This window comes from Bidens hawaiensis, unplaced genomic scaffold (genome assembly GCF_021521415.1).
Source record: "Bidens hawaiensis isolate Kalapana, Puna unplaced genomic scaffold, B.hawaiensis_p1.1 tig00000636_1, whole genome shotgun sequence".
In the NCBI taxonomy this organism is placed as follows: domain Eukaryota; kingdom Viridiplantae; phylum Streptophyta; class Magnoliopsida; order Asterales; family Asteraceae; genus Bidens; species Bidens hawaiensis.
This window is the reverse complement of record NW_027491038.1, coordinates 4,895,631-4,967,719: the sequence shown is the minus strand read 5'-3', so window position 1 is coordinate 4,967,719 and position 72,089 is coordinate 4,895,631. Positions and strand designations below refer to the sequence as shown.

Genomic DNA, 72,089 nt, shown 5'->3' with positions numbered 1-72,089 from the left:
TATGTTTATTTTCATTGTTAACTGATTTTAAAAAAATCAGTTTAGGTTGTAAATCATAAACAATCATGAAGGTGATATGTGGAAGTTCTACCTTTTTCCGGTAAGTGTTGCCGGTTTATTTTTCCTTTCATGTTTATAACAATGATTTTTTTATATTTGTTTCAATACTTCATTTACCTTTGTTAATCAAAATATGTGATTTCATGGTTAACAACGATATTTGTTATTTACCGGTAAGACATTCAAAATTAATATTCTACTTTATAATTTCAAGTTAATGCCAAGATTAATAGATGCTCCTTTCGCTTTTCCGGTATACCATGGTCATTCTGACAATATCGTTTTTCCGGTAACACCTTTTAAATTTTCCGTCTTTTAATTATTGTTTAAAACTCCATAATATAATTATTAATTATCTATTTTATTATTTCAGGTTATTGTTCGACTTATCTATACTAATATCGCTTTTCCGGTATACCATGGTCATTCTGACAATATCGTTTTTCCGGTAACACCTTTTAAATTTTCCGTCTTTTAATTATTGTTTAAAAGTCCATAATATAATTATTAATTCTCGATTTTATTATTTCAGGTTATTGTTCGACTCATCTATGCTAATATCACTATTGATGAAGACTTTAGTATCTATATTTTTATTATTTATTCATGTATATATGTACTTTTAATTTTCAATATTCATGTATTTAAATATTTCAATTTCATATATTTTAGTTAAAAGTTAATATTATTTGTTTTCCATTCTGTTAATAAATTACACCATCAACTATTCCATTTATAATAGTTTGACTTTCCTACTTTGTGGACATAACCGAATTCGATGTTATACATTGACTTTCCTCAATTAATACAATTAATTTCATTTATATTAATACACAATGACTTTCCTTAATTTATAAAGAAAATTGAATTTACAATTATAATTCATTTTTTACCTCATTTACTATTTGATCATATCAGTTCTACCATTAAAATAACAATAGACATATATGGAACTTTGTCACTACCATCTATACTAAAATTCTTAAAATTAATTAACCGTAATTTACATAATAATAAGTAAATCAAGTTATACAATTTATTTAAAATTAAATGTTCATAATCTATAAATAATAATACATATTACGGAGTAACAACTTTACTAATTTACATTTAAATTGTAAATCAAGTTATACAATTTATCTATGGTATCTCTATACATGTTTGGTATATGATTTGAATTTTAATTTATAATAAATATCCATATTAATTGTTTTACTAACATGTTTCCTTTGAATACTTTTATAGTGGTAAATTCATCTGCCTTTAACTTGTATCAACTACATTATTGCTTTATGTTTTAATTTTTTGTATTATATTTGTAGCCTTCTGATTCCGGATCTCTAACTTTTGGAAATTCTTTAACTGATATTCAATATACAAGTTCTGCTTCTTTAAAGGTTTTTTCCACTTCTATATACTTTACATTATTTTGTTTTTTTGGTTTGTTTTTATATTGTTTACACCTTTTTTTTTGTTGACAGATTTCTGAGAATGGGGATAACAAGACTCCAGTTTCTTATTGTTTGGTTGATGATGAAGTGAATGAGATCAAGTTGTCAAGTAGTGATTCAGATGACAAACTGAAGCGTAAGCTTGTGGATGTTTTTGAGGGTGATCAACCATCGGGATTTTTTTCTACTAAGTCGAAGATAAGCGATGTTCAAGATGATTCTGAGTTGGCCAGCATTGTTGGATCAAGCAAGGATGTTGTTAAATTTCTTACTCCGAAGGTTGAGAAGTTACTTGAAGACTTCATTGCTGGGTTTTTATTTTATTTACATTTTAATAATTAATAATAAATACACCTAAGTGTGTTCGGTGTTATTTATATTTTAAGACTTCATTTTGGTGGTGTTTTTGAAGACTTTATTGTTGGGTTTTTATTTTATTTACATACATTTCTTATTTATGATGGTGGTTTTTAATTTCTTTATATTATCCTTAACCTTATTTTGGTTCTTTTGTTTATTGCAACTCATATATTTTAGTTTAATTTTATTATTTTACGTTTTTAAAAATTTAATTCTTTAAATTTGGGATTACATAATTCAATATTGACTATAAAAAATGTATTCAATATTGACTTAAAAAAATGTAATTAACTTGTACAAATATTAAAGTTTAAGATGAATACAAATGTAATTGACTATAAAAAATGTATTCCATTTTGTTAATAAATTACACCATCGACTATTCCACTTATAATAGTTTGACTTTCCTAATTTATGGACATAACCGAATTCGATGTTATACATTGACTTCCTCAATTAATTTCATTTATATTAATACACAATGACTTTCCTTAATTTATAAAGAAAATCAAATTTACAATTATAATTCATTTTTTACCTCATTTACTATTTGTTCATATCAGTTCTACCATTAAAATAACATTTAGACATATATGGAACTTTGTCACTACCATCTATACTAAAATTCTTAAAATTAATTAACCGTAATTTACATAATAATAAGTAAATCAAGTTATACAATTTATCTAAAATTAAATGTTCATAATCTATAAATAATAATACATAATACGGAGTAACAACTTTACTAATTTACATTTAAATTGTAAATCAAGTTATACAATTTATCTATGGTATCTCTATACATTTTTGGTATATGATTTGAATTTTAATTTATAATAAATATCCATATTAATTGTTTTACTAACATGTTTCCTTTGAATACTTTTATAGTGGTAAATTCATCTGCCTTTAACTTGTATCAACTACATTATTGCCTTATGTTTTAATTTTTTGTATTATATTTGTAGCCTTCTGATTCCGGATCTCTAACTTTTGGAAATTCTTTAACTGATCTTCAATATACAAGTTCTACTTCTTTAAAGGTTTTTTCCACTTCTATATACTTTACATTATTTTGTTTTTTTGGTTTATTTTTATATTGTTTACACCTTTTTTTTTGTTGACAGATTTCTGAGAATTGGGATAACAAGACTCCAGTTTCTTATCGTTTGGTTGATGATGAAGTGAATGAGATCAATTTGTCAAGTAATGATTCAGATGACAAACTGAAGCGTAAGCTTTTGGATGTTTTGAGGGTGATCAACCATCGGGATTTTCTTCTACTAAGTCGAAGATAAGCGATGTTCAAGATGATTCTGAGTTGGCCAGCGTTGTTGGATCAAGCAAGGATGTTGTTAAATTTCTTACTCCGAAGGTTGAGAAGTGACTTAAAGACTTCATTGCTGGGTTTTTATTTTATTTACATTTTAATAATTAATAATAAATACACCTGAGTGTGTTCGGTGTTATTTATATTTTAAGACTTCATTTTGGTGGTGTTTTTGAAGACTTTATTGTTGGGTTTTTATTTTATTTACATACATTTCTTATTTATGATGGTGGTTTTTAATTTCTTTATATTATCCTTAACCTTATTTTGGTTCTTTTGTTTATTGCAACTCATATATTTTAGTTTAATTTTATTATTTTACGTTTTTAAAAATTTAGTTCTTTAAATTTGGGATTACATAATTCAATATTGACTATAAAAAATGTATTCAATATTGACTTAAAAAAATGTAATTAACTTCTACAAATATTAAAGTTTAAGATGAATATAAATATCATAGATATGCTATCAGGTTATAATATTATATTCCAAGATTAAAATATAATGTTTATATTTTCAAGAAACCCGTTTACCATTTGATGACCCGGGTCAAACCGACTTTTGGTATAATTTATAACCAATTTTAAATTCTTTTTACTCTATTTCAAAAATCCGATCAATATAAAAAAAATTCTCGATTTTCTTCCGTGTTTTGAAGGTAAATTGGTTACTTCAACTCTATCTAGTGTTTGATTTTATTCCCAAACAATCTATATTAATATATTTTTCTTGATTAGTACACATATTTGTTCATCATTTACTTGAATTTCATTGTAGGTTCCCTGGATGGATCTGCACGGGATATCTCGATCTACACAGGTGCGGAATCCCTGCGTAGGTTGTTACGAGCGTAGAACACGAATCAAACAAACACACGATACGAATAAACGAACACACGTTATATTATAACTGAAACACGTGATATAATCACTGAATACAGACTCAATACTCTCTGGTTCTCACGTCTCTCGACTCACACACGTCTGTATACGATTACCTTCAAAAAACAAAACAAGCCGTGACCTAACGTATAAATACACGACAACTTCGCCTTATATGTTCAGGCGAAGTTGTTGCTAACTTCGCTTGACTAACAAGTTCGCCTGATAAGCGAACTTGTCAGTAACTTCGCTTAAACATAAACAAAACACAATTAACATTACAGACTGGATTACAGACACTAGACTATGAACTACTGACATTATGCACCAACAGACCCCCCCTTGGCAGTAGCTTCATATCTTTATCTTTAAGCACTTGTCTTGTAATCTTCATGCATGCAATCCCTCTCTTACACAGACCGTAACTACTCGCTGATATTTCCTCGCTTCGCCTTTCCAAGCAGAAATATAGAATATCTTCTTCTCGTTTAACACCTGCAGATCAGCTTTAGATAAATTAACAAGATGCATCGGATCATACACTCTTAGCACTTCTTGTTCGTCTTCGTCTTCCATCACGGCTTCAGCAGTCTGGCAATCCACATATCACCATTTCAGATCTTTCAGCACATCTTGAGGCATAGTCTTCATTGGAACCTCTTTCAAACACCGAATCGGCTTATATTTCATCACCATCCAAGGTTTGCCATCTGCTCTCATTCCTCTTTCAGTATCTTCAACTAATTTCCCTTTCTGTGGTTTTAACAAGTCAAACTTTTTCTCTTTAATACTTTCTTTCCATACTATCTTCCCAATAACTCTGGCCATATTATCATCACTTCTATTAATCAACCCCAGTCTGGCCAAATCCTTTACCTCACACTCAGGTAAGGTATTTAGAGATCTCAACGTCCTCTTAAAGTATTGGATCCCATCATATCTTTTCACCACGAACACTTTTAGCTGTTCATCATATAACCAACAGATAATGCCTTTCTTTGACTCAGCGTACCCTTTAATATTATAACTTTTCTTGAACATTGTAGGTACCACTGGCTTCTTCGTTTTGATAAACCAATGAGCATAGCCTTCCTTCCATCTAGGCTGCTCCTCCCATTCTGTATCATCAACTACTGTATCTTCACATACATTCGACTTCTCAACGGTTGGAAGCTCGTGTTCAACATTCTCCTCTACAATTTCACCTTCTTCAACATCATCTTCTATCACTATCTGTGCACCAATCTTCTCAATTTCTTCTAATGGCAGCACATCATCATCACACACATCATCAACATCTAACATATCATCATCCAACTCCTTCAAGGCATCGATCACATCATCTCCCATCTCCTCGTCATCTACCATCACCACCTCATCACCACCAGAACCGCCAGCTGCACCTGCAGACTCCCCCTGAGCTGTGGTTGTCCCAAGAGCTTAAGTAGTTCTTGGCAACTCACCACCTGCACCTTTCGATGCATTGGGATCATCATCTCTGTCATTCTTCTTCTTTGTCCTGAGCTCGTCGCCTTTACAGCTCGTCTCCCCCTGAGATGCCAAGAACTCCTTCATAGCATCTATAATTTTTCCATATTCAACCAGGAGGGACGACTGTAGTTGATTTTCTGCTACTAGGCGCTGAATAGCCTGGGTCTGAATAAGATATATCCTAGATTGCTCTGCCACGACCCGCTCTAGTGCAGCTATTCTTTCCGAGTCTGATAGGGTTGCATCGAAATCGAACCTCATGTGAGATATGTCTTGAGTATACTGAGAAGGGATTTCGAATGAAACCGGGACATCAGAAGTAGCTGTGGACGTAACCGCAGGTGGTATCGTGACCGACAACCCTACAGTGTGAACCACTGTCGACTCAATAACCTGTGCAACAACCTCCGACGGAGTAAGCGTTGGAGGCGGCAACGATACAATATCTGGAGTCGTCAGCTGGAGTGTGATGGATGGGAGGCCAACAGATGATGATGTAGCCACCACGGGAACGTCCGTGGCGCTTGGCCTTGTGACCTGTAATGGTGTAGGGACAATTGACATACCGGACAGTGCGGGCGGAGCGAAACGTATGACTCTAGAGCTCTCACCAGCTCCCTTACCTGCACCTGTCCTGTCCCTTCTTGAACGTCTGATCAACTTATGAATGTCTTCTTCTACTTCTGACTCACTGTCGTCATCTGTCCTCTTTCTCTTCCCATACGTCCTCTCTTGAGTCACCATCATACGTCTTGCCTCATCCATTACATCATCAAAATCTGAGTCATCCACCGTCGTAGCTGCTCTAGTAACATTTACTCCCGTACTCTGTGGAACCGAGACCTGTATATTTTCTTGAAGATCAACTCGGTCCATGTCAAAAAATCCTTGGCCGCCAAAAGCAGCGTCAAGGTCTACCTCTTCTTCAGCTGACACAACAGGCGCAGCAGGTACATCTTGAGGTGCTCCCGCCTGTTGTGTTTGAGGATCTCTAAACTCGTCCCCATTAGTAGGAACATACTCCGGGTTGATTAAATACCCAAACAGTGGAGTATGCCTAGGACGCAGTTCAGGCTTGCTTCTAGCACTCGAAGTTCTACATTGAGCAAAGATACGCTTGTTCACACTCTCCACGTATCTGATAGGGCGACGTTGAGGCAACGTGGGAGCAACATGATTCAAGATCATTTGGAGAAATCTTGGATACATGATGAATCTCTCACGCCCCATCGCCCTTCGCTGTCGATCAATCTCATAGAAGACCATCTGACTCAAGCTGTAACGCATGTTATAAGTCAGAGCAGTCATCACCGACTGCAAGGTCGCGCCCATCCTGTCAGTGCCCGCCTTCCTCCCTGACATGCAGACAATCATTACGTGCATGAGGAAGCGCCACTGATCGAGCAAGAAACCTTTCCTTCTTTGTGTATCCCCCAAGGGACCAGAATATCCCATTCGTAGAAATGCTCCATCACGGAACGGAGCAACAAACTCTGTCGGGTCGTCCCTCGTCTCCTCTCCGAATTGCAAAGCCACCCGGATTTGTTCAGACGAGAACTGAACATCCTGACCATTTACCGTTGCACGCATCACCGGGGGGTCGACGCGGCAGTCATATTCCACCGTCTGCCAGAAATCCTCAATGTTGGGCAAGGAAATCGGCAGAGTTGTCGTAATGGCGTGGAATATCCGCGAGCGTAGCAGGAATGTGATGATTTCGCGGAAATCATCTACTCCACTCGCGTCTGGGTTAAGTGTGATATACATGTTATGACCCGGAAAGAATTGTCTCTCATTATCTCCTCCATCATCTCCTCCAGCACCTCCAGCACCTGCTACTGCAGCCATATCTGCAACAAACAGATCAAGTTAGATGACCGTCAAGGCAAACCACAAGTTCCCCTGTTACCATGAGCGAAGTTGTGATTATTCTGTATAGGCGAAGTTAAAGGTGGGGCGAAGTTGGTAAACAACTTCGCTTCAACTGTAACTTCGTCTATTAACTTTTAAGTAAAAGGTCCAGGCGAAGTTAATGATAACTTCGCCTAACCACAACATCGCCTCATATACTGTTGCATAATTCATTATCAGGCGAAGTTAAACCTTAGGCGAAGTTACGGATAACTTCGCTTAACCTATAAGTTCGCCTGAATATGAATCGGCGACAGTAAGCAGATTCAAACTCGGAAATCTGATGTTTCATGGTTAGTTTGACGATTGAGGGGTCCGAAACACATGATTTTAAGGTTATTTAGACGATCAAACTGATTAGAACCACGTAAAACAATTTTTGAAAAATCCGATTGAACGGTCCGACGGTCCGAGGTCCATAACCGGGTCGAAACGACCACTGATTAACATCGGAGAACAAGGATTATACGATATAATGACAACACACACCTTGAAATCGAAACGGAAACTGGAAAAATAAGCACAAGGATCGAAAAAAAACGATAAGTTCGCTGGAAAACGGACAAGTTCGCTGGATTAATCGAGAGAATAAGTTCGCCGAATTTCAGAAAATAATGAACTGTTTGACCTTAAGTATTCTTTATATAGGGGCGGAGTTACACAGGCGAAATTGTGGATAACTTCGCCTAGGGCGAAGTTATTCACAAGTTCGCCGATTTTACAAAATAAACCCCTATAGTTTGAACATTTTGCAATTAAGTTTTAAAAACTTCCCTTTAAGAATTAAATGACACGATCAAGTCCAAGTAACCAGTTATAAAATCATAAATTACCTAAGTACGAAAAACTTTTAAAAATTAAAGTACAAGGGATCAAATTTCAGTCTCGACAGGGACTACTACGTTTTAGAAAAGATCCGAACAGGAATCATACTAACTACGTGACTGTCACATAGATCCGTGTTTAGCTGTATTATGACATAAAGAAACAGGTTGTAAGCAGGTAAATAACTTAAGATGGTTTTCATCGTTTCTGTGATACGAGTTAAGTTCAATTAAGCTCAAAAATTAAGTGGGCAACAACTCAGAGATTATGATGCCTCCTATCTATTCTCAAAGCGTATTTGGCTTTCCCCAAGTCACCCCGAATTGACTTCAACCCATAGTGTCTGATTAAGTTTGTAAGTACTCTTCATCTGCTTCCCGTTCTCTTTCTTACTCCATGATTGAGAAGTCTTGACATTGTCAGCTCTAGAATGTTTCAATAACTCATAAGGTTTTTTTTTTTTTTTATTTTACGATAAACATTTACATAGACTTCAGAGTAGTAAACAACTGCAAGTCCAGAATCTGGATCACTGCAGTTTCTTCACACACTATCTTTACGGGAATCAGAACACTTACGGGCTCGTGTATGACTGGGTAATCGCTTTTCTGCCTATCATTCGGAAAGATATATATGAAGACATGCAAAACTCTTAAGGAGTTTCCACGTAAAATCGAGTAGATTTAGTTTGTATCACATCTACTTTTACGCACCATAAAAAGCTACCATGACATACAATGAATGTTCTAAAGCCTTTTAAGCCTAATAACTTCACTAGTTAAGCACACAGAATCAGTAAATCTATCATTTTCCAAGGTTGGATCAATTTTCTGTTAAAACATAGTAACAGAACTTCTTACGAAGTAGTAGACTTGAAAAATAATTTCATTTCCCTAAAAAAAATTTTTGACTTCAATCGCCCCGATCAGTTCAAAGTCTTCAGGTAAACGGTTATCCTGCGAATCCAATGGATTAGCTGGACCGACAACATACAAGTATGTGTCCTTCTAACTAAGTATGATCGACTAATTTTCAGCGAAAGAATAAAAAGACATCATAATCGCCCCGGTCACTTTCAGTCATCTGGTTAATGGCAACCCTCATACTCTACAAGTAGAAAATGAGGACCAAACATATCCGAGGATATGTCCTTCAAACTGAGGTAACCGACATAATTTTAAGCGATAGTAACATTTTTTTTTATATATGCACAAAAAGCATGGTTACTCGGGAGTGATCATCCCATTCAACTCAACAAGGTTTTGAAATCTTGATTTGTCAAACGCTTTAGTATATAAATCAGCGAAATTATCAAGCGTATCCACCTTTTCAAGCACAATCAGTTTCTTCTAAGCACAATCCCGTATAAAATGATGACGTATGTCAATATGTTTAGTTTTACTGTGCTTTACGGGATTATTAGTTACTGAGATCGCAGCAGTGTTATCAATACAAATTGGAGTAAGTGAGAAATTCAGACCATAGTCGCGTAACTGTTGTTGAATCCACAGAACCTGGGAGCAGCAGTTGGATGCTGCCATGTATTCTGCCTCACATGTTGAAATGGCGACTGATGTCGGCTTCTTGCATTGCCAGGACACTAATCTGCCTCCTAGAAACTGACATCCTCCAGTAGTTGACTTCCGACTCTGATTGCACCCTCCATAATCAGAATCTGTGTAAGCTACCAACTCCAAGTCTCCTCCCTTCGCGTACCACAACCCCAGCTTAGGTTTGTCTTTGAGATATCGCAAGATCCTCTTCACACCCTTCATGTGAGATTCCTTTGGGTTTGCCTGAAAACGAGCACAAAGACAAACTGCAAACATAATATCAGGCCTAGAAGCAGTTAAGTACATTAAAGAACCTATAATAGCCCGATACTGAGTTGGGTCCACATCTGCGTCATTGTCTGTCTCAGCACCCAATTTATGGTTGACGCAGATTGGAGTATCGAATGGAGTGCTGTCCTCCATCTTGAAGCGTTTGAGCACATCATGGACATACTTGGTCTGATGAATGAACATCCCATCCTTCTTCTGATCAACCTTCAATCCTAAAAAGAAAGTTAGTTCACCCATAGCACTCATTTCAAACCTTTTCTTCATGACGGCCTCAAACTCCTGACACATGGAGACTTTTGATGCAGCAAAGATAATGTCATCCACGTAGACTTGCACCAGCAGGAAGTCGTTTCCTTCTCTCTTGAAGAACAACGTGCTATCTATCTTCCCTCTTTCAAACCCATTTTCAAGCAAGTAATCTGATAAGGTTGAGTACCAGGCACGAGGTGCCTGATGTAGTCCATACAACGCCTTGCTTAACTTGTACACGTGGTCTGGAAAGTCTGGGTCAGGAAAACCCGGAGGTTGCTCAACGTACACAACCTCATCAACTTTCCCATTTAGGAACGCACTTTTCACGTCTAACTGAAATACCTTCATCTTCTTATAAGCAGCAAATGCCAAAAACAATCTAATGGCTTCCAATCTTGCCACAGGAGCGAACACTTCATTATAATCAATCCCCTCTTGTTGATTAAAACCTTTAACGACTAGCCTCGCCTTGTTTCTTATAATAATCCCTTTCTCATCTCTCTTGCACTTAAAAACCCATTTTGTGCCTATCGCATGCACATTCTTTGGTTTTTCAACCAAAGTCCAAACATCCATTTTCTTGAATTGAGCCAGCTCTTCTTGCATGGCTTCGACCCACGAGCTGTCCTTTAGAGCCATTTGATAATTCTTTGGTTCAATCTGGCTGATAAAGCATGTGTACAAGCATTCGTTGATTATGCCTGTCTCCTTAATGCTTGTGTAAACACAGGTGTGCTCATTCAAGCTACGTCTTGTTTGTACACCGGAGGACACATCACCAATCACATTCTCCAAAGGGTGATCTTTATGAATTCTCGTGGTCGGAACCGAACCGACATGCAAATTGTCTTCCAAGTTAGAAGAGAGCTCGTCAATGGTTGTTCCTTGCTGAGAGTGAAACGGATTGAAAAATTCTTCTTCAGGAGAGGCAGCAGGGGTATCGATAGCATTTGATGAGGAAGGTTGACATTTATCAAACAGCTGTCTTTGCACTAGATTTTCTTCCTCATCAAGGATCATCTTCGTAGCAACTCTTTCTTCTACTTCTGCACTATCCAAATAAGGTATGTTAAAAGACTTAAAAAGTCTATCATAGTCGAAAAACTCAGCAGGTCCGTTGCTTGGTTTTGGCGGTTTCTAACTTGTGATATCGGTGTTACACACCACCTCAACCTTGCCGGTCGATGTATTAAAGACACGTCTGTTGGGAGTCCCAACAACATAACCGACTAAGATTCCTTCATCGGCTACTTCACCAAATTTAGAATTTGTCTTTAAAATCGAACAAAGGGACCCGAATGGTTCAAGACCACTCAAGTTGGGCTTCCTCCCATGCATAAGCTCATAACACGTTTTATTAAGTCTTTTAACAGTCAAGACTCTATTCAGGATATAACAGGCTGTAGCAACAGCTTCAGCCCAGAACACCACAGGAAGCTTCGAATCAGCCAGCATAGTTCTGGCTCCTTCAATTAACGTTCTATTCTTCCTCTCAGCCACTCCATTCTGTTGCGGAGTATACGAAGCGCTGTACTGGTGCTCAATCCCTTTCTGAAGGCAGAAGATCTCCATTTCATAATTCTTGAACTCCGTTCCATTGTCACTCCTGATGAACTTAACCCTTTTATCCATAACGTTCTCAACTTTGGTAATCAAATTCATCACCATCTGAGCCGTTTCATCTTTTGATTTCAGGAAATATACCCACGAATATCGTGAGTAATCATCAGTGATCACCAAGCAATAAGAAGTACCTCCTAGACTTTTTGCATTCATGGGAGCGAAGAGATCCATGTGAAGCAATTCTAGAGTACTAACAATAGAATTGACCTTCTTGGTGTGATGGGATTTCTTGTGCTGCTTTCCCTTCTTGCACGCTAGACATTTGTCTTCAAAGTTGAAACTTTTCAAGGGAACGCCCAGCACAAGTCCATTCTTGACAATGTGGTTCATCTTCCGAAGATGAATGTGCCCCATTCTCCTATGCCACAATTCGGACTCCGATTCGCTCGCTTTTGTCATAAGGCATGATTCTTCCGTGGCCATTTCAGTCGACCTCATATCCATAATATACGTATTCCTCTCACGTGGAGCCTTCATCATAATCCACTACTCTGGTATCTGAAAACCAGGATGCAACACAATCGCCTCATTCTTTGTAAAATGTACGGTGTACTCCTTATCACAGATCTGCGACACACTCAGCAGATTGTGCTTCAATTCTTCGACAAAGTTTACTTTCTCTAGAGTCATCTTTCCATTAGACACCGTTCCCATTCCTGTAATCTTGCCTCCACTTTCTCCAGCAAAGCTCACTCTCCCTCCTTGAACAGGTTTCAAACTGTGTAACAAGATTTTGTTACCCGTCATGTGCCGGGAACAGCCGCTATCCACAACCCAAAGATTATTGGCAGCCCTGTTCAACTGTTCCTGCACGATTAAAGCAAAAGATTAGAATCTAGGGACCCAAGACCAATTGGTCTTGGATCTATACATCCCGAACTTTGGCTTTCCAAAGTTAGTCTCTGTATAATTCCTGTAAGTCCTATTAGTATACCTCCTTGTAGATTGATTGTGAGGCCTTCCAAACCTTTGTGAATTGAAAGAATTATAACTTACTGTTTGGTTATCAGCAGTGTGAAACTGAGATTGGTTTCTTTGAAAACCTGAATTAGTCTGATTTCTGAATTTTGAATAGTTTTCACTTTTACCAGTATTATAATTACCATTAGGCTTAGTCTCAGTTTTGGTATGCCTCACACCTCTGAATCGCTGCTTCAGAGGGCAATCTGCAACTAGGTGCCCTAATTGATTACACCTAAAACAACACCTATGCTCAACTTTCTTTTCAACAGTTGTTTTGGATGTCGAGGCTGTACTACCGCCCGTTCGTCTCACATATGGTGGGACATAAGGGTTTAGCGGAGAACTCTTTTTAGTTGTTTTATCTTTCTCTCCACTATTTGGTAATACAACCTCCTCCTTTGTCTTACCCGACTCGAATGACTTATCCGAATCTGATGAGACCGGACTCGGAACAGAAATTTTAACACTTGACACAAGCGGAGTTGTTTCGCCTCTACTAACATCTGGTTTTTTACTAGTTACCTTAATTGGAACTGTCTGAACAACCTCAAAGTCAACAGATTTCTGATTACTAGGATTAAAAGTGTAATTGTGATTATAAGGTGGTGGAACCTCATGATAATCAATTCCTCCCCTCTTAACTGAGGAACCTTGATCACTAACAAGGTGATCAAGAATAGCAGAGGAATTTCTGAACTGCTCAAGTTTTCTATTCAGTTCCACCACTTTCACCTGGTGATCAGCAATCTGTTTTTCTCTTTCAGCTATTAGTTTGGTTTTTTCTTCCAAAACTTCATAGCTTAGATCAATCACTTGAATTTTTTCAGCAAGTTTTGCTTTTAGACTTTTAATATCTTTTTCACAAGCTTTTATTTTAACTTTATAGCTATTTTCTCTTGCTTTTGTAAAATGATGATCTTCTTTTAGAGTTTTAAACTCAGCATCCAAACTAACATACTGATCAGTTATAGTTGCTAATTGCTCAGACAAGTTTTCACATTTAGAACAAGTAGATTTAGAACATACCTCGGAGAGCTGGTCTTTAGCATCAGCCATGAAAGCTTTTTCTTCTCCAGTAGCTTTCTCACCTTCTTCATTTTCCACATTCGCCAAATTTGCCTGTTCAAAGATTTCTTCAGAATGCAGGTTCCAGTTATATTCACCATCTTCTCTGGAAATCATGGCACTATAATCTTTACTACCCCCATTATGTTGTGTAGACTTGCCTTGACCACGTTCTACACGCTCATTTCTGCACTCCTTAGCAAAGTGGCCGTTTTGCTGACAATTGTAGCATCTTACCTTCGTCTTGTCAAACCCTGGCCTTCCACCGACAAACTTTCTTCCGGTCTTTTTCATAAACCGTTTCACTCTTCTCACGATCATAGCCATCTGCCATTGCAGATCCATTTCTTCCAGATCATCAGCATCAATCTGGTCATAGTCTTCATCCAACATAGCTGGATCAACAATCTTCCCCTGAATGTAGTTCTCATATGAAGCAATAAAAGAAGCATAGAGAGCAAACTGCTCTTCAGCAGATTTGACACTCATAGGCATCTTAGAGTAGTTGTTGCTAGGAATACTTGGAGAGCAACTACTCTTGCTTGCTTGCGGTTTAGATGCACTAGATCCACCTGCTACAAAGCAAACATCACCATTCGTGTTGACTGACACATGCCCCTCATGTGATGAGTTGGCGCCCGACTCTCCCTTCGAGTAGTAGGCAGCTGATTCAGTCTTCGAACCTGAACTAGAGTTGACTTTAACACCATACATACCTGGATCTTGAACCTGATCCGTAGGTGTCTCCTTTCTAACCATGTTAAGCTCAAAGGTTCGGAGCTTGTTAACTGCTGTCTCAAGGTCATAGTCAGCAAAGTCTTTATCTTCTCTCATCAACACAGTATACATCTCCCATTTTGGTGGGAGAGCATCAAGAAGCTTCTCAACAATCTCATCTTCTTTGTACGCAATTGAATAGTTGCTGAGTTCAGTCATCAGATGATAATATCTGGTGATGATATCATCAAGTGATTCGTTTTTCAGATACTTGAAGACCGAGAATTGAGTTTTGAGCAATTTGATCTTCGAAGCACGGATTCCCACATTTCCTTCAAACCGGTTCTCAAGAGCTTCCCAAAGCTCTCTTGCTGTCTTGTACTTTCTAAAAGTATGAAGGATCTTTTGTGGAAGAGCCATAGTGATAGCAGCATGAGCCTTGCTCTCGGCCTCATACATCTTTTTCTCTTCTTCTTCTTCTTTTTCCATTTTGCTGTACTTTTTGATCTGATCACGACCTTCGTACTCCATAGTTGGTGGAATATAACCATCCTGGATGCATACCCACATTTTCGCATCCTGGTACTTGACATATTGTTCGAACCGATCCTTCCAAGCAACGAAGTCGGTTCCTTTAAGCAACTTTGGGGACTTAGTAGCTGACCCTGCTTCTACTTCCATCTTAACTAACTCTGAGATGTTAATTGACGACATCTTTCTCAAAAACTAAGAAACCCGAAAGAAAAAAAAATTTCTTCTGAAAAGTACTGTAGGCGAAGTTACGGATAACTTCGCTTAAGTCTTAACTTCACTGAAGAACTTCGCTGATTCTTAACTTCGCTTGAGGTAAGCGAACTTAGGAGGTAGGCGGAGTTGTAGAGAACTTCGCTTGAGTTAGGCGAACTTGAGAAGGTAGGCGAAGTTGTGGATAACTTCGCTTAACCTTATATCTTCGCCGAAACCCTACGAACAGTGACGGCATCTTCGCCTGATGAACACGAAGTTTCTACAGATCTGATTTCTGGGTTTTTCGAGGTTTTTGACTGTGTAAAGGGTTGAATACGATGGTAGGAGGTAAGAATGACACAAAAACACAGAAAACACGTCCCGCGAATAGTCGAAACGGGACGATTTCTACACCCGCGTGAATATCCCGAACCACACAATTGAGCAATAGCTCTGATACCAATTGTAGGTTCCCTGGATGGATCTGCACGGGATATCTCGATCTACACAGGTGCGGAATCCCTGCGTAGGTTGTTACGAGCGTAGAACACGAATCAAACAAACACACGATACGAATAAACGAACACACGTTATATTATAACCGAAACACGTGATATAATCACTGAATACAGACTCAATACTCTCTGGTTCTCACATCTCTCGACTCACACACGTCTGTATAAGATTACCTTCAAAAAACAAAACAAGCCGTGACCTAGCGTATAAATACACGACAACTTCGCCTTATATGTTGAGGCGAAGTTGTTGCTAACTTCGCTTGACTAACAAGTTCGTCTGATAAGCGAACTTGTCAGTAATTTCGCTTAAACATAAACAAAACACAATTAACATTACAGACTGGATTACAGACACTAGACTATGAACTACTGACATTATGCACCAACATTCATATATTTGTTTTTATTATTGTAAAGCTAATTACCAATAATATTGACTAATCAGATGAATTATCCTGGATTGGCCGTGTTTAATCAACCATCCGTTGAACATATGGTCAGTGTCTACAAGTTAAAAGTTGTCGTTATTATAACGTACTTCAAATTTTTAGGTTAATCTATGCTAATTTAGTTTCTGTTGTATTTTATAGAAAATTCTCAAAGATTATTTTAAGCTTCTTTTTCCTCATGAGTCTGTCCATGAGACCGTTAACATTACACATCTAAATCAAGAGTGGAGTGTTGATATTGATCTAAGCTTTGATAAGTATGTATTTGGCAATGGATGATTCCCATTTGTAAAAGATAACGGTTTCGGATTTGGTGATGTTTTTGTTTTCTTTCCCACTCAGCCACACGAGTGGAGATTGTTATATGTTATAGAACATCCGGATTGGAAGCATAAGGTTTTTGATGTCTATGTCTCTTATCCAACAATGAATAAGTTTGTCACACCCCGACTTAGGGCCTAGGCGTGTGACCACGAGTTGGTACATGTTTTGTAAATATATCAGAGTATTGGGTTGTTTTTAGCGGAAGACTTTAGGTTTGAATATAATATTAATTTATATTGAAAATTTACTCGGGAATTAAATACCCGAGTATTAGTTTACAAAAGATATGTTTTCAAATTACAAGGATTTTATATCAAAAATGGAGCCATCTTGTACGCGCTTCTATCTTCATTAAGACTCCAATCCTTGCTATTGCTACTTATGCTTAATTACCTGCAATGGGTTGGAAAAATACGTCAGCTATATGCTGGTGAACACGTATGACTCAATAAAACATTTTGAATGACGATTACAATACAAATGTAGTTTTCTTGACAATCTCAGCGGAAGCATTTATACTTCCGGTATATGTACCACTGCCCTACACACACAACGGTATTCCCCGAGCCAAACGGCCCTAAAATGAGAACTGGTCATGACCGTTTAAGCTCGTGGCTTCATTGCCTTTGATTGATTGAGATTTAACAGTTATGTTTGGATCCAGACACATGCGTATTCGGTCTGAGTTGATATTATTCTCTACTTTGTATTATAATGTTTTAGAGATTTCATTATCTCATGTAGACATTGATTGACTCGTTAAGACAAACACTCGTTCGTCTCATTGACTATAACATGTGTTGACTGATTAAAAAGGTTTGAACGTATTCACCTGTACCGTCGGTGTTGTAAACCTTGACTGATTGATTGATCGATTGTGAATGATATTAATCTATACATATAGGTTTGTATGAATATTTTGAATGATGTTAAGCTATGATTGTAAGCTAAACCTTGAAATCGTTTATCTCTGATTGTGAATGAAAACACTTAGTTTTATGTGACGTTTGATATAGCATGCTTTGGCCTAATAGGTTCTATCACGTTGGTAAGTTTCTCCAGGTAAGTAAACGGGTCCCTCGGTTGATTGGATTTATGCGAATTACTTTTCCTTAGGCAAGAAACTTACTACTAATGATATCCCCCTTCCATTTACTACATGCCCGTCAAAATATCTCTTTTGTTTAACATTACTTCATCATGAAGTGACGTTTTATAAAAACATGATTGTGAATGAATGTTTGTACAATACGATCAAGGTTAAAGGCCATAGCCTCGATTGATAGTCTAAGCTATAATTCAAATAACTTAAACATAACTCCTACCTTAGATTGGATGCTTAGAATGATAACACGATAAGGCAGGACTTGATCTACGCGCTTAGGTGATTGCTAGCTTAATTTCAACTTCATTTCATGCACGAATATCAAGAAAACAATACATCAGCTTGCTACAGCAACGGGGCAGTTTTCCAAGGCTATGTGTGTGTAAAGAAAGGTGTTTTGGGGATGATTTGAGCTCATGCCCGTCACCCCCCTTATATTGCTAATCCTGGACCCCGACGCGTACCGCGCCCGGTCCTTTGGGACTGGTCGCGTACCGCGACGCGCAAAAGTACACCGCCTTATGCGGTGTTGACACGTGGCATGTCATATTGCGCCACATGTCGATACGGTATTAGCACATGCCCGGTGACTCATCAACCCCATCGCGCTACGCGATGGGTTTAATTGTTATCCCGTCACGTACCGCGACGGGAGAAGATTTTCAGAATTTACAATTCTGGTCCCTGTACTTTCTAAATTAGTATATTTAAACCAAAATTGAGAGGGTTTGGGACGTGGTGTTACAAAGTTGGTATGTTAAAGCGTATTTTTATTCTTACTTATATATCAGTTTTAAATTTTTATATCTTTATATGTTTATTTCATAAAATTTGTCTTTTACAGTATTCTTAACAATATTTTATAAATTTGCATGTCAGCAATTAAGAGACGATCAGCTTGTACGTTATCTTTCAGATCTGAATCGTGGAAGGTCATCTGCCAACTAGGATGTTTCTGCAGCTGATGGAAGTAGATGGACTCTTGTGTTTAAAAGTTTCAAAAGCAGTATTCCTGGATACGCATTTGTTAGTGAATGGTCCAGTTTAGCAAGGCATGTTAACTTACAAGTTAATGATTATCTTGTGCTTTTACCGGTTGATCCCAATACTCTCAGGTTATATGTGTTTGATAGTCGTGGTGTTGAACGGACACAGTTTGTTCAACAAGTTAATATTGTTGGTGGGTCGGACAATGTTGATATAGTTACTGTTTCAGGTTAATTTCCCAATATTCACATAATTTGTGTATCAAAATATAATTACTTGTTAACTTTTGTTCTATATTTTTATTATTAGATGATGATAGCTTTGGTGTTGTTGATATAGAAGGTGAGTGTGTTTGGATTCGAGATGAGGATGTCAGTGACAATTTTCTTGAAGTTGTTATTAGAGATCGTTTGGTAAGTTTTTTTCCATGTTATAAATTGTTTATGGTATACTTACTTTTTTTGTATTCAAGTATGTATTATTATAAACACTAAATACTTTTGTTTATATATTTTACAGCGTTTACTTGTTCAATTTGCACGTGACAATGGATTAGATAAAGAGACTAGGTTGGTGTTGATAAACCAAATGGTCAAGATGTGATGATTAGAATCCACATTGAATACAATCATGGTAATTACAAGTTTATAGTTCATGACTGGCCAGAATTTGTTCGTCTTAATTCACTCGATTTGGGAAAGAAATGTCTACTCGAGTACAACCGTCTAACTCATTCTCTGATCTTGTCATAAGTATTTGAATAGGTTTTAAACAAGCTTTTGTGGTTTCCATGTTTGGGTTCAACAATATTATGTTTTGGTTGTTTAAGTTCTGCTACAATTGACACTTTATGTTTGTTCAGTTTAATAACTTTTGTTAATTATTATGTTTTGTTATAAACTTAACTGATTTTATAAAATCTATGTTTATCATAATTTGTTCGTCATACATGTTGTCATGTTGATGTCGTTCAAAACGTATCATAAATGTTATAGTTCTTATGTTTAGTAGTATATATATTAATTTTATATTAAATTATATTATTTACTAGATGTTTTACATGTTAATAGTTTATGTTTAAATGTTTTAGTATAACTAACAAGTATATGTGTTTTATTTGTTAAATTGTTTTGATTCTTCTAGAATGTAGTTTTCATTTTCAATAACCACCCCTCTTATATTGATTTTATGTTAATGTTAATTTGCAGTCTAACAAAATTGCCGCCTATTATCTAAGTCAGAATATTATTTTAAAAAGTGTGATAAATCCCTAATCATCTTTTAGGTTTAACATATTCTTTATCATTCTTCTTGCCGTTATTCATGTATGTATCCATCCCTTAATTTTAACTATTTTTATAGAAGTTGTATTTCTTAGATTAATCCGTTAATAACTACTATCTTAAATTTATATTATTTTTAATCATATAGAGAGATTATTTTTGTAATGACAACTTCTTTTCTTATGTTTATCGAAGATCCGAAATTTCCTATTCAGGTATTCTTAAAATTCTATGATAATATTTTTGTCTAAATGTTCAATATCTAATTGTTGTAAACCTTAATTTTGTTATTAGAAAATTCCAAAAGAATTTATCTTGCAAAATCCTTTGATGTTTAACCTATTGTCTAAAACAGTTGAAATTGAACATTACAAAGGATCATCGAAAGTGGAGTTAAAAAAGCATGAAAAACAGTTTGTTTGGGTGATGGAGTTACTGATCTAATGTGTTCTTTGAAGATTCGTCCTTATCAGAGGATTATTTTTATTTTATTTGAAGATGAAAGTAAATGGTTAGTTAGAACTCCTTATAAGAAGGCAACTTCTACTGGGCATCGACATGCATTTGTTTTATACGATCATAATAGAATGAATGATAAATTGGTATAATTCAATTTATTTGTTTTTAATTAATAGTCAGTGTTAGAAACATTTATATTAAAATGGTTTTAACATATATTATGCTGTTCTATTTTCCTAACAGGTTGTTTCAAAGAAGAAAATTGAATCCCAGTTTCAAAACGCGCTTCAAATCGGAGTAATTAAGTTCATTTTTGATCATAACCATTCATGGGAGATAAATTTTAAATTTTATAAAAAACACTATTTATTTGGTGACGGTTGGAAACAGTTGGTTCAAGATTTGGCTTTCAGAGATGGTGACGTTCTTTGGTTAAAGTATGTCAACACGTCTACTGTTGATTTAAGAGTATATGACAAGAACGGTATTCCTTTATTGTTTCCACATTTACCTCTAATTGTTTTTCATCGATTATCAAATCTCAATACACATGTTGAACATACCGTGGACTCTCCATATTGTGAATCAGTAGTTGGTTATTCTCACAATCCCGTTATCGATCAAGGTGGTAATAATAAGGCCGAAAACTCTAATTGTTATTTAGAGTTCCATAAGAAGATTGAATATCGTATGGCAATAAATTTTATATGTTTGGAAACTATTTTGTTATATGTTTGTTATTTTAAATTTAAATTAACCATATTAAGTTTCTAATTTATTTTGTTTTTAATATGTAAGCGACTACCTGCTGAAGTTGGCAGACTTGCGAATCTGAAAAGAAGGGGCTTAATTAAGTTAGGGGTGCAAACGAGCCGAGCCCGAGCTTGACCAGGCTCGAGCTCGTCTCGTTTGACTTACACAGAGCTCGAGCTCGAGCTCGGCTCGTTTCGAGCTCTATTTCCAAAGCTCGAGCTCGGCTCGTGAGTAGATTTTCAAGTTCGAGCTCGGCTCGGGCTCGGCTCGTTTACCATTTATTTGTAATTTTTTAAATAATATAATTATTTTTATATATTAGTTTCTATTATAAATTTCTATATAAAATAATATATATATATATATATATTATTTAGTTATTTTTATTTATTTTTTATAACAATATATATATATATATATATATATTAATTAATAATTATTAAATATATATTTTAAAAAATTATATAAATGTCAGGCTCGTTTAGGCTCGCGAGCCGGCTCGAGCTCGATAGGTGAAGCTCGGGCTCGGGCTCGTTTATTAAACGAGCTTACTTTTAGGCTTGAGCTCGAGCTCGGGCTCGATTAAGCTCGGTTCGTTCGAGCTTTTTAACTAGCCGATCCCGAGTAGCTCGCGAGCAGCTCGGCTCGTTTGCACCCCTAAATTAAGTTCAGGAGTTTGGCAGGCAATGAAACAATCTTTAAAGTTAAAAACGGAGGAGAAAACGAGAAGGGTCGCTTTACGTTAATTGGATGGAAGGATTACGTAATCAACAATCGATTATATTTTGGCAAGAGTTTAGTTATTCGTTATTATAAGAATAATGTTGCTTTGGTTGATCTTAAAATTATTTAGTTCTGATGTTTGGTTTTCGTTTTTTATTTTAATAATTTCGACTTTATTAAAACTTTAATGTAGGAACAATTATCTTTATTTATTTTGTTTGCTTTAAAAATAATGTGTTTATGTATTGTTATTTTTTTCATTCATTCATGTTTATACCAAATATTTATCAACACAATCATAATCATGATAACCAAAATCTTTTGTATAACCATAACCAATCTAAATGTACAATTTATGTTATTCATACTTATTTTTTTAAACCTGGTCAAAATAGATTAATAATAAAGACTTACATTAAACTTAATTACGATTTCCTAAAGATATTCATAATTGAAATTTATATCATATTCCCTAATTTAAGATTCTTTTCATTTTGTGACATTAATTACATTTTAATTCAGTTTTAATTAATATTATAAATTCCTTAAATACTGATTCATAATCTTTTCCTCTATTAACCATTTTCTATGATTTTTCAACATATCTTCTACCATTTTTTTCCATTATTCGTATAATCATGTCTTCATCTTCTAAGAAACGTAAAACTGTTCTCTCCACTTCAAAGAGCAAGAACTACAATCCAACTGGTATTTCAGTCTTTGTTCATATTTGTATCAACTCAGTCGATTGTTTTTTCATTTAAACGGAATTCTTTATGTTTTATGTAGGTGATCTTCCAAAAGACCCATTGTCTGATGTTTCCAACACAACCCAGTCAAATAATGTTCAAAATGTTCATTCGAATCCACCTACCACATTTTTTTAACGGAATATCTCGAGGCGTAAACATTTTAATATTAATTTTAACAATGTTTAATTTGGTTGTTTTGTAATATTAATGTTTTCATTTACTTTGAATTAATCTATTTTCGTATCCTATGTTTGTTGAAATAAAGGTCAACCTCAAATCGGCCAGTTAGGTAACGTTTTAAGCAATACACCAGTTACTATATCTCAAAATTACATCAAATAATTATTCATCAAAAAACGGTTCAAGTAAGTTTTATATATATTATATTTATAATATATTTGTAAATTTATCTATACTATATTATTGGACCTATTTTAAAATTATAAACACAGATTCAAACATTAGAACCCGTACTCCGTATGAAGTTCAAAGGAGTTGCGTTACTACAACTCACAAAGGGAAGGAAAACTTATCTCCGTCAACACTACCAAGCGTAAACAATAATTCCCTAAATAACCAACGTTCGTTTTTCTTTTTGTCATTCATAAGTATTCTAATTCTCTAGCTACTGTTATTTTCATTATTCATTTTTCATTATATTTATATTATAAATATATTTCCAGATGATACTTCTACGCAACTTGGTAGTTTTTATTCTTCAAATAGAAAACAAAGAAAGCAAATTGTAGATGGTAAACGAGATAAATTAAATCACTCCTTAAACCAAGCTTCTCAAACAATGTCGTCTTCTTCAAGTAAAACCTTTTTCCTTTTAGTCATACATTTGTAATATTAATCTATTTGTTGCTTTATTAGTTATAAAATATTGTTTTTGACAGGTTGTGTTATTTCCTCTAACATCATCCCTAATACAACATCAAATTTTAGCGGTTCTGTTTCTAACTACATAAACTCTGGAAGTACGTCATCAAAAAGGCGTGTTGGAAGACCAAGGAAAACAACCAATACTACTCCTATACCTATGCAGCAGTTAAACGATTTTGAGTTTGTTGTTGATGTTTTTAAAGGCATATCAACAAGTTATTATTTAATACATTATATAATTTTACATTAAATATTATATATCTTGGTCATAAACTTATATGTCTCATTTATTGTATGGATTACGTTGATCATGGTGATCAAAGTTTCAAATGTGAGTCTTGCAACGCGTGCTTGTGGGAAGTTGAATCTAGGAGAGGAAAAAAAACTGCCGATACAACATTCTCTTTATGTTGTCGCAATGGAAATGTTAAACTTCCTGATTTAAAGCAACCTCATGAAACATATGTAAAGTTATTTCATGGTGAAGATCCTCTAAGCAAGTATTTTTTGAAAAATATTAGACGATTCAATTCTATGTTCTCCTTTACATCAATGGGTGGAAAAATTGACAAGTCCATTAATAGAGGAAACGCTAATTACACGTTTAGACTTGGTGGAGAAAACTACCATTCTATAGGAAGTCTTCTTCCCTTAGATGGTAACGAACCTCAGTTTGCTCAACTATACATTTATGATACGGAGAACGAAATATCAAACCGACAACGAGTTTTTGGGTAAGGCATACTTTTAAACATTCTATGTTTTTCAATTTTAAATCAATTAATTTTTTATCATATATTTCCTTTATATTAATGTTAAAGTTTATTTGTTTGTCTTACAGTGAATCATCTTCAGATGCCGAAAATTACGAAAATTATATCATTAATTATCTAAAGGAAATGTTAGACTCACAAAATCCATTGGTTCAGGCATATCGTATGGTATGTGATACTTTTAAAGAAAATCCTCAGATTGATTTTAAGCTCCGCATTATTGGAACAAGGAAATACGATGTTAGGACTTATAACTTACCAACGGCCTCTGAGGTTGCCGCTCTTATTGTTGGAGATATTGGTGATGCAATGGACAAGAGAGATATAATAGTTAACTCCAGGTCTGGTGGTCTTTGACGAATTAGTGAACTTCATCCTTCTTATACTCCTCTACAATTTCCTTTGCTTTATCCTTTTGGTGAGGATGGTTATAAAGTAGACATTCCTCACAGGAATGTCGATCCTTCGTCTACGGCTGCCCGTAAAAAGTGCACGATGCGAGAGTTCTTTGCATATAGGTTACAAGATAGGCCGAACCAATTCTCACTACCCTTAAATGGAAGAAGGCTTTTTCATCAGCTTTTGGTTGACAAATATACCATGGTTGAGAGTCAAATGTTGCATTTTATACGTGAAAAACAGAGTTAACTTAGGTCTGACACCTATGAAAGCCTTCAGAACCTTAAGACGGTAGGAAATTCAGATGTTTCAACATCTGAGCAGCGTGTAATTCTTCCGTCATCTTTTACTGGTGGAAATATATGATGCAAAATTACTTGGACGCTATGTGCCTTTGTAGATGGTACAGTTATCCAAATTTTTTCTTAACCATTACGTGCAATCTCGGTTGGCCAGAAGTAAAACGTTTTTTAAAGGATACCAATTTAAATTCTGAAGACAGGCCAGATATACTATGTCGGATTTTTAAAATGAAGCTTGATTCAATGATTAAGTTGTTGAAGGATAAGGCTTTGTTTGGAAAAATTAAAGCAGGTTCGGTTCCCTATTTAATATTTTTTTATATATTTTGTTTACTGTTTGTTAAAGATATTTATTTTATTTAATTTTTGCTAATTTGTTTGTTTGATTCCAAATGCAGCCGTTTACACAATTGACTTTCAGAAACGTGGTCTGCCTCATGCCCATATTTGCCTATTCATTGCTCCAGAGAATAAAATTCACAATCCGTCCCATATAGATAAATTTATTTCAAGTGAAATTCCTGACAAGGTCACTGAACCAGACCTATACCAGCTTGTGTCAGATCATATGCTTCATGGTCCTTGTGGTGAGGCTAATCCGAGCTGTAGCTGCATGATTGATAGAGAATGTTCAAAAAAATTCCCAAAACGATTTCAAAATGAGACAAGTATAGATTCCAACGGTTTTCCGCTTATAAAAGAAGAGACAATGGATGTTACGTCGTTAAGAAAGGTATAAATTTAGATAATAGAAGTGTTGTGCCTTACAACAAAATTCTTTTACGAAAGTATCAAGCCCATATAAATATCGAGTGGTGCAATCAAGAAGGATCAATCAAGTATTTAATTAAATATATAAATAAGGGTCCAGATCGAGCTACAATTTCCCTTGTCCAAAATAACACCGCCGACAATGAAGATCCTCAAGTAGATGAGATTAAAGCTTTTTATGATTGTAGATATCTTTCTGCATGTAAGGCTGCTTGGAGAATATTTGCTTTTGATGTTCATTACATGGTCCCGGCTGTTACGAGACTTCCTTTTCATTTACCTGGTCAACAACAAGTAATTTATGGCCCTGAGGAAGATATTGAAGATGTTCTTACCAAGACTTCCAATTCAGTTTCAATGTTTACTGGTCGGATGGAAGCAAATAGAAACTACGAGCATGTAAAGAGGCTATCATATGCTGAGTTTCCAACACAGTTTGTATGGAAAAAAACATCACCACCAAAATGGGTAGAAAGGCAAAGTGGGTTTGCTATTGGTAGAATTCATGCCGTTCCCGCATCATTTGACGAGGCATACTACTTAAGAATACTTTTAAACAAGGTTAAAGGACCGAAATGTTTTGAAGATATTCGAACAGTAGATGGTTTTGTTTGTGATTCTTTTAGAGATGCATGTTATAGAAGAGGGCTTTTAGACGATGATAAGGAGTACATAGAAGCAATTGAGGAAGCAGGCCATACCGCAAACGGATATTATTTAAGAAATTTGTTTGCAACAATGCTTATAACATCCTCCTTATCAAGACCTGATTACGTTTGGGATAATACATGGCAATTTTTAGTCGACGGGATTCTTTATCATTAACAAAAGAAACACAAGAATCCAGGTTAGTTTTGTTATATGTGTGAACTTGTCTTTTTGTAGTTTAGTATAAGGTAGATTTTTTTTTTCAGGTTTTTCTTTTTTTCAGGTTTGTCTCTTAGTGACGAGCAACTGAAGAACTTGGCATTACTTCAGATTGAGGAGTTTTTGGTATCAAACAATTCATCTCTATGTAGGTTTTCACACATACCTTTTCCAGATCAGGAATCTGTGTCTACGTCAATGAATCCTCTTATAATGGAAGAATTATCTTATGATAAGGATTCTTTGTCAAATGATTTTAAGCTTTTGTACACATCTCTAACTGATGAACAAAAAAGTGTTTACAACTAAATATTCAACTCCGTGAAACGTAAAAAAGATGGTGTTTTTTTCGTGTATGGTTACGGCGGTACTGCCAAAATATGCTTATGGAAAACTTTATCTGCCTCAATTCGGTCAAAGGGATAAATTGTTCTTAATGTTGCTTCAAGTGGAATATCATCTTTATTATTAGAAGGCGGTAGAACGGCTCATTCCAGATTCCTTATTCCAATCAATCTTACCAAGGACTCCCAATGTCAGGTAACTATTATAAATTTCATTAAGTCTAGTTTATTTCACATTTAAATTTATGTTTTTAAATTATTTTATTGAATATAATGTTGACATATTCAATATTTTCAGGTTAATGGAAATACAGATGATTTTGAGTTATTGAAGAAAACATCATTAATAATTTGGGATGAAGCTCCCATGATTCATAAACATGCATTCGAAGTGTTGGACAGAACTCTAAAAGATGTTATGAACGTTGATTTGGGCAACACTTCTGGATCATTGTTTGGAGGTAAGGTAGTTGTTCTTGGAGGTGATTTCAGACAGATTTTACCTGTTGTACAGAATGGAACAAGAAACGATTGTGTGAACGCCACAATTAGTTCTTCTTACATATGGTCAAATTGTAAGGTTTTGAAACTAACTAAGAACATGAGGTTGATTGTTGGTTCTCAAATGTCAAATACTTTAGAGATTAAACAATTCGCTGATTGGTTGTTGGATATTGGTCAAGGTAATCTTGGTGGTCCTAATGATGGTGAAGCAACTATATCAATTCCAGAGAATCTTCTAATAAAAGATTCCCTTGATCCTATGTCTGATTTAATAGACTTTGTTTATCCTTCTATGTTAGATAGGTTTAATGATCTTACTTACTTTCAAGAATAGGCGTTGCTTGCTCCCTTAAATGATGTGGTTCAAGATATTATGTAAGGCCCCGTTACCGGTGCCTCACTTTAACGTTGGATTTACTCATAAACGCGGTTCTAAATATCAGAGTTAATAAAAAATTTCGCGGAATAATATAAAAGTCAACAATTCATTACAACATCCATAACGTGTCTTTAAGAAACATAACATAAAACATAGCATTTCAAACATCACGACAATCTCCAGATGCCAGCCTCTTCGGATCCTGCCATGTGTCTTCCTCAAGCCAACTGCCTCAGTCGATTAGCCTGCGTGCATACTAAAAGTCAGCTAAGCTGAGTGAGTTCTAGTTAATAATACAACATACAATACATTCACATACTAGCATATGCACCCGGAGGTACATACCTTCATATCTTCTTACACACTTACTTACATACGTACTTTCATTCTTTCTTTCGTACTTACTTACATACTTTCATTCATACATATACGTTTTAAAGAGCATTCCGCCCAATAACCTTCGCCGATATTATTAGGGTCGGTTCCCTACGTTCGCCGATATTATTAGGGCCGGTTCCCTACATTCGCCGATACTATTAGGGCCGGTTCCCTTCATTCGCCGACATTATTAGGGTCGGTTCCCTACATTCGTGCTACTATAACATACCTGTCATTTACATACTTTCCTTGACAATATGTGCAATCTCCGAAGAGCGTTCACGTACCATCAGCATTTCATACATACATTGTTCATACATTATACATATTCATACATACGTCATTCATACATCATGCATATCAATCATACCTTTAACTAACCCTTGACGGCACATGCAATATCCGAAGAACGTTCACGCACCGTCAAGCAATCGTCATACATAAATCATACAAAGCATACACTTACCACCTAAGGTAAGTGTATTGACTATCACATCGAGTATGCACACAGCCCCGAAAACATAACAAGGAAGTGGGGCTAGAAACTCACCTCAATGTGGTTGCGTTCACCGTTTACGGTTATTCCCTTCTTGAGCTGTGCACGACTAACTATATAATAATTATACGTATCAATAAACTATCACTACACATATCGTCTTTCTAGTTTAATTATTATTCTCAACGAACGGGGGTCCGGGGGCAGCGCCCCTGGCAGTGGGGTTCTAGGGGCGGCAGCCCCTAGCGGGGTCCAAGGGGCAGAGCCCCTGGCTGGGGTTAAGCTTGGAAAAATTTTATTTTCATTAACTGTCTTAACACATTTTACATTAGGATTTTGAATTATTAAATAATTTGCTACTTAAAGTCAAAGGGCTTCTTTGTAATTAAATCATTCTTTTCTAAGTCCAGGGACTGTTATTGCCATTTTGTTAAACTTCTAATTCGTTACAGGTTCTTAACGAATTGTGTTATCTTAACGAACTGATCCATGCAGCGAATTGAACCCTTTAACGAACTGGTTATTAAGCGAACTGGATCTTATAACGAATCAGTCCATAACGAACTAGTCCTGGTAACGAAGTGGTCCATCCAATTAGTTATCTTTTCTAACGAATGACTATAACGAATCCGTCATCTTTTCCTTAACGAATCTGGACGCGAACTAAGGCCAGTTCGTTATTCTTTCCTCAGCGAATCAACTTAACGAATTGAACACGAATTGTAGCTAGTTCGTTATGTTCCCATAGACGAACCAGCTAGCGAATCAACTTTAATTCGTTAAATTCCCGTAGCGAACTAGGGTTAAGTCAGGGAATGTCAGAACATTCCCTGACATCCTCGTATTAACTTTTCCGGCGCCGCCGCCGGAAAACCGCGAACACATCGGAAAAACGAGTTTTAACTCGTTATTCACCATTTTTCGTCCCGTTCGATCTAGATCTGAGCTAGGGTGACCCCTAAGCTCATCAGAGGTTCGGTATATACCCGATTCCACCGGATCTCGTGACTTAAACGGTTTAACGGTGTCGGCTCGTCGTTTCGTGACTATATCTAACAGGTTAAGCTCATACAATATTAAACTATCATTACCTCGGGTCGGTGCTCGGATTCTTTCTTGGTTTCGGCTAGAGAGAGACTAGAGAGAGAGAGAGAGCTTAGGTGTGTGTGTGAGAGGTGTATGGAATATGTGTAAAATGAGGGAATTAATGGTGATTATGGTTTATATATTTAGGGATCATGGGCTTAAACCCATGGTCTCTCCTCTTTCTTTTCATAACCCAAGTCCATAACCCATATCCATTCACCCAACACTAGCCCAACTCGTATTCTATTCATCTAAACCGATAACGACCCACTATAAAATAAACGAAATTTATTTTATTAATATAACCAAAAGTAGGATGTTACATATTAATGATCGTATGTTAGCGTATTTTCCTGGTCAAGAAATGAAGTACTTAAGTTCAGATAGCATTGACGAGGTTGAAAGTGTATCTGAGGACTTTGATCCCACGTTGTACTCTCCTGATTTTCTTAATGGTATAAAGATGTCCGGAATGCCAAACCATCGTTTGTTACTTAAGGTTTGAGTTCCTATTATGTTACTACAGAATATTAATCAGAAAAAAGGGTTGTGCAATGGAACTCGACTACAAGTTGTTAGTTTGGGTAAACGCGTCATTGAAGCTAAAGTTGTTTCTGGTACTAATATTGAATTTCGTACTTTACTTAGCAGAATAAGTCTTACACCGTCTGATAAGAAGCTTCCATTCAAGTTAAAGAGGAGACAGTTTCCTATATCGGTTTGTTTTGAAATGACTATAAATAAAAGTCAAGGACAATCTTTATCGCGTGTTGGATTATATTTAAAAGACCCGGTTTTTACACATGGCCAGCTTTATGTTGCTTTGTCTAGAGTGAAGACTCGCGAAGGTATTAAGATTGTTTTATTAGATAAGGAATCCAAATTGATTAGTGAAACCAAAAATGTTGTGTATAAGGAAATATCTGAAAACCTTCTATGAATTTATTGACAATACTTTTTTGTTTACGTTTGTTTCTTTTTAAATATGTTTAAGGTTTTTTAATAAAAGGATTGTATTATTTTATTTTGTTTAACTATAGATACATGTTTGTATGTTCAATTATGTTTAGTTGTTTATGGTTTTTGTATTATATCTTTTATGTTTTTGAAATTTAATTTTATAGACTTTTATTTATAGGCTAATATTATACTGATTTATATATATATATATATATATAGAAAATGGTTCAAATAAAAAGAAATTGTTTCCTAGGAATGGTAAGAACCAATATAATTTTGACATTTGGAATTAAAACCTATGGTGAAAGAACAATAGGAAACTATAACGGTTATAATGTTGAAAGAGTAATTCTAGGAATTAACTATGACGGTTTTTTGTAATTTTAAATCTCAACCATTGATTGATATGATCCAACGGCTATGATTTATTCCTAGTCTTTCTAGGAAACTACTTGTTTTTAGGATAAACCTCCCCTATATATATATACATATCCGAAATATATGTTATATACATTTATATCTTATCAATTTACTACATTAAAAAAATAGAAGAATAGGTTAAATGTTCATCAATAGTTTAATAAATATAGGGATAATCATGAGTTTTATGGAATCAATAAACCGTCATTATTAATAATTAAAAAAGACTCTTTGGAAGATAAACATAATAATCATAACTTCTACAATAATCAGTTTGTTTGAAATTTTCATCACTTCCATCGTCTCTTCCATCATCTTCAACAATGACAACAATTGTTTCTTGGAAATTTTCATCCGAAACAAATAATTATCAGTTTATTCTTAGCGATCTGTCTACGATCCATAAGCCTTCTATCGGATCGCAACTGACTTTTAACATTCTGTTTAAGTACCAAATAATACGATTCGGAAACCGCAAACAAGTTATTAACGACGAAGAGAGAGAACCATTGAATGTTCTAAATGAAGAGATTTTACAACATGAACAAGAACTACTTCCTTTTGTCAATGTTAGGGAGTGGTTTTATTATCCTTTGCAAAATAATGTAGTTATCAAATATGTGAATGGACAACAAAAGACTGTTAATCCGAAGTCCATATTGCAATCCAATGACATTTTTCTTTTAAGAGATTTAGATTTATTGAAGCTTTCTAATGTTTTTAAAGCAAGAGCACAATTGGATTTGGAGAATGAGGTGGCTGAGAAGGTTAAATGGCTGTTAGATTGTCAAAATTATGAATCCGATTTTGATGATCTTGAAAGCTATTTTGGTTCTAATTCAGAAGTTTAAGGTAAATCAGATGAAATATGTAGTTAGATTTTTGATAAATATAATTTTTGACTTTATTGTTGACTTTGCTTTTTTTCCTTTATGTAAGTAGTTTACTTCATATACATAGGCTTCTAAAAAGTACAATACACACTTATAACTGTTTGCTTTTGTTTTTTCAGGTTGTTATGACAGTTTGTGGTTTTTGGTGGGTTGTGATGTAAGTTCGTTTTTGGTAAACTTAAAATCCACATGTTTATATATTTTTTTAGAGTATACCTTTTGTTTATATTTAGTTTGTGTTAGCATAAAGATTGTATTAACAATATTAGAATTTTAATTATTTGGTATTAGTATTACTTTTAATATGTCTGTCTCTCTAATATTATATTTTCAATATACTTTGATTTGTAATTACCAAATTGATTAACTTTTTTTGTTTCTGGTTATAAATTTAGGTTATAAAATTGATTTATTTTCTTTTGACCTCAACATAGTAGCTACATATTGTAGATATCACCCATTCATTATAATATACATTAACTTTTTGGTTTAATACTTAATAACGTTCCATGGTTTGTTTATATTTTTTCATGTGGTTAAGGTGCATGGTTTTGTTTTGGACGGAAGTTTTCAAGGTCATCCTGTTCAAGTCATGTTAATATCTAATGGTTTAATGTGTTTGATAAGACAATGAATTGTTTGTTTCTATTAGGTTATTATGTAGACAATGGTTTTGTGTACTTCTTTTTGTGGATGTTTTTGAATGTTTATATATCGTTATATGTTATTATATTTTGAACTAGTTTGAGGCCCGTGTATTACACGGGTAATTGTTGAATTTAAACTTTGACCATTAAGTGATATACAATCAACAAATTGATTATATATTATTAATACAATTACAGTTAAATTAAAATTACAGAAATTAAATAACTAAGATTACATAAATATGTTATAAATAGGTAAAAACTTCATTTTACACTACATTTGTGATTGTATTAGCAGGTATACATTATTTATCAAAAATCAAGATCTTTATTTCATGTCTACATGTAACTCTTAATAAAGTAACATGATGCTAGCATATGAGGTTGAGGAATAGGCCTTGCCTGATTTTTTCATATTCAGTTTGCTAATAGAGATAGTACACAATAATAAAATGCTAATTCTGATCATTCAAGTAAACACTTAATTTGTGGTATAGTGAATGGTCAAAAGTAAGTTTCATTAATCTCTCAAAGAGATAGAAAAAGGTACATAATAACACTTAATTTGTGGAGAATTGACAAAACTTATTAACTTCAAGGAACTCAAGCTGCATGTTAAAAATTTAGTATAAGTTACAAAGTTGCATATTATATGGATTAAAATGGTTAAGGATTCTGTATAAGCATTGTCGAATGTCCAAATTAAGTGTTATACAAGACATAGACTGTGGTAGCCGGCCTTAATAAGGACCTCACTAGCTTTTGGATATTTGTTTGCACAACTTATAGTGACATATGGTAAGTGCTAACTTTCTGTTGTTGAAAAATTAAATGTATTTTTATGGGCATGAAATTCTTATTATTCAAAAAGCATAACAATGCTGAAGCTGAAGTAAGTACATGATACCCATGCCTAACTCATTATACTTATACTGTTTTGCTAACTAGAATAATATGAAGAAACAATTACCTATTTGAATTTTCTTGCACCTGAATTGGAAGACCAAATTCTTGGAAAAAAGAACTTGAATATCCGATGGGAGCATCTGTTGAGGCATACAACAATTTGGTGGACTTATTAGTAACACACAGTAAAGATGGTTCATAGCCCACGAGCCGATAGATATGGTAAATCAGGAAGATGGATTTTGTTGCCACTCTTTTCATCTAATATTTTATATATTATATGATATATCTTTGTATCAGTTTTAGATAAGTGGCTAATCTCATATATGTATTCACATTTACAAACGTGGGGTTGGACTCAGATTCAAATGTGTCTTAGGCTATGTATTTTTAGTTGTATATCTTATTGTTTAAATATGAATTTATGGATTATGGCTCTTTGTTAGAGTTGTCAAGATTTGAAGAATTGAAAATTCTAATATGTTTAACCTTTTTAGCAGGAACTAAAAAATGAGGAACGAAGCTAGAGCATGCTCAAGCTGTAGAAGACAATGGATTTATGTTAAATAATTAGCATCTGCAGCTGCTACTGAAGTTAAGAATATAACTGGTGAGGTAACCATACTTTGAGTACAAAACACAACTTGAAAAGGAGTTAGCGGCCACCCCGTCCAAAACCGGAGGGAAACGATGACTTTTGATTTTGACGAGATTGAAGATAGTTGCACACAATGAAACAAACGGAAGCAGCTATTGAGGCTGCATCGGTTGAAAAAAACATATAGAAAACAGTACAAGGAAGGCAATAGGAGTCTAAGAAAAAAGAAATGGTCTTGAAAAACAATTTGGTTACTTTTTGCGTCTAATATTGTTATCGATTGTAACTAAGTGTATATCCACCATCATTAATCCAAAAACCTCTTTAACGCCTCCACGGCAACGCGCGGGTCACAAACCTTGTTATGATTATATAACAACAAATAATGATTTTTGGATGCAGAATCATTATTACAGATATTAGGAAAACCTTAACACCATCGACAACTATAAGATTTTACCTTTCCCATGCAAAAGATTAAAAAAAATTGTCGTTTTGATGCCATAGGATTCTCACTGTCAAATGTCAATTGCTAATCAATCATGACTAATGTGGATGTTAGTCATAAAATATTAGACTATTTTATGGGTACGCAGAGCATTATTTTATAAAACCACCCGAAACTATTTTGATCAGAACTTGTTTTGATTCTAACCAAACTGAACCTTTTTTTTATCCTCAAATTTTTTCTGTTCTGATCCAAATCCGGCATGACAACCCTCTCGTTTTGGAATGTATACTTCTCATAGATTGCAATGTCTTAAGAATTGATGATATCACATGTACTTGAATAACTTCCATGTGTTTGAATAACAAGATCAATAGAAACCTGGTTTTATGGAGCACAAGAAGTCGGTAACATGTTTTGCACTTTTGGAACGAAAAAAATGCCTCTTGAGTGGATCTGCAAATAAACAAACAGGGTAAATCAAGATTTTGTGTCATTGTGTTGGTTGAATCATGGATGTGTAATGTGTTGTTTATATGTTTTCTTAACTGCAGCTTTGGTAAATGTTTGAAAGGAAAATCGAATGTATTGAAGTAATAACAACCAAAGACTTCATTCAAAGTCTGGAAACTTTTGGTGAAATGATTTTTGCAGTTACACATAGCCAGAAAATGAAGGTACTTGACAGGGGTGTAAGCACAGGCACTTGAAAATAACCTATTATGTGATTTGAATAATTAGAATCAGATAATGTTTGTAATTATTTTCATTGTTTGAAATTGCAATAATCAGACAATCAAAGCAGCCGGGTAGTGTTTGGTTCGTTTATTTAATTAATGAACAAACATGGACACATGTCTTGTTCGTTCATTTTTGTTTGTGAACATTCGTTTGGTTGTGTTCATTAGTTTTATTGACTTTTCTTCTTCGTCTATGGTCGTAAACAGTCCATTTCTACTGTTAACAAACGAACATGAACACATTCAATTTCTTAACGAACGAACACGGACAAGAAAAATCCGTTCAATTAATCGATCGTTTGTTTTTGGTTAAAGATAAACAAATGAACATGAACATATCATGTTCTCGTTTCGCTTACAAGCCCTACTAAATGAGAATATAAGACTTTCAAATTATTTCAAAAGAAAGGGTAGTTAGGTAACTTTATGCAGGTATTTGATTCATCTCGAAAGGTGAAGGATGTTTGCAAGAACAAGCATGTGAAATGCATAAGGGCTAGCCAAGGGAAAGTTTACATAGGGTGTATGGACTCAAGCATGTCTTTCTTTATTTTATTTTTTAAAATTCAAAGAAATCATCACACGTAAAATATTTATTAAATTTATGAATATATGTTACAGGAGTTTTACTGGAAACAACCGACAACAAGAAATCAAATGTCCGTTTAAGAGTTGGAGAATGCAAAACAAGCCAATCAGTTCAATCTCACTTTATAAAGACTGGTTATATAGTCGCAAGTACCTGCATATATAGATGGATCAAGAATTAAGGTTTAGATGAGAATAACATTATTAATTAATTAATTAATCAATTATTATTATAGGCATGCTACTAATTAAGTGATTAATGCAGGATTTGAGAAGATAACACAAGGCTCAAGTGTCTATAGTACCAGAAAAAGGAGCAAATGTTGTAGCAATGAGTGTAGTTGAAGACTTCATATACTTAAACACCAATTGTTCATCAAGCAACCTAGAGGTGCGTGATTTAACCGCTTTAGATAATTATGATAACTTGTTTATAATGCATTTATAAATAGCAGATTTGGTTAAGAGGGACACAACATAGAGTTGGAAGGTTATCAGCAGGCAGCAAGATAACAAGCATGCTTACAGCCAATGACATGATTTTATGTGGTACTGAATCCGGGCTAATTAAGGTAATATTTTCTTTTAGTTAAGGTCATTAAATGAATATGTTGTATTTGATAGTTAAAAAGGTGAGGTAAAATGTGAATAGTTGCATATAGCATTGAATAATGTGTTCTTACATTTCTCTATTTTCCATGATTAACAGGGCTGGATTCCTCTTTAATCCTTGGATTAAGCTATTGAATTTATTACTATGCTATACTATGATCGCGTACACATTATGGTGTATATATATATAAAAGGAAAACCGGGCTGCACATAATGTACATGAGTTGCATACGTCGTATATCTCAACACGTACAATTCATCTCCATTTCCAAATTTTCTTTCACACGATAAGAAACGAGGCAATGATGATGTCTTCTGAACGGATAATATATTATTTTATGTGTCTTCTGAATTCTCGGTCTTTTACTATTTGTAGTTGAGTTTATATAGTGGATTACTAATCCCATCCTTGTTCCTCATTCTGCGTTCTCATCCCCGCCAAGAAATAAGTTTACATGTTATTCACTTATCGTTCTTAACATGGATCCCTATTTTGAAGCAAACTTAAGACAACAAAAATATTAGACATGTCCGCGAACAAGCTCAGATAAACTTTTATGATTTACAATTAAATTTACTAATTATAGCATTGACTCAGTACTAAAATATTGAGAGGATATAATACCAAAATAATGTCACGTGTGTGGAGTAAGGAATAAGTTGTCTACGATTATAACTTGAATGTGTGGGTGGGTGGGTCTATGAAGTGAGGGTGGCGGAATGGATGCAAAAGAATAAGATTATAGTCAAAAGATTAAATTAGATCAAAAGTTAAGATTAACTATTAACATTTTGTGGTAATAGTAAACTTCTTATGAGGATTGGAAAAAGATGGCTTGATGAAACATTCAATGGATGATACACTTACAATCACCTGATTTTTTTTCCTTTAGTTGAGGCTTGTGGTTTGAATTTTGCTAATACTGGTTTTCTGTCATAACCTTTTAAAGGTCACATGAATTACGTGATTTCGTTCGTTAGCAAAGCGTTGACGATATAGATATAGATATAGATAGATGAATGGGTGAGGGAGGTGATGATGAAGGGTTGACAACGGATGAGGGTGAAGACTATGATGTTTCAAAAGCACCTAAGTGGTTTAACAAACAATCTTGAATACAACTAATAAATTCAAAAGCACCTAAGTTGTGGAAAAAGCCAAGTGTAAATGTGTTTTTTCCATAGATTCGGACAAATATATTTATATTATTCTCTAATTAGTATAAATTAATATAAGTACTATTTGAGATTTTGTGTTCTATGATGTAAGGTCTTTACAACGAATCAAATTATGATCAAATCAAAGCTAAGATGAATGAGAAATTGAGGCCCACATTAAGTGTGTATAAGTTCTCATATTTGAGTCGAAGATGAGAACTTGTACAAACTTAATGTGGGAATTTATCCCACAACAGAAAAGAGATTGTGGCTTATATATGGGAGGGCTCCGATTTTATAATTATGAAAAGGCCACACTCAAGTGGGTTCCCAAAGTTACACACTCTAACTCCTCGCGAACTCTTGTTTAGCAACATCGTCTTCGTGTTGATTTTAGTTAACTTAACAGACAAGTTTGAAATTGAAACTGTAACAATTTCTATATACTAAGGACTCCTTATTAGAATTTTTAGAAAGATGCAACAAAAGAAAACATAGAGCATACACTAAGGTTTCTTACTCTCAACATCTTTTCTTTCTGCAACTTCTACGAATGCGTTCGGGTGTTGGCTCAATTCTGATCATAGTAGCAACTACTTTGGTTGTTGTATCCTGGAAACAAACGAGTTCTACTAGGAGACTCGAAATTTGTTTTAAGGGCCCTATGTCAAACATAATCCTTAGCTAGTTTTTATTATTATTATTATTATTATTATTATTATTATTATTATTATTATTATTATTATTATTATTATTTGTCTTACATTTTAATTGTATTTTTGTTGTGTATTTCTTTATTTAGTTGTATTTGTACTTGTAATTTACTGCTTTCCTTTCGTTTCTGTATTGAATATATAATAAAATTGTTTTTGTGTTTATCGTATATACGAACGGTTCCTACAAGTAATAGTATAATTAAGCTAGAATTATATATAGACAGATGTGATATGACAGTGGCTGGGGGATGGATGAGCATGATTGTTATCCATTGATGGCGTTGATGATGATGTTTAGGAAGAGGTTAAAATGTCTAATAATAATAATACAAACCAATAATTATAATAATAATCCTATACATTTCCACTTCTACTTATAACTTGTTGGATTCATTACTACAAATAATGATGCACTAAGATTGAAAAGTAAGATAACAATTGAACAACAGTTTTTCAACGATGTACTGTTAGATGTGCATGGTTCGGTTTAATTCAGTTTTGAGTTAAATCCGAATCAAATATCAAAACTTTGGTTTTTGATTTTTTTAAGGTTCTCGTTATGGGTTTTTTTTTTCGGTTTTTCCATAGTTTGAAACTTTTGGGGAAAAAAAAATAGTTTGGCCCAAAATAATGAATTTATTTCTCATTTCTTTTGCTAATTAATAACTAACGGATTATTATACAATTGAAAAAAAATATATATATGAGTTACATATTTATTAAATTCTTATAAATTATTTAGAATAGAAATAAAAAATAAAAATCCAAGAAACTCGATACGGTTTTGTTTTGGTTTTTATTACATATAAGACCAAAACTGAGCCGTAAGATCGGGTCTTGTTTCGGTTTGAAATTTTGGGCTTGATGCACACCCCGGGGGCTGTGGTGTCCGTGGTGATCGATGTGATGGTTATGGTGTGGCTGTCATCAGTGGTGATCCAGAAATTTTAGTCAGTGAGTGTCAAAAAAGGTTAAACTAAAATGGGTATGGTCAAACTAACACGGGTCAACCTAAGATGGGTCGGGTAAAAAAGTTACATTAAATAAACTATATATGTATAGAAATTTAAGCCAAAAAAATTCATTAAACATAACGAACAAAATAAATATTATAATTGAACTTTACGTGATTTTGTCTTTTAAAAACGGTCAATTATAGCCTCCTTCATAACACCCGCAGGTGCATTTTTTCATTATTTAAATAGTGTAGAATTATTAATCATTAAAAAATGATACCCTTAATAAATTCATAGTTCGGTCTAGTTATTATAATAGTCATATTAGGCTCTAAATTAGCTAGAATGTTATTGTTCCTTAGATGACAACAAAAAAATTTCATGCCTTTTGAATTTCAAGAAACACGTGAACAGTGAAATCAAAATAAAAAATGTAAACAATTGATGAGCATATCTTATATTTCAAAATAAAACAAAAATCCGAAATGATAATAAAAAAAACTTGAACGACATATATCTGATCAGGCGTGAAAACATTTTCATCTCTCACTCCCGTATAACTTGCATATTCTAAACTTTCAATTTATGATGTTGTTAGACAATTAAGCAATTTGGGCTTAATAGTTAATTTTCAAAACAAAATAAAGTTTAGAATTTGTAAAGCTGAGTTCAAAATGTTGGGTTTGGGCATTGAAAATAGTAATGATAGAGCACATGGGTTGTTGTGCTTAATGTATTAAAATTTTATAACATAAATTTGTGATTTGAGTGAGTGTCTACGCTCCCCTGACCCAACACTGAATCTGTCGTTGGCTGTCATGGTACTGAACTTGAAAATGGTGGAGGGGGGGGGGGGGGTATAGAAGCATTTTGGAATGTAGACATTCATGCTAGCATACACTAACGAAGTTAGACCGGGTGTAGTGGTCACGTTGTTGGCCACGTTATGTTGAAAACGCGTGGGGTACACCGCCCCCCCTGCGTTATGTGAACTTGATTTTGGGCTGCGTTTTATACAAAACGCGCATGGTGGCACACATATCAAAAAAATAGCCGTTGGGGTGGGTTGGAGCCGTTGGAAATTTAAAAAAAAATTATATTAATTATATTTATACTATATAAACAAACCAAACTCATTTTTTTAACACACTCCTTCCACTTCTATACCAATTTATATCTTTTACACAAAAATTTCTACCAAAATGTTTCCAAACAACAACCAAAATATTCTCGGTTTCGGCCAATATGTCCGTCAAGGCAACCAAAATCCACAACCGAACCAATCTACCGCCCCGACGCCAACCGTACCCGTCCCACAAATGTATGACCCGCAAATGGGCGCGTACATTGCACTTCTACAAAGCTCTATGCCAAATGCGGTGCCCGGTTTCCAAAACCCAATGACAAACATTTTTGCGGGTTCGGGTTCCCAACCCGCCCCGGAGACCCAACCCGATGACAAACATTTTTGCGGGTTCGGGTAGCCAATCGACGAGCGAAAATTTTAGAAAAATATAAATGAGTTTTAGATTTATTAGTATTATTTATGTTTTTTATTTTAATTTGATGTATTTTTTTTAATGTAGTTTAATGTATTTTTTATTTGGAAGTTTAATGTAATTTTTAATTTTATGTTAATTTATTTAAATGATTTAGTATTTAAAAAAACAAAAAAAATTAATAATGACTGGGCGCCACGTGACGCATAACCCTTGGTAGTGGAGAGTTATGACTACAGCCTGTTTTTATACAAAACCATAACTCTGACTGGGCGTCACATGATACATAACCCCTAGTAGTGAAGCTTTATGACTACACATGGTTTTATTCTTTTCAGAGTTTTACTTAACAAAAAATTGTTGCAGGAAAATATGTAATGTATATATAATGATAAATGATAAATAGCATGTTTATTTTATACCACATTTTTATTTTAATGATATATAAGAGTTTACTAGTAACCGAATTTGACTTGGACAAAATTACAATCTAATTTGGACCAGAGAGGAAAAAACGAACTAGCTAGATCCATGCCCACATTATCCAGGACGTGTATGCTATAATCCTATCACGCCATTCAACTTAATTGTCTACTTGACTTTCCGTTATCATTTTTACTAAAAAATAATCATTATTTTTTTATGTATTTAACCCAAAAAGATATAATGACATCTAGTGATCCGTCCGTTGGTTAAGTCGTATAATAACACCTTACTTTCCAAAATATCAAACTTTTTTTTATTACACTTGTGCGCGTCACACTTTTGGATTTTGTTATGTTGACTAAAGAATTAGAAAAAATATATATAAAATATCCTTCCTTTTACCTGATGGTTTTATTATTTTATTTCACGCGATGGGCTATGTTATATTTTTACACTTTTTACACAACGGCATACCATTGCTTAAGTTGAAAACCATGATCAAACCATTTTCCGTTGTACTTGTGTAGTTGTGTTTGATTTTATGATTTCGAAGTTTCATTTATTCATCTGTATGTTTAAGATTTATGGTGAAATTTGAATTGTATTAATTTGACATTGGTTTTCTTGGGAGGAACGGTGAAGGCGAAGAAATAGATAATAGAAATCGATAGCATCCAAAATCTGTTGTTTCATTGTTATTTTCGGTGCTTGATGTTACGGTTTCTAGGGTTTAAAGCTGACAATCAAAACCTGGAATTGCTTGATGGTTATAGTATTTAGTAATTAGTTTGATGTTGTCTAAAAGTAGGAGTTGTGTATAAGACAAATTGGTGTGCTGTATGTATGTATGTGATGATATATCTTGATTAGGCTTAGTGCGAGGCCCGGATACAATTTAGTCCGATGTGCGCCAACTCTCCCTTCTAAGATCATTTTCATTGACAATTCAATGAAAGGTTGGGTTGCCACATGACATTAAAATTAATAAAAAATTATTTTTTTTATAGTTTATTCTCACAAACTAGTTCATCAAAACAAACTAGTTTGCAAACCATTTTTATGTCATGTGTCATGCAATTTGTGACACCCGGTAATTTCCCAATCCTATAAACTAAGTAATCAACCTAATAATTAGGTGATTGTAAATATTAAGCGCGCTATGTTAGAATCAGCGCGGGCATTTGTTATATGCGCCGTGCGCGAGCGCGCCATGTTAGTCAGCGCGGGCATGTTATGTGCGCCCTGCGCGAGCGCACCATGTTAAGAACCTGCGTGGGCATATGTTATATGCGCCATGCGCGAGTGTATTGGTTTTATGTATCCATAATGTTGTCTATTGGGTTGACCGTCTCGCATGATGCTAAGGCAGGTGCATCCCAAATCGTTTATGCGCGTGCGGAAGGGGAACTAACCTCCCCGCATGGCGGGAACGTTGAGAGTTAGTTTGTCTGAAGCTCCAAGATGGAATTGACTTCAACATAACTGATCACTATGTTGAAATACCAAGACCACCTGGAGAATCTACAAATGAGACTCAATGTCCCTGACTGCGAGAAGGTTACGTACCAACCCGCAGCAAAGAAATGTCCTTCACGCAGAAAGCTATGCGCACAAAGTGATACGCGCAGAACACAGTCTATTCTCCAGATGTAAGGAGATTACTCCCGCCCAAAAGGAAACAGTAGCGTGTCTCAGAAATTTTTCCACTTTTTACTGTACACTGACAAAAGTACCTGAAAAAGCACACTGTAACATGAAAAGTCAACTGTCAGCCACCCTACTCCCACCAACCACAGACCTGCATGTCCTGTCCAAATCAAATCAAAATCTTTTATCCACTACTCCACTTTTAAATAAATAATAATAATTTCCATACTTTATCATCATTACACCTAGATATGAAAAGATTACAATCCCCTAAAGCAAGGGATTGTGTTCCCTTGAGTTTGCCTATAAATATGTAACCTAAATTATCACCCAAAACACACTTCAAACTTCTCTCTTAAGAACTGCAAACTTGCACTAATCATCTCCCAAGCATCCGTTGTTTTCATTTCCGATCCTGTTACTAGGTAAGCCGAGATTATAACCTTGAGATCTACTTTCCAACCCTTGTATTCTCCTATTTCTTGATCTTAATATATATACTTCTTGTTATTTAATCATATTCTAGACTTTCAATTCCGAGGCCAACACCAAGAAAACCCGAATCTCGATTAATCCCTTAACAAGAACCACAGGTGAGTCTCAAAGCCCCTATTTTCACTGTTTTCACTGTTTTTAAACTGTTTTCGGGGCGAGGGACACGTACTTAAATAATGTTTTATCATTGTATACTTACAAGCTATGCAAGCGATTATGTGTTTAAATTATGTTTCATGATGAGCAATGCGAACGGTTATCTATGGTTTTTGATGTATGTGCGCTAGAATTCGAGTAAGTGATCACTTTACCATTGGAACTCTAAGGGTAGGGACTGCTGGTTTGATTCACCCACTCGTAGGGGTCGCACCTCTTTGCATGGACGAGTGCCTAGTATGGTCATGGGGCAGTACTATGGGATTGAGCCCGCTCGTAGGGGTCGCACCTCTTTGCATGGACGAGCGCCTTGTTTTCCGGCACAACGTCCGCGCGTAACCCGCGGGACGGAATTATTGATTAGCTCGTAGGGGCAGCGCCTCTTTGCATAGACGAGCACGGTTTTTCAGAAATGTCCACGCGTAACCCGCGGGACGGCATTACATTATTTAGCTCGTAGTGGCAGCGCCACTTTGCATGGACGAGCACGTTTTCCAGACACGTTCGCGCGTAACCCGCGGGACGGTATTACTTATTTCGCTCGTAGTGGCAGCGCCACTTACACAGACGAGCACGGTTCCCAGAAACGTTCGCGCGTAGCCCGCGGAACGATTTAATCAGAATATGTTATCAGAACTATGTTTTACTAAGCACGCGTTTTAATGATGCTATCAGAATTATGTTTCAGAATGATTTTTATCAAGACTATGATGCAATACGATTTATCAAGTTACTAAAACTTGTGAACTCACTCAGTTTATACTGATTCAAATGTTTTACGTGTCTTTCAGGAGATAACTAGGTAGCGCATGGAGTCACACTTAGAGCACCTCACGCTGAACGTCTAAAACTAGCTTTTTGGAAGATTTTAGTTCTATCCCTTCGATGCGCGTGGTTGTTCCCGCCGCGCAAGGGGATATGGCGTGGAAATCTTCAACAGTTTTTATACTTGGATGTTTTTATGTAATTTTTAAACAATGTAATGTATTTGTATTAAACATTTCATGCGCAATGAAAATCTTACTTTGAATGTTTGAAATGACCCGTGCTTAATTATCAATCCCCACTCGCGTGCGCCCGGCTGTTTCCGCCGTTCAGGGCCGGGTGTTACAGATTGGTATCAGAGCGCTGGTTATAGCGAACTAGGAAAAGAAGTTTTAACCTAGACTATAACCGTTGGGGAATCGCATGAAATATTTTTCAAAGAAAATATTTTCAAAAGAAACTATACACACACTTAGGAACACGGGTCACACAGTGTCTAGTGAATAATGATAAGAACATTATGTGCTCTGAGTACATGCGCTAAGTTTGATATATTTTCACTCTTTTAAAGCGAGAATGCCTCCAACTAGAGCCAAGGGAATTACCATGACACCCGAGGAACTCGCAGAAATAATCGCGCAAGCGATCGCAACACATGAGGCCAGCAAGGCCGAATCTAGTCAGGGTCGTCAGGAGAACGAGACCCCAGAACCCGAATCAGGAGCTTTGGACAAAGGATGCTCCTACAAGACATTTATAACCTGTAAGCCTTGGCCATTCAAGGGTACCGAAGGGGCCATTGGGCTCTACAACTGGATTGACAAGATGGAGACAGTTCTCTCCATTAGCGGATGTAGTGAGAACCAGAAGGTCCTTTACGCGACCTGCATGTTCCAAGAAGCAGCTTCGTCTTGGTGGAAGCTTCAAGTGAAGACTTTGGGGCGAGAAGTTGCTCTTCACAAGACCTGGGAGGAACTGAAGGAAATGTTGATGAGAAAGTTCTGCTCTAGCGCAGAAATTCAGAGTCTGCAACAGGAATTCTGGAACCACACCATGGTAGGAACGGATATCGACGCCTACAACAACCGGTTCAACGAGCTTTGCCAGTTGGTGCCAGACATGGCAAACACGGAGGAAAAGAAGATCGAGAGGTATATCTTTGGGTTACCTCCTGTTGTTAGGGTTCCGCTCAACGCCGCAGCACCTCCAACCTTTGATGAGGCGGTAGCGCGGGCCATCACCTTTACAAGGGATACGGTCCGTGCGGGTATGTTGACTACGCGCGGAATCGAGCAGCGAACCTCTGATCCCAAGAGGAAGTGGAACTCTCACCACCGAGGGTCCGACTCCAAGCAGCCACCGTTCAAGAAGCAAGAAAGCGCAAGGACTTATGCGATTCAGGCCGCGGAGCCACCGCGAAAAGGATACAGCGGGCCTCGCCCATGGTGCAACAAATGCAAGTATCACCACGAGGGTGAATGCGCAAGAATCGAATGCGCCAAATGTGGCAGACCAGGGCACAAGACGATGAATTGCCGTATCAGAGAAGCTGGAGCGAGCGACAACTGCTACGCATGCGGGAAGCCAGGGCATTTTAGTCGGGATTGCCCGCAAAAGGGAAACCAAGCTCGCGGGAGAGCTTTTGTGATCGGCGCGGGCGAAGCTAAAGAAGAGCCGAATGTGGTAACCGGTACGTTTTTGCTTAACGGCCATTTTGCATCTGTCTTATTTGATACTGGCGCTGACCTAAGTTTTATATCCGCCGAGTTTAAAGACTCCCTAGGCCTAGCAACCAGTAGGCTAGACACACCTTATACTATAGAACTAGCCAATGGTAGGCAGTTATGCGCGAACGAAAGAACTGAACAATGTGTAATAGTCATGGGAGGTCACGGGTTCAATATTAACTTGTTGCCAATAGACTTGGGAAGTTTTGACATTGTAATAGGTATGGATTGGTTAGTCGAGAACCACGCGGAAGTTATTTGTCATGAGAAGCAGGTTCGGGTCCCACTGTTGAACGGAGAAACCTTGGTGATTCAAGGGGAAAGAAGGGGAGTTGCGACGAAACTGATTTCGTGCCTAAAGGCGCGCAAGTGCCTAAGGAAAGGGTGCTACGCCTTCCTGGCGCATGTAGTAGAGAAGAAAGGAGATGAGCGAAGAATTGAAGACTCCAGAAGTTTTTCCTGAAGATTTGCCCGGATTACCGCCGCCGCGACAAGTCGAGTTTCGTATTGATTTAGTCCCAGGAGCTGCGCCGGTAGCTCGAGCGCCTTATCGACTAGCTCCATCTGAGATGCAAGAGCTATCCAATCAGTTACAGGAACTATTGGATAAGGGTTTCATACGCCCAAGCTTTTCACCTTGGGGAGCTCCAGTACTGTTTGTTAAGAAGAAGGATGGTTCGTTCAGAATGTGTATTGACTATAGGGAACTGAACAAGCTGACAGTCAAGAATCGGTACCCCTTACCGAGGATTGACGACTTATTTGACCAGTTGCAGGGATCCAGTTATTATTCGAAGATAGATCTACGGTCCGGATACCACCAACTTAGGGTCCATGAGGAAGATGTGCCGAAAACAGCCTTCCGAACTAGATACGGCCATTATGAGTTCTTAGTGATGCCTTTCGGGCTAACTAATGCGCCGGCTGTATTCATGGATCTGATGAACCGCGTGTGCAAACCATACTTGGACAAGTTTGTGATTGTATTTATAGATGATATTCTGATTTACTCTCGAACCAAGGCCGAGCATGAGCAACACCTGAGATTGATTTTGGAATTGTTGAGGAAAGAGAAGTTGTATGCGAAGTTTTCCAAGTGTGAGTTTTGGCTTAGAGAAGTTCACTTTCTCGGTCACGTTGTAAACGAGAAAGGAATACACGTTGATCCTTCCAAAGTCAAGGCCATCGAAAACTGGGAAGCGCCAAAAACCCCAACTGAGGTGAGGCAATTCCTAGGACTAGCTGGCTACTATCGACGCTTCATTGAGAACTTCTCCAAGATAGCTCTACCTCTGACCGCGCTAACTCAGAAAGACAAGAAGTTTGTTTGGGGCGAAAATCAGGAAGCAGCGTTTCAAACGTTGAAACAGAAGTTATGTAGTGCACCAATTTTGTCTCTGCCCAAGGGGACGGATGACATCGTCGTTTACTGCGACGCTTCACACCAGGGACTCGGATGTGTCCTTATGCAGCGAGACAAAGTCATAGCGTATGCCTCGCGCCAACTCAGGACCAATGAAAAGAACTACACAACGCATGATCTGGAACTTGGAGCGGTTGTCTTCGCGCTAAAGATTTGGCGCCATTACCTCTATGGTACAAAGTGTATAATCTTTACGGATCACAAGAGCCTTCAACATATATTTGATCAAAAGGATTTAAACATGAGGCAACGAAGATGGGTTGAATTGTTGAATGATTATGATTGTGAAATAAAGTACCACCCTGGAAAGGCGAATGTGGTAGCAGACGCGCTAAGTAGGAAGGAGCGAATAAAAACACTACGAGTCAAGGCTCTAAGGTTGACCATTCGCGCAGATCTCTCTACCCGCATCCGAGACGCTCAGCAAGAAGCCTTGAAACCAGATTTTGTTAAAAACGAATCCCTTGGGGGTATGATTAAGAGCTTGGAACTTAAAGAGAACGGCAATCTATATTTCGCTAACAGCTTATGGGTCCCTCTCAAGGGAGGATTGCGCGAGCAAGTATTAAACGAAGCTCACAAGACGCGGTATTCCGTACATCCTGGCGCAGACAAGATGTACCAAGATGTTAAAGCGCTGTATTGGTGGCCCAATCTTAAAGGCGCCATCGCGACGTATGTCAGTAAGTGCCTGACGTGTTCGAAGGTAAAGGCTGAATACCAGAAACCATCAGGGTTGCTTCAACAGCCAGAAATTCCCATGTGGAAGTGGGAACAAATCTCTATGGACTTCATCACCAAACTGCCAAGGACACATGGGGGTTACGACACAATCTGGGTTATTGTAGATCGGCTAACTAAGTCAGCGCACTTCCTGCCGATCAAGGAAACCGATAAGATGGAAAAGTTAGCCCGATTGTATATTCGAGAAGTAGTTTCAAAACATGGAGTCCCAGTGTCCATCATTTCTGATAGAGATAGTCGGTTCACCTCAAGGTTTTGGAGATCGTTACAAGGGGCTTTAGGTACTCGTCTTGACATGAGTACGGCATATCATCCCCAAACGGATGGACAAAGCGAGCGAACAATCCAGACATTGGAAGATATGCTGCGCGCGTGCGCAATCGATTTCGGAGGTAGCTGGGATACTCATCTCCCATTGGTTGAATTTTCTTACAACAACAGTTATCACACAAGCCTCAAGGCTGCGCCGTTTGAAGCTCTGTATGGGCGCAAGTGTAGATCCCCACTGTGCTGGGCTGAAGTGGGTGACAAGCAAATGACTGGTCCAGAATTGATCCAAGAAACAACAGACAAGATTTTTCAGATAAGGGATCGCCTTAAGACAGCGCGTGACAGACAGAAGAGCTACGCAGATGTGCGAAGGAAACCGTTGGAGTTTCAAGTAGGGGATAAAGTACTTTTGAAAGTCTCTCCATGGAAAGGAGTCCCCCGTTTCGGCAAGCGAGGAAAGTTAAATCCGCGCTACATTGGACCATTTGAGATCCTGGAAAGGATCGGTCCGGTTGCTTATAAACTCCGTTTACCCGCCGAACTCAGTGGAGTTCATGATACGTTTTATGTGTCCAACCTCAAAAAGTGTTTATCTGACGAAACGTTGATTTTACCGTTGGAAGAGATTCACATCGACAAACAACTGCACTTCGTAGAAGAACCTATAGCAGTGACCGATAGGAAAGAACAAAAGTTACGCAGAAGCAAAATCAAGTTAGTAAAGGTTCAATGGAACTCAAGGCGTGGGCCTGAATTCACTTGGGAAAGAGAAGATCAAATGCGCCAGAAATACCCACACCTCTTTCAGAACATGGCTTCTGCCAGCGACGTCTCCTAAATTTCGGGACGAAATTCTCTTAACAGGGGGAGAATGTGACACCCGGTAATTTCCCAATCCTATAAACTAAGTAATCAACCTAATAATTAGGTGATTGTAAATATTAAGCGCGCTATGTTAGAATCAGCGCGGGCATTTGTTATATGCGCCGTGCGCGAGCGCGCCATGTTAGTCAGCGCGGGCATGTTATGTGCGCCCTGCGCGAGCGCACCATGTTAAGAACCTGCGTGGGCATATGTTATATGCGCCATGCGCGAGTGTATTGGTTTTATGTATCCATAATGTTGTCTATTGGGTTGACCGTCTCGCATGATGCTAAGGCAGGTGCATCCCAAATCGTTTATGCGCGTGCGGAAGGGGAACTAACCTCCCCGCATGGCGGGAACGTTGAGAGTTAGTTTGTCTGAAGCTCCAAGATGGAATTGACTTCAACATAACTGATCACTATGTTGAAATACCAAGACCACCTGGAGAATCTACAAATGAGACTCAATGTCCCTGACTGCGAGAAGGTTACGTACCAACCCGCAGCAAAGAAATGTCCTTCACGCAGAAAGCTATGCGCACAAAGTGATACGCGCAGAACACAGTCTATTCTCCAGATGTAAGGAGATTACTCCCGCCCAAAAGGAAACAGTAGCGTGTCTTAGAAATTTTTCCACTTTTTGCTGTACACTGACAAAAGTACCTGAAAAAGCACACTGTAACATGAAAAGTCAACTGTCAGCCACCCTACTCCCACCAACCACAGACCTGCATGTCCTGTCCAAATCAAATCAAAATCTTTTATCCACTACTCCACTTTTAAATAAATAATAATAATTTCCATACTTTATCATCATTACACCTAGATATGAAAAGATTACAATCCCCTAAAGCAAGGGATTGTGTTCCCTTGAGTTTGCCTATAAATATGTAACCTAAATTATCACCCAAAACACACTTCAAACTTCTCTCTTAAGAACTGCAAACTTGCACTAATCATCTCCCAAGCATCCGTTGTTTTCATTTCCGATCCTGTTACTAGGTAAGCCGAGATTATAACCTTGAGATCTACTTTCCAACCCTTGTATTCTCCTATTTCTTGATCTTAATATATATACTTCTTGTTATTTAATCATATTCTAGACTTTCAATTCCGAGGCCAACACCAAGAAAACCCGAATCTCGATTAATCCCTTAACAAGAACCACAGGTGAGTCTCACAGCCCCTATTTTCACTGTTTTTAAACTGTTTTCGGGGCGAGGGACACGTACTTAAATAATGTTTTATCATGGTATACTTACAAGCTATGCAAGCGATTATGTGTTTAAATTATGTTTCATGATGAGCAATGCGAACGGTTATCTATGGTTTTCGATGTATGTGCGCTAGAATTCGAGTAAGTGATCACTTTACCATTGGAACTCTAAGGGTAGGGACTGCTGGTTTGATCCACCCACTCGTAGGGGTCGCACCTCTTTGCATGGACGAGTGCCTAGTATGGTCATGGGGCAGTACTATGGGATTGAGCCCGCTCGTAGGGGTCGCACCTCTTTGCATGGACGAGCGCCTTGTTTTCCGGCACAACGTCCGCGCGTAACCCGAGGGACGGAATTATTGATTAGCTCGTAGGGGCAGCGCCTCTTTGCATAGACGAGCACAGTTTTTAAGAAATGTCCACGCGTAACCCGCGGGACGGCATTACATTATTTAGCTCGTAGTGGCAGCGCCACTTTGCATGGACGAGCACGTTTTCCAGACACGTTCGCGCGTAACCCGCGGGACGGTATTACTTATTTCGCTCGTAGTGGCAGCGCCACTTACACAGACGAGCACGGTTCCCAGAAACGTTCGCGCGTAGCTCGCGGAACGATTTAATCAGAATATGTTATCAGAACTATGTTTTACTAAGCACGCGTTTTAATGATGCTATCAGAATTATGTTTCAGAATGATTTTTATCAAGACTATGATGCAATACGATTTATCAAGTTACTAAAACTTGTGAACTCACTCAGTTTATACTGATTCAAATGTTTTACGTGTCTTTCAGGAGATAACTAGGTAGCGCATGGAGTCACACTTAGAGCACCTCACGCTGAACGTCTAAAACTAGCTTTTTGGAAGATTTTAGTTCTATCCCTTCGATGCGCGTGGTTGTTCCCGCCGCTCAAGGGGATATGGCGTGGAAATCTTCAACAGTTTTTATACTTGGATGTTTTTATGTAATTTTTAAACAATGTAATGTATTTGTATTAAACATTTCATGCGCAATGAAAATCTTACTTTGAATGTTTGAAATGACCCGTGCTTAATTATCAATCCCCACTCGCGCGCGCCCGGCTGTTTCCGCCGTTCAGGGCCGGGTGTGACACAATTACTAGTTCATGTTTTTTTGTCTTTTTTTTTGTTAACAATTTACCTATTCTAATAAAATAAAATAATTGTAGACACGTGTCAGCTTATGGTTAATCCTCACAATTTTTTTCCCTCCAAAACTAATATAGTCATAAATCAATAATTATTTACCTTCCTTTTACACTTCATTTATATTATTTCTATAATATGATTAAATTATTATATCTATACACTTTTATAAAAATAAATATTTACATATTGTACTATTATACAATATATATTGTTAGAATATATTTCACAACATATTTGATAAAATCCAAAAATCAACAACAAAGTGTGTTGTTAAATATTGCAAAGAATATAATTTTAAATGTTATCATTAACATATTATAATATGTATATTTTTGAAGATTATAAATAAAAAAAAAACTTTAATATGCTTTTAGTTTGCGAAATAATTTTTTTAATCATTAAATTAATAATATATGCTTAAAAGTTGATCCATTTTTTAAAAATAAATCTATTTATCTATTGGTTTTTTTGTACATCGTCATATAAATTTATAAATTATAAATATATGATTTAAATCTATCTATTTACTTTTTTCGGTTAATTTAGTAAACTATATATGTGTTAAACTGTAAGGATAGTATACACCCGTCACTTTCAAATATAATAAAGTTTACCGTATTTAGTTTCTTGGATTTTTTTTATCAAGGGTTGCTTCGGGTTTTATGTGGAACTTAAGTTTGATTATTACGGGTTAAAAGTTGGTAAATAGATCGTTCGGTAAAAATTAACTACATTTGTCTCAAATTTGTTACGGGTAAAAATGGGGTAATCTAAATATTTTTTTAAAATTTGAGAATGCAAACAGATTTATCGTCAAACATGTTACGATTTCAAAGTTTTGACTTGAAAATGTACAACAAACGAAAGTTAAATTTTTAAATGTGATTGAGTTTCGAATTTAATTTTAATTACATTTTGGAAATAGTCAAAAGATTCGAGTTTTGTACACTGAGTATTTTTCCCATGACTATTAAAATTTAAGAAAAAATGACAAACAATTCCGACATGACACCTCCATGCCTATCAATGCTTCTAATTTTTATCAAATTATAAACATTTGTGTCAACATTGATTTTTCCTTGAATAGTGATCAGAATGTTATTTGTGAAGCATGTCGTACAAAATTATGCTCAAGTGAAGCAAAATATTCACAACATAGATGTAAGGCCCCGTTACCGGTGCCTCACTTTAACATTGGATTTACTCATAAACACAGTTCATAATATTAGAGTTAATAAAAACATTCGCGGAATATTAAAATATTCAAACCATTATATTACATAACCATCATTTCTTGTCTTAATGGGTATTCAAATTATTTAAACATAAAACATTGTCTTTTAAAACATCATAACATAACACTTCATTGAGATGCCAGTGTCTTCAAATCCATGTCATGTGCTTCCCCTAAAGCAAGTTGCCTCAGTCTACTCACCTGCCTGCATACTAAAAGTCAGCTACGCTGAGTAAGTTCTAGTTAATCAAACGTCATATCATACATTCACATACTGACATATGCACCTGAAGGTACATACTTCATATTTACTTACATACTTACATACATACGTACTTTCATTCTTTCCTTCATACTTACTGCATACTTTCATTAATACATATACGTTTTAAAGAGCATTCTGCCCTATAACTTCGCCGATATTATTAGGGTCGGTTCCATACATTCGCCGATACTATTAGGGTCGGTTCCCTTCATTCGCCGATACTATTAGGGTCGGTTCCCTACATTCATACTACTATAACATACCTGTCATTTACATACCTTCCTTGACAATATGTGCAATCACCGAAGAGCGTTCACGTACCATAAACATATCATACATACATTGTTCATACATCATTTATATATTCATACATACATCACACATATCAATCATACCTGTAACTACCACTTGACGGCACGTGCAATATCCGAAGATCATTCACACACCGTCAAGCAATCATCATACATAAATCATACAAGGCATACACTTATCACGTAAGGTAAGTGTATTAACTATCACATCGAGTATGCACACAGCCCCGAAATCATAACAAGAAAGTAGGGCTAGAAACTCACCTGAACTCGATTACGTTCACTGTTAATAGTTATTCCCTTCTTTAGCTGTGCACGACTAACTGTATAACAATTACACGTATCAATTAACTATCACTACCTATATCACGTTTCCAGTCTAATTATAACCCTCAACGAACGGGGGTCCAGGGGCAACGCCCCTGGCAGCAAGGTCTAGGGGTGGCAGCCCCTAGAAGGGTCCAAGGGGCAGAGCCCCTGGCTGGGGTCGAGCTGCCAGGTCAGCTTGAAAAAATTTTATTTCTATTAACCGTCTTATCACATTTTCCATTAACATTTTAAATCATTAATTAATTTACTAACTTAAAAGTTCAAGGGTTAATGTGTAATTATATCATTCTTTTATAGGCCAGGGACTGTTCTGTTATTCTTCCAAACATCCAGTTCGTCATTCAGTTCTTAACGAATGGGGATTCTTAACGAATTAGCCCCCATAACGAACTGACTATTGTAGCGAATTATCCCATTTAGCGATGTCACACCCGGCCTCAGGGCCTAGACGTATGACCAATGGTTGGTACCGGTTTTGTAAATATATCAGAGTTGCATTCTTTTAGCGGAAGTCTTTTAAAATTTTCTTTTATAAAATGTCGGGATTTAAATACCTGTTTGATAATAGAAAACATATTCGAGAAAAATATAATTTACATTAATTATTATTTCAAATATCTGAGCCATCAGATAGCGTCTAATGATTATATCTCCAATCTTCTATCATATCTTGTTCCTGTAAAATGAGTTAGAAAAATACGTCAGCGATATGCTGGTGAATAGTTGACTCTAAAACATTCTTTGAAATATTGTTACAACACAAATATAGTTTTCTGTACAGCTCAGCGGGGTTTCTGCTCTGTACCCTGGGGCATACCACTAACATACACACACAAGTCAACAGTATTTCCGGGAACTGTGCCCATTGGAAATATGGTTTGAGACTGACGTATAGCATGCCTACTACTTGTCAATTATGTTTGGATCCAGACACATGTGTACTCAGTCTGAGTGCTTTTATTTTCTATCTTGTGTTATAATGTTTCTTTTTATAAAGTATTCATACTCTTCCAAGATAAACAATATATTTGTCTTTTCAGCTTTAAGACAAATAACATGTTCATTTCTTTAGAGTAAAATAAATATGTTCAGACTCTTTAAGATAGATGATATCCTTGTCTTTTCAGCTTTAAGACAAAGAACCGGTCTTTCTTTTTCAGAGTAAATCATTTTGTCAAACATTTAAACATTTTCACCTTTCAGCTTGTTAGTGAATTTGTTTAAATGTTTTTATGCTTGTAAATCTATTTTTGACCCTTCTGAGAAACACCTATTTGTCTCATAAGAGCATGACCATTTACAAAGAATAATGTATTCATGTTATATAAAAAGGTTTTGAACGTATTCACATTATAATATGAGTAGGCAATTGACGTGACTTCTTGAACCGTTAGCTTGACTTGACTAATGACCCGTGCTCTAAACTATTTATTCTCTTGGTTGGTTGTTACAACTCACTGATTGTTACAAATTATTGATGGGATTCCAAATACTCTTTTCTCTCCTTAAACTTTGCTCACAATGTTGGTTTTTATAGAAATACACGTACGTGTATATATATATATATATATATATATATATATATATATATATATATATATATATATATATATATATATATATATATATATATATATTATGTTGAGTGCTTATCTAAATCTACATATCTCATGTAGTTTCCATATTAGTGGCAATCATAAAAACGTGGCACTCTTTTAACTAAGTGAGGTGTGTTATATCACATTATCACTTACTAAATATCTCATAAGGCGGTTGGCCACATTTTAATGTACATATATTATGTATTAGTTAAATATATACCATATTATAAATAATATAATGACTAGTTTCAAAATTAACATATATAAACGTTGTATTATTAATATACATATTTTTAATCATATATTTGATAATGGTTCATTTATCTCAAATCATTAAACAATGCTTTATAATTAAAACGTTCGTTTTAAGATTTAACAACTCAAACTGTTGTTTCTTTTGCTAAACGTACAAATAGCAATATTTCGAACATAAACTAAAATATTTTATTTTATTTAAAAATGACCCTAGCATGTATTTACACTCACTTTCTTACGTTGGTTATTTACTTTGGTTATTCAACTTTTTAAAGTGGCAAATTTGGCACGAATTTTTGTTTGTTTTTTTTTTTTTTTGTTTTTTTAATCTGCATAACGAATTGACCTCTAAGACGAACTGATCCGGTCAACGAATGAACCATTTAACAAATGGGGTTCATTCGTCCATCTCTTAACGAATGGCCTTAACGAATGAGCTAGTTCGTCCTTATTTCCTTAACGAACTACATGTTAGTTCGCTATTTTTCCACTAACGAATTAGGGTTAGGTCAAAGAATGTCATAAACATTCTCTGACACCTTAACCTCGTACATAACTTTTCCGGCGCCACCTTTCCGGCGCCTCCATTGCCGGAATACCACAAAACTTACCGGAAAAACGTATTATCACCGTTTTACACCGTTTTTCATCTTTTTTTCGTCCCATTCAACCCAGATCTGAGCTAGGGTGACCCCTAAGCTCATCTTAGGTTCGGTTTATACCCGATTTCACCTGAATCTTGTGACTTTAACGATGTAACGGTGTCGGCTCGTCGTTTTGTGATTATATCTAACGGGTTTAAGCTCATACAATATCATACTATCATACCTTGGATCGGGATCAGTTCTTCTTCTATGTTTCGGCTAGAGAAAGGGACTAGAGAGAGAGAGAGAGAGAGAGCTTAAGTGTGTGTTTCGGGAGGTGTATGGAATATGTGTGAAATGAATGATTAATGGGTGATTATAGGTTTATATATTTATAGATCATGGGCTTAAGCCCATGGTATTTTCCTCTATCCTTCATAAACCAAGTCCATAACCCAATTCCATTTAGCCCAACACTAGCCCGACTCCTAATAACTCATACTTTCATTTATTAACCGAAACCCGAAAAACGGGATGTTACAATAGAACAAGTTAACCTATTTTTTTTTTTGTGTATTGTCAAAGCCGAGAAGCCCCTCAAACTTATCAAAATATTTTTCATAGTGTAGCTCAAAACTATTATTATATGAGAAGTATTCTCTAAAATTTGTTATAACCAAATTTCTTTAAATTATACATGTAACATGAAACGGGATGTTACATGTATAATTTAAAGAAATTTGGTTATAACAAATTTTAGAGAATACTTCTCATATAATAATAGTTTTGAGCTACACTATGAAAAATATTTTGATAAGTTTGAGGGGCTTCTCGGCTTTGACAATACACAAAAAAAAAAAAAATAGGTTAACTTGTTCTATTGTAACATCCCGTTTTTCGGGTTTCGGTTAATAAATGAAAAATGAGTTATTAAGAGTCGGGCTAGTGTTAGGTAAATGGATATGGGTTACGGACTTGGGTTATGAAGGAAATGAGGAAAGACCATGGGCTTAAGCTCATGATCAATAGATATATATACCTTTAATCACCCATTTAATTTCATTTCACACATATTCCATACACCATCAAAACACACACTTAAGCTCTCTCTCTAGTCTCTCTCTCTAGCCGAAACATAAAGAAGAACCGATCCTGACCTAAGGTAATGATAGTATGATGTTGTATGAGCTTAAACCCGTTAGATATAATCGCGAAACGACGAGCCGACACCGTTAAACCGTTCAAGTCACGAGATCTGGATGGAATCGGGTATAAACCGAACCTAAGATGAGCTTAGGGATCACCCTAGCTCAGATCTGGATCGAACGGGGCGAAAAACGGTGAAAAACGAGTTAAAACTTGTTTTCCCGACGAATCCGCGGTTTTCCGGCGGAGGCGCCGGAAAAGGGTAATACGAGGTAAGAATGTCAGAGAATGTTCCTGACATTCTCTAACCTAACCCTAATTTGTTAACGGGGAGTTAACGAACTAGGGGTGATTCGCCAAGTAATTCGTTAAAGAAAGCATAGCGAACTAGCTTCAGTTCGTGTTCAATTCGTTAAGGGAAAAGATAACGAATCACCCTTGATTCGTTATAGCCGTTCGTTAAAGGAGATAACGAATTGGAAGGTCCAGTTCGTTACATGGACTGATTCGCTACATGAACTGATTCGTCAAGGGACCAGTTCGTTATAATGTCCAGTTTGTTTAATAACCAGTTCGTTAAAGGGTTCAATTCGCTACATGGACCAGTTCTCTAAGATAAGCCAATTCGTTAAGAGCAATGTAACGAACTAGAAGTTTAACAAAATGACATAATAGTCCCTGCACTTAGAAAAAGAATGATTTAATTACAAAGAAGCCCTTGAACCCCAGCTAGGGCTCTGCCCCTTGGACCCTGCTAGGGGCTGCCTCCCCTAGACCCCGTTGCGAGGGGCGCTTCCCTCAGACCCCCTTTCATTGAGGGTTATAATTGGTCTAGAAATACGATATGGATAGTGATAGTAATTAATATGCGTAATTGTTATACAGTTAGTCGTGCACAGCTAAAGAGGGGAATAACCGTAAACGGTGAACGCAACCGCATTGAGGTGAGTTTCTAGCTCCACTTCCTTATTATGTTTTCTGGGCTGTGTGCATACTCGATGTGATAGTTAATATACTTACCTTAAATGGTAAGTGTATACCTTGTATGATTTATGTATGATGATTGCTTGATGGTGTGTGAACGATTCTCGGATATTGCATGTACCGTCAGGTGGAAGTTAAGCATATGATTGATATGTATGATGTATGAATGATGTGTGTATATGATGTTTGAATAATGTATGTATGATATGTTGATGGTACGTGAACGCTCTTCGGAGATTGCACGCATTGTCAAGGAAAGTATGTAAAGGACAGGTATGTTATAGTAGTACGAATGTAGAGAACCGACCCTAATAATATCGGCGAACGTAGAGAACCGACGCTAATAGTATCGGCGAACGTAGGGAACCGACCCTAATAGTATCGGCGAACGTAGGGAACCGACCCTAATAGTATCGGCGAAGTTAATAGAGCGAAATGCTCCTATAACTTTATTTTGAATTCAACTCCACTCATGTTAAATAATAATATATCGAATGTTGCGAAAAAATAAATAAATATAGTTATTCTTAATTTTTTTAAAAATAATTAGCAAATTAAATGATAAATGAAACATAATTATAAAAATAAGTAGGTTAAATATGCATATTATTATTGTTTTTAGTATAAGGATGAAAATGAAACTAAAAGAAAATTTGTCAATTATGATTGGTCAAGTATGTAAATTTATATATATATATATATATATATATATATATATATATCTAAACTTTCAAAACTATTTATTTATAACTACATATCATTTTTTATATATATGTTTCTTTTAAAGAAAATATTATTATTACTTTTTATTGTTATTATTATTTATTATTATTGTTATCTATCACCAACCACCTAACTTATCAAAGCATGCGAGTACTTAGTCGCGAGTACCGTGGTATGCAAGTACTAAGTAAGCTAGTACTTTAGGTTAGTGAATACTTGGAGTATTTGTTAAAAATGGATTTTGCCCGTTTTGTATGTGAACATTATATAGTTGTTTGAGTGTTCGGTCTAAGTTCTTAATAGTTGGTAAGTTTCTAGATTTCCCTTTCCTCTTTGTATTATGGTCTTGAGATGATGTTCATACTCACTATATGATTAACTGTAATGATATAATGTTTTCGGCTTCTAGTCTCCATGGTAAAGAATGACTAAGTATGTATGCTATTAACGAATGGTAATGTTTAAAAAGTAAACATAAGGGTTTAAACATGTAATAAAATAATTATGTGAATAGCTTAATGATTACGGACTGAGTATGTCCAATGTACAATGTAAGCATAGGAAAGACATGCAACCCTTGTACGTTTTACATTCCAAAAAAAGATCTTATGAGACATGTGGAATGATAATGACAACAATCATTGCCTGATGGGACTGTATGGGTCTTACAGGACACGTGGAATGAATTGGTGAACAAAGGGAAGGCTTGTGACCCTTGTATGTGTTCTATTTACTTATATGACATGTGAAAGAACAAATTCGAATGCTACATGATAATGTTACTGATGTGAATGTGGTTATGTTATAAACAGCTTATGCTAAATTGTGACATTCGTCAATTTCAGGTTTTATTTGTTTTCGTTTGTGTATTCGTTTATCATGTAAACCGACCCGATTAATATCCCAACATTTCAAATATTTAAAATATTGGATTTTATGTTACTAAATCATTCCCACTTGTTCAATTTGAAAAAACTCTTTTACGGATTCAAAAACGCCTTTAAAACGCTCAAGTTACATCGAAAACGAACTTCAGGGACGCAAAACGAACCACGCAAGACGAGCTAACCAACCCCACCCCCTATCACGCCGCACCGTGCGGCCAGGGAGGCTAGGCTGGTCGCGTGGCGCGGCCTCAGACCTGCAGCTTCGGGTTTTTTTTTTGGGCTTTTTATGCTTTCTTGTGTTTATAACCAACACATTTCCATGCAAGACTCTTTAAGTTTGACCATTTCAACTTATCCTTTATATACACACCCATATTATTCATTTTACATTTGCTCTTACTCCAGATTCTCTCTCAATTCTTAAGATCTTAAGGTTGTTCTTCATGTTCTTGATAGTTTGACATTCCAAAGTCAAACTAACCATAGTCTTTCATTTTAACTAACTTGCTAACTCTTATTAATACTTGAAGCTTATGGCACAACATATATATAATGTACACCCCTTTTTACATTTGGTAGTTACTTCTCCGGTCTCGATCGGTGAGGTTTCAGACCTCGTAAGGCAAGGCTACATGGAGGACTTTCGTGGTCTTTGTTATATATTTTCCGCACCTAACAATCTAACTTTATTATTGCTTACTAACTATGCTTAACTATATACTTATCTTGCTTATTTATTAAGTTCCATGGTTATGGGTTCTAAGAGTCTATGCTTCGTTTTAACCGTAAATAGCTCTAGACCGTAAACTGAACTTTGCTTACTAGTTTTTGTTAAATACTTGTTTAAACATGTTTAATGTTAGATCTCAGTTTATAAAATCATTTGTATGAGTTCTATGAGTTCTTTGCTTGAGCAATGGCAGCTTGAACAGCAGAGTCAAGTTGATACCCCTCGTTGTTACTCGGATTTCCACCAGCTGCACTTCCTTCTCCCTCATTATTAGTAGCTGCTTCCATTGACGGTTTTCGGACAACGCGTGGCCTGCCACGACGTCCCGTACGTCCTCCTTTTCCAGCAGCTTTCTTAGCTCCAGCATTCGTATTCTATAAGGAAACACAAACGTCATCACTTAAGGAACCATTCAGTACAAGGATAGTAAGGCTAACAGGTAATAACAGTGGCCAGCTGTGATTAGCTGATCACGTTACTTTCCGTGTCATATACACTTCCCTTAATGAGTCTATTTGTGCTGGTTCTACTTCTAACAGTTAGACAACCAAGAATTTCATATCATCTTATACCTCTATCCCTAGCAATTAAGCTAGCATTCACACATTCTTTATTTAGCAATTACGCAAACATTCATTCATTATTCTACTTTACATGTGAATTTAATCACGTACTTTACCTTTACTTAGCTTGCTTGAGTGACACATGACATTCTCGTACTGGCATCTTCTTTCTTTTCTTACTTTTATCCCATTCTCTGTTCAATTCTAAGCATGTAGGATGCTTAAATCTCTCGAACTTTGCTCTGATACCAACTTGTAAGGCCCCGTTACCGGTAGCCCTACTTTAACGTTGGATTTACTCATAAACGCAGTTCTAAATATCAGAGTTAACCAAAACATTCGCGGAATAATAAAACTTCAACCATAACATTTTACATAACCATCAATTCATGTCTTATAAAACATTCGTAGTCAATTAAAACAAAACATAGTCTTTAAAACATCACAACATTTATTCGAGATGCCAGTATCTTCGATTTCCATGCCATGTGTCTTCAGTCACGCGAGCTGCCTTAACCTATTTGCCTGCGTGCATACTAAAAGTCAGCTATGCTGAGTGAGTTCTAGTTAATCACATAACTTACTTTTCATACACATATACGTGCCCGAAGGTACGCATTACAACATATCAAGATCAGCATTCGTCCATACACATTCATATCTAACCATACATTATAAAGGACGTTTCACCCTACATACCTCGGATATTTTTAGGGTCCGGTACCCTCCATCCTCGGATATTATTAGGGTCCGGTCACCCTTCATCCTCGGATATTATTAGGGTCCGGTCACCCTTCATCCTCGGATATTATTAGGGTCCGGTACCCTTTCTTCCATAGCTTCACACTATACCTGTCCTTAAATATTTTTCCTGACAATACGTGCAATCTCCGAAGAGCGTTCACGTACCATTAACTTATCATACGTACATTATGCATACATCATAAATATTCATTCATGCATCTTATCTTACATCATACATAGCAATCACGTCTTTAGCTACCACCTGACGGTACATGCAATATCCGAAGATCGTTCACGCACCGTCAAGCAATCATCATACATACATCATGCAACGCATACACTTACCAATTAATGTAAGTGTATTAACTATCACATCGAGTATGCACACAGCCCCGAAAACATAACAAGGAAGTGGGGCTAGAAACTCACCTCAATGCGGTTGCGTTCACCGTTTACGGTTATTCCCTTCTTGAGCTGTGCACGACTAACTGTATAATAATTATACGTTTCAGTAAACTATCACTACACATATCGCCCTTCTAGTTTAATTATTACCCTCAACAAACGGGGTTCCGGGGGCAGCGCCCCTGGCAGCGGGGTTCTAGGGGCGGCAGCCCCTAGCGGGGTCCAAGGGGCAGAGCCCCTGGCTGGGGTTAAGCTGCCAGGTCAACTTGGAAAAATTTTATTTTCATTAACTGTCTTAACACATTTTTCATTAGCATTTTGAATCATTGAATAATATGCTACTTAAAAGTTCAATGGCTTATTTGTAATTAAATCATTCTTTTCTAAGTCCAGGGACCATTCTGTCATTCTGTTAAACTTCTAATTCGTTACTTATCCTTAACGAACTGACTTGCCATGACGAACTGGTTCTTGTAACGAATTGGAACCTTTAACGACCTGGTTACTTACACGAATTGGACTTTTAACGAACTGGACTCTTAACGAATCAGTCCATGTAGCGAACCAGTCCAAGTAGCGAATTGGACCTTCTAATTCGTTATCTCCTTTAACGAACTTGTCATAACGAATCAAGGGTAATTCGTTACCCTTTTCCCTTAACGAATTGGATACGAACTACAGCTAGTTCGTTAATCTTTCCTTAGCGAATCAGCTGGCGAATTACCTCTAATTCGCTAGTTATTCCTTAGCGAACTAGGGTTAGGTCAGATTTGTCAGAATATTCCCTGACAACCTCGTACACGTTTTTCCGGCGCCGCCATTGCCGGAAAACTCACAAGAAAAACGTATCTTCACCGTTTTACACCGTTTTTCATCGTTTTTCGTCCCGTTCGATCCAGATCTGAGCTAGGGTGACCCCTAAGCTCATATTAGGTTCGGTTTATACCCGATTCCACCCGGATCTCATGACTTAAACGGTTTAACGGTGTCGGCTCGTCGTTTCATGATTATATCTAACGGATTTAAGCTCAAACAATAAAATAATATCATTACCTCGGGTCGGTTCTCGGTTTCCTTCTTGATATCGATTTAGAGAGAGAGAGAACTAGAGAGAGAATCTTAAGTGTGTGTTTTGGATGGTGTAAGGAATATGTGTAAATGAATTAAATGGATTAAGGGTATATATATTTTTGATCATGGGCTTAAGCCCATGGTCTTTCCTTCATTCCTCCATAACCCATATCCATTTACCTAACACAAGTCCATCTCGTATTCTATTCAACTAAACCGATAACGACCCGCTATAAAATAAACGAACTTTATTTTATTAATATAACCGAAAGTAGGATGTTACACATATGCAAGTGCTACTTGCACGTAAACTAACGAATGCAAACCCTATCAACAAGTGTATAGCGTGCGAGTTAGTTCATACTACAACTTGCATGGCACAATCCGAAAGTCTCACTTGAGGAGTACATGATGCACTAAAGATATCTTTGATGATATAGTTAATAACCAATTCTAGTTTTCAAACATATGAAAGTGACACTGTGCCTTAACTTCCCTTATAAATAGGCAACTTTCGTAATTGCCATGCATCAAGCCCTTGATTGTAAGAAAGCTAGCTCTTTCGAAATCAATGGCAATGAAATCTACGTTGTTAGTCACTCTTTTCGTCCTTGTTTTATTGGCATCACAAGCCGAAGCTCAACTTGGCGGTCTCCTAGGTTTGTTTAACATCGGTGGAACTATATTTTGTTCTGCGAATGGCAATGCCGTCGCAAATTCTACAACCCCAACACCTCCTTTTGCAAGTAAGAGTGTCTTAATACTTAATACACTTTAATCATGTTATAGATAGACTGCAAACCTTCTTTTTTAACTTCATTTTTCATCGAAGACACAAAATGAAAATAGACTAATAGTCAAATTAATAATTGGAATTCCTTTGTTTTTTTCTTTCACTTAAATCATCAAGAAGATTTATTATGACAAAATAAGATATTCTCCAATCATATCCATCGCCATAAAAATCCAAATGCATAGTTATCTTTTTTATTTATATATTATATAAAATAATCATAAGTACATAACATAACAGGATTAAGGTTAGTGGTAGATAACAACATTTTTTGGTTTTAGAAAAAGTTCCATTCTTTAGAAAACATAATATTAATTTATGTAAATAAAATAAATAACTAGTCATGACACCCTGAACTCAATTTATTATTATTATTATTATTATTATTATTATTATTATTATTATCATAAATATTTCTTTAATTCAACTCGTGTAATACACATATTTCTAATATGATTTATGTTATATGACTATAACTATCTATGTTATAAAGATGAACATAAATAAGAAGCCATTTTTTTAAATATATTTTTGACCAATTTACAGATGCTCTAGTCCAAATATCGTGTGGCGGAAATGTAATATCCTCAGGCTTAACCAATGGATCAGGAGTATTCAGTATTGTTCTAAACCCGCTTCAGTTTCTCCTCACCACCCTTTTGTCATCTTGCAATTTGGTTGTTGCTTCACCGCTGTCAAGCTGTAACTCAAGCCTACCATCAACTGGAATTCTACAAGCACCATTACAGCTAGCAGGGACTGTGATTCGTGGACTTTTGAGCATTGTGAATTTGATCCCAGGCACATTCGAGCTTATTGGAGCTTGATGACTGATTTTAGAGGGCACACCAATCTTATATAATGTATGAATAAAGGAAGATGATTGTTCTCAACTCTTTCTATTCTAAATGTTTCTATTTTAATGTGTGTACCACGCTTGAATATTATATCAAAATTATAATTCTATTGATTTATCGATTAACTTTAAATTGGAGTCTTAGATTTTAAGCGGGTCCAACAGAAATAAACTATATTAAGTAAAATTCTAATCGATCCAAGCATACACAAGTTTGTACCTAAGTTCGAACCTAATTGAAGCACATCTAATAAACAGACCAACGCATGGGGTTCGTATATTGAACTTGACCCGCCTTGTTTACATAAGTATTAATTTGTTTTGAATATACAAAGATAAGAAAAGGAGATGCCTAAAATAAACAAACAAAAATATACATACAAAATAAAAATCTATATTGAAAATTATATTTTATATAAAAAAACTATATTGACTAAGTTATAAACAGTTTTAGAATAAAAGAGAAAAAAAATATGTAAAAGAAAGAAAACAATTAAAAGCTAAAAATTGGAAATAATTAGGAAAATTGCATATTTAGTTCTTCTGGTAAGGGTAAAATTGTTATATTTTAAAAAGGTAATTGAACTTCTAACTGTAGTTAATGTATAAGTTACTACATTTTCCCTATTCCGTTTAATTATATAATATTTTATTATATCTTTATCAAACAATTTCTCTATGCTTACTCACAATCAATATAAACAAATATTAAAAAATAAACAGGGGCAAATAAAATTTCCTTAAATTTACAAAAAATCCCTGCAAATTTTCTCTGCACCCTATAACTTGCACTCACAACCACTCAAAACATCATCTATAATTTACAAAATCCCCTAACATAATTTTAGAGGATGAGTTGAGAATGCTTTTAGCAGTTGATTTGAAGGTGCAAGTTCTAACATCGGTAATTCACGGGAGAACAAAATCAAAGCAATTAATGGGTGGGATCAAGGATGGAAGTTTTTATTCGAATACGCAGGGGAATGGGCTTGTGGTTGGGGTCTCGACCAACTGCCAATATAATCAGATATGAGGGCATGAAGCATTTAGGATGATTAGAAGGATGAAGATATATAGGATTCGAAGAATCGATTATATTATTGAGAAAAGCATAAGCTTCAGTTGTCATACGCAGGGGGAAAATGTAACACAAATGAGAGATAGGGATGGACGTTTTCGGTACGGGTACCGATTCGGTACCGGCCATAAGCTTCAATTGCCATATGTAGGGAAAAATGCAACACAAACGAAAGATATGGATGAGTGTTTCGGTACGGCAACTGATTGGTACCGGTATTGGTACTGAATTCGGCACCATCGATACTGAATCGGTACTAAGTTTTAAGTTTTCGGTACCGGTATTTCTCAAATTTTGCATGAAATACATGTATTTTCAGTGCCGATATGGTACCAATCTCATCCCTACGAGAGATAGAAGAACCTGGAAATTATTTTAGAAAATAACATGAACCTTGGTTGATACCATGTAAATCTTATCAGAGTTTGCGTGATATGAATTGAATGATCTTTTCTTTTAACGGCGTTTGAAACTACCCCTAATATCTAAGTGAGCAATCCTGAAACGAGATGTCAACCGTCTATACTGATTTTGAAGCTCTATTGTAAAAAAATCCACATTGAGCCATGTTTTAAACCTGAGACTTTAAATATCTCAAGCTTTAACCATCACCCTAACACCATTAAACCAGAAGGTCAATTATGTATGAGTTGAATGATTAACTTTATTCTAGCTCTTAACAAAATGAAAAATGCATGTGTTCTAATATAATTAAGTGGCCTATCTAAATATATAGTTTGCCAATAAGTTAACTAACTAACCAATCACCTAATAACAAACTATACAACGAGTAGACTAGTATTTGAATATAAGTGGAAACTTTGTATGAGATCATCCATCATAAATTGCTCCTGCTCAAGCAGATTTAACCTTTGAGTTCTCATCTCAACTACAACTAATGCGTCCAACATGTGTTGGTAATACATGTACATGCGGCAAGACATTTACTAGTGTTCCAAAGTGTTAGGTAATCAAGAGCAGTAGACAAAACAAAGTTGGGACAATTTTCTTGTATTAATGAACTGAAAACGATTACAACTAGGAAAGGGAAATCAAATGAAAAGTGCTTAACAAAAAACAACCTACAACTATGCTTTAAATAGGAAATTAAAAAACTGAAAAGAACATCCCATGTAATCACTAACTCCATGATCTCCATATCTCTTATTTGTTTTTATCTTCCACTTTCTCCACTATTTTTGGACCTTGCAGACCAAGTCACTATTAGCTAACACAAAGCACTTTGATAATACTGGCATGAGATCCAACGTGCCGAAGATGTTACACCCATGTTCTTGGAGTGCTTCTTTTAATCTTCTAGACAATCTGTGAGATTGATGGCCGGAGTTAAGATTATACCATACTGGCCGGAGTTAAGATTATACCATAACTAACAACTGCCCTAAAGTTATTCTCATTTTCATTGTTGAAAATATTGGCATATACATTTTGTGGTCCATACGTGATATTTTATGTGGAAACTTGCTCCTCGATGGCAAATGTGTTTCTCGGAGTTCGTTGGAGAAATAGACCGGTTCATGCACCAAATTTTCGAGTGGTCCAATCCATGAAGATATATATATCCACATGCGCACAGCTTTCTTTTTGCATGTGAATCCCATATGTTCTTCTTCGTGTTATCTTTTGTTTTGTTTTGTAGGTGGTGCGAGGCTCCTTGTTGACAAGTAGAGCCAATGAGTCCCAAGCGACGCCGGCCGGCCTATATATTTTAAACTACTTTAATTGATATCTAGCCCAATTACAAAGCGTACTCGATTGTAAAACTGTCTTATGCTTGGTCTTATACTTGTCAAGCATCACTTCGATCAGTTAACTAGTTGGGTTTATGTAATAAGTACACAAACAGTCATTGGGGTATGCTCGTTAATTTTATAAAATATTTCTATGGTAACTCAGAAGTGCATTTCTTCCTATTTTACTTTTTATACAATAAAGAAAATTAGAAATATGAAACCTAAAAAAATAGTGAATCCGGTAGATTGCTTTACTAAATTACCAAGAACAGAGTAAAATAAAATAAAATGTTACGTGTAAGGCTTAGGTAAATATGAATGTATAGTTTGTATAATCGAATGGTTACAACCTTAATCATACTCCTGAATTTCATAGTTCATACCCATATATCTATCCAATCCAATTCAATTATCAATCTTAAATGTTTAAGTTTGAGTTTTCGTTCCATCCCTATCCAAATCCTAGCATACCCACCCAAACACTCTGAATATCAAACATAGTGTCCCATTGCCTATCCTAGTCGATCGTGCGAACCTTCGTAGGACCAAATCATTGGCTATCGCTACCATGGTCATCGCCTTTTACATTGTACGAACCATCAGACCATCGTCGTACCCCACCCACGTTGTAGCCAAGTAGAGACTTGAGAACAACCCCCGCCCTACCACGATTACAAATAATATAAATCTACCCCACCAACACTATATCACCATCATCAGCCCTCATTTTTCAAGTTAAGATTTGAGTAATTTTGATTTATGTTATAGATGAGGTGGTGGTTAATGACTCAAAATAACGTTGGCAGTGTCAGAAAATTAAGTGTGTGTTTAAAATAAACAAAACGAACTGTTAAAGGGGTGTTTGGGATTCCTTATTTTACCTCTTTATAACTTTTCATTAAGTTAATAAGTTACAACATTGTAATTTATGAAACTTTTCCTCTCACAATATAAGCAATCTCAAACACCATATTACTTTTCTAATAGTTTATAAGTTATAAGTTGATAAAAATAAGCAATCCCAAACACCCCTTAGGGCACCCGGGGTGGTTCATTTCTCATCACACACCACCACCAATGGTGGTGTGCCACATCACCAACCCAAATCTATCACATGTGATGGATTTTACAAGGGGTAGTGGTGTGGTGTGGTGTGGTGTGGTGTGATGGTTTTTTGTTTTTTTGCTCTCCCAACAGTCAAATTCTTGGAAAGACATCCTCCTCAAGCGTGATGGCCCTCACGCAAGACACCCTCCTCAAGCTTGACAAAGCACCGGCGGCGGTGTGGGGAGAACCCATCACGCGTGATGGTGGTTCCTCATGCAGTGCCCCGGGTGCCCTTAAGTGTAGTTAAAGTAAACTTGATGGTCACAATTTGGAATCCCACTTTTTTAGCTTGCTGTCATTAACAGGATGCCATTGAACTCTCAAGCATAGGCAAGTCCTCGTTTGTCTATTTCCTCCTGAAATGTGTTGGCTCTATTCTCGAGCATCAAAACTAGCGATAGACGGTTGAAATCCCGTTTAAGATATAACACACTTGGACTCTGCAGAGACATGCCACTGAATTTTGTAGTAATTTTAGCAGTATTTTCAGAAGTTGACGTAAACTTAAGTTTTGGTATCCAACTAGAGAAATTTACACTTAATTATATTTATTAAAAGATGAGATATAATCCTTTTTTTTTAAACTACTAATAAAAATCTGCATGTGAAACGTCAGAAGAACCCTGTCCACGTAATTCCAATCATACCCTTGGACCCCTTTTCATTTAGATTTTTCTCTTAACTGACACACAATTATTTTGCTAAAGGACCGAGCATGCATATGTTTCGTTCTACAAGGACCATTTGTATAAGTAACCTTTGTTCTCTTTTTCACTTTTACATGTCCCAATCTCAGCACAAAATTTCATAGCAACTAATATATATGCTAAAATTAAATTGGTTATGTAGATATATTTCTATTTTTTTTCTACTCAAACACACTTTATATTATTTGTTATTTTCCCTATTGACAAAATTGATCCCTCATGTATTATATTCTGAAGCAATTCTCACCATAAAAACATTGCAAAATCGAAAACCTAACATGCATATATGTTTCTTCTTCTAGACTTTAACACATATGTTTCTCGTTTTATAAATATCTCTCTCTCTCTCTCTCTCTCAGGCAATGTGTAGTGGAGGGGCTACAAGATGGGGCGATTTGTATCATATGTCGCTCAGTCAGCAAATGATAGTTTTTTGTTTTCTGGGTGTAATGGTGTTGTAGCCATATATATATATGATTGGTATCATTTAAGAACTCTAAAAAAGTTAAGAACTCCTAGAAACTCTTAACAACCAAAATTTTTTTTAATTTTTTTCATATATTAACATTATTTAAGAGTCGTTTTATCATATTTTATATAAAAAAAGTTTTATTACATATATTAATCACAAGTTTACATATGTGTAAAATTTTTATACTAACAAATTTACATATGTATAAAAAAACATAGATATGTATAAAAACTAATTTTCAAAATTGTAATCGTAAATATAGATATAAAAAAATGATAAAACTACACTCAAATAACAATAACATATAAAAAAATTTTATAAAAAACGTTTGTTTTCAAGGGTTCCTTCATGTTCTTAAATAATTTATGAGTTCTGTAATGATACTCATCCTATATATATATTATATATATATATGTTGGGTGCGGATTTTTATCCTCGGAATTGAGCCTCACTTAGGGATAACGACTTACTCTGCTATTGTGAGGAAGGTACGTTAACTAATTCAATTGTCCTATATTGTTATTGTTTGTTTTGCAAATAAGAACACGTGGTAAATGTGATAATAAGAACATGGACTGCAATGGATATTATCTAGACTTCGTCAAATTCAAACGTAGGCAACTAACGGATTAAAGAAGAATTAGTCTAGGGTTTCCGGTTATTTCGGGATAACAGTTGTAACCTTATCTTATATAAACGAGCTGATAATATCACTAGAACACACACATTCACTTACCTAGCTACTAGCATACTCTGTAACACTTAGCATTCGATCACTTATCAGCTCCACCACTTGTAATCACTGATTTTCATTATTAATAAAGTCGACGGTGATATTTTTCACCGTCCGGGGGTTTTTTGTGCCAGAGATTACCATAATCATATACGAATCCGACCAAAAATTACGTTCTTAATCTTTGTCCGAAGAAATTCGACCAAAGATTACGTTGTTAATTCTTAACCGACGTAAGATTATTGTGATCAAGGGTTTTTCCCTCGTAATCATATCATTGTGTTCGATCTTATTATCAACAAGCACTTCACCTCACGCACTAATTTGATCAAAAGCTGCTTTGCCAATTTTTGACCGAAACAATTTGGCGCCCACCGTGGGGCAAACGGTGCTTTGATCATTATCAACTCTCAAACTAAACCCTACTTTCAATATCCACAACATGTCTTCCCAACCAAAGATTGTTTCTTCTTCTGCCGCAGCCTCAAATTCCTCCGGGAAACCTTCCATGCCTCCTTCTCCTTCTGCTGCTGTTATTCCGAAGAAACCTGACAACATTCAGAAGAAAACTGCTACTCCAGTATATTCGAGATCGAGACCGTCTCCCAAGGATCCCGTTATGGTATCTAATAATGAACTTTTGTCTATTTATAAGCGGTTACAGGAACAGATGGAT

The 72,089-nt window shown here is 35.9% G+C and overlaps 3 protein-coding genes and 1 long non-coding RNA gene across 5 annotated transcripts; all 4 read left to right on the top strand.

Moving 5' to 3' along the window:
- The first annotated feature begins 24,289 nt into the window (after window positions 1-24,289).
- Window positions 24,290-28,031, top strand: LOC143529741 (uncharacterized). Its single transcript, XM_077025467.1, has 6 exons — window positions 24,290-24,471; window positions 24,579-24,851; window positions 26,171-26,773; window positions 26,897-27,115; window positions 27,299-27,389; window positions 27,492-28,031. Exons 1-6 carry the CDS (start codon window positions 24,290-24,292, stop codon window positions 28,029-28,031), a joined length of 1,908 nt encoding a protein of 635 aa, XP_076881582.1.
- Window positions 28,032-30,373: 2,342 nt separating this feature from the next.
- Window positions 30,374-30,976, top strand: LOC143529730 (uncharacterized). The gene is made up of 2 exons (XM_077025461.1): window positions 30,374-30,442; window positions 30,563-30,976. Exons 1-2 carry the CDS (start codon window positions 30,374-30,376, stop codon window positions 30,974-30,976), a joined length of 483 nt encoding a protein of 160 aa, XP_076881576.1.
- Window positions 30,977-36,315: 5,339 nt separating this feature from the next.
- LOC143529459 (uncharacterized) lies at window positions 36,316-37,033 on the top strand. Of its 2 annotated transcripts, XR_013134662.1 has the most exons (4): window positions 36,316-36,419; window positions 36,502-36,627; window positions 36,692-36,808; window positions 36,946-37,033. It is a non-coding gene; the product is annotated as an uncharacterized LOC143529459 (long non-coding RNA). The 2 variants fall into 2 exon arrangements; XR_013134661.1 differs by lacking the exon at window positions 36,316-36,419 and having other exon boundaries at window positions 36,495-36,627.
- A 27,409-nt stretch (window positions 37,034-64,442) lies between these two features.
- Window positions 64,443-65,672, top strand: LOC143529450 (phylloplanin-like). Its single transcript, XM_077025241.1, has 2 exons — window positions 64,443-64,659; window positions 65,253-65,672. Exons 1-2 carry the CDS (start codon window positions 64,485-64,487, stop codon window positions 65,531-65,533), a joined length of 456 nt encoding a protein of 151 aa, XP_076881356.1. The 5' UTR covers window positions 64,443-64,484; the 3' UTR covers window positions 65,534-65,672.
- The last annotated feature ends 6,417 nt before the right edge of the window (window positions 65,673-72,089 follow it).

Bases quoted from the DNA above. Each gene is read 5' to 3' on its own strand.
- LOC143529730 (XM_077025461.1), top strand. From the start codon at position 30,374: ATGTTAGCGTATTTTCCTGGTCAAGAAATGAAGTACTTAAGTTCAGAT. The intron at 30,443-30,562 runs GTATCTGAGGAC...ATGTTACTACAG, and splicing joins GCATTGACGAGGTTGAAAGT to AATATTAATCAGAAAAAAGG.
- LOC143529450 (XM_077025241.1), top strand. From the start codon at position 64,485: ATGGCAATGAAATCTACGTTGTTAGTCACTCTTTTCGTCCTTGTTTTA. The intron at 64,660-65,252 runs GTAAGAGTGTCT...ACCAATTTACAG, and splicing joins CCCAACACCTCCTTTTGCAA to ATGCTCTAGTCCAAATATCG.
- LOC143529741 (XM_077025467.1), top strand. From the start codon at position 24,290: ATGGGTGGAAAAATTGACAAGTCCATTAATAGAGGAAACGCTAATTAC. The intron at 27,116-27,298 runs GTACACATCTCT...TGTTGCTTCAAG, and splicing joins TCAAATGATTTTAAGCTTTT to TGGAATATCATCTTTATTAT. The intron at 27,390-27,491 runs GTAACTATTATA...CAATATTTTCAG, and splicing joins CCAAGGACTCCCAATGTCAG to GTTAATGGAAATACAGATGA.